Source organism: Vombatus ursinus, unplaced genomic scaffold (assembly GCF_900497805.2).
Source record: "Vombatus ursinus unplaced genomic scaffold, bare-nosed wombat genome assembly UNPS02014797.1, whole genome shotgun sequence".
NCBI classification, from domain to species: Eukaryota; Metazoa; Chordata; class Mammalia; order Diprotodontia; family Vombatidae; genus Vombatus; species Vombatus ursinus.
The window spans coordinates 17,722,980-17,793,654 of NW_020954575.1; the positions used below are offsets into that span (position 1 = coordinate 17,722,980).

At 41.2% G+C, this 70,675-nt stretch overlaps 4 protein-coding genes across 4 annotated transcripts in view; all 4 read left to right on the plus strand.

The window, feature by feature from the left end:
• Nucleotides 1–8,340: 8,340 nt before the first annotated feature.
• Nucleotides 8,341–19,291, plus strand: LOC114049216 (keratin, type I cuticular Ha4-like). The gene is made up of 7 exons (XM_027870412.1): nt 8,341–8,891; nt 11,008–11,090; nt 13,827–13,983; nt 15,288–15,449; nt 15,530–15,655; nt 17,376–17,596; nt 18,897–19,291. The coding sequence occupies exons 1-7, from the start codon at nt 8,376–8,378 to the stop codon at nt 19,021–19,023; spliced, it is 1,392 nt and encodes a 463-aa protein (XP_027726213.1). The 5' UTR covers nt 8,341–8,375; the 3' UTR covers nt 19,024–19,291.
• A 9,149-nt stretch (nt 19,292–28,440) lies between these two features.
• Nucleotides 28,441–34,986, plus strand: LOC114049209 (keratin, type I cuticular Ha8-like). Its single transcript, XM_027870404.1, has 7 exons — nt 28,441–28,935; nt 29,635–29,717; nt 30,894–31,050; nt 31,452–31,613; nt 31,714–31,839; nt 32,816–33,036; nt 34,558–34,986. The coding sequence occupies exons 1-7, from the start codon at nt 28,441–28,443 to the stop codon at nt 34,691–34,693; spliced, it is 1,380 nt and encodes a 459-aa protein (XP_027726205.1). The 3' UTR covers nt 34,694–34,986.
• An 11,688-nt stretch (nt 34,987–46,674) lies between these two features.
• On the plus strand, nt 46,675–56,915 carry LOC114049215 (keratin, type I cuticular Ha8-like). Its single transcript, XM_027870411.1, has 7 exons — nt 46,675–47,172; nt 49,398–49,480; nt 51,433–51,589; nt 52,957–53,118; nt 53,219–53,344; nt 55,041–55,261; nt 56,490–56,915. The coding sequence occupies exons 1-7, from the start codon at nt 46,726–46,728 to the stop codon at nt 56,614–56,616; spliced, it is 1,323 nt and encodes a 440-aa protein (XP_027726212.1). The 5' UTR covers nt 46,675–46,725; the 3' UTR covers nt 56,617–56,915.
• Nucleotides 56,916–67,061: 10,146 nt separating this feature from the next.
• Nucleotides 67,062–70,675, plus strand: part of LOC114049353 (keratin, type I cuticular Ha1-like) — a 4,154-nt gene continuing 540 nt past the window's right edge. Inside the window, exons 1-6 of the mRNA XM_027870634.1 lie at nt 67,062–67,691; nt 67,909–67,991; nt 68,318–68,474; nt 69,290–69,451; nt 69,549–69,674; nt 69,899–70,119. Of these exons, the coding sequence (XP_027726435.1) occupies nt 67,344–67,691; nt 67,909–67,991; nt 68,318–68,474; nt 69,290–69,451; nt 69,549–69,674; nt 69,899–70,119 (1,097 nt within the window). The 5' untranslated portion in view covers nt 67,062–67,343. The remainder of the gene's footprint in view (nt 67,692–67,908; nt 67,992–68,317; nt 68,475–69,289; nt 69,452–69,548; nt 69,675–69,898; nt 70,120–70,675) is intronic.

A 70,675-nucleotide genomic window follows, 5' to 3' on the forward strand; every position in this document is an offset into this window, starting at 1 on the left:
CAGAAGAACATGACAAGTCACATAACCTGAATATTATAATGTAAGAAATAATATAGGAAAACTGCCCAGAACTTCTGAATACATGTTGTTGTTCAGTTGTTTCAGAAGTGTCTGATTCTTCATGACCTCATTTAGGATTCTCTTGGCAAAGAAACTGGAGTGGTTTGCCACTTCCTTCTTCAGCTCATTTTTTGATGAGGAAATTGAGGCAAACAGGGTTAAGTGTCTTGTCCAGGGTCTTACAGCTAGTAAGTATCTGAGGCCAGATTTGAACTCGTTAAGATAAGTCCAGGCCTGGCATTCTATCCACTGTGCCACCTTGCTGCCCCCATGAATACATACCTCTGAACACATAAAGCAACCAAAAATCAGAAGAATCCACAAATGCATCATCCTCAGAAAAAAAGGAAAACAAACAAATTATGCTTAAAATTCCAAGACATATAGTCTTGGAATTTAACAATTCCAATGACAAACAATAAATTCTGCAAGCAGTCAGGAGAAAGAACTTTAAGTATAAAGAAAAGGAAATTCAAATAACATAAGACATTCTGCCTCCACCAGAAACCTCAGAAGGAAATGGAATAATATATTCTAAAGAGCAAAGGAGCTTAAGATGAGATCCTAAAAGACATACCCTCCAAACTTGAATCTAGCCATCAATTTAAAAAAAAAATGTTTACTCCTTTCAACCCCCTGCATCTCTCCTCAGCAAAATTTATTCAATTCCATTTAGATATGTTACCCTCTACTCTACATTTCTTCTCTGTGTGGTGCTTATTTCAACATTTCTTAGATAGGAACACTTCCCTTATAGTCACAGATCACTACAACCCTTCTCTGATTTGGGAGACTGCCTTTGAGAGTTGCTATGGCCAGACATTTGATACCTGTAGCTACCTTGAGTTGAGCCTCTCTGTACGTTGCTGGGCTGGTCCCCCTATGACAGATGTACAGTCCATCGCTGGGCCCATTCCTGAAGCCTCTTCAGCTTGGAAAGACATGCTAGAGCTTGCATTCTTCTGGCATCGCTCAGGGTCATCTCCACCCTATGATGAGGGATGATTAGAGGGCTTTACTTCTTTTTTTCCCCCTTCACTTAATATTTTATTTTTTTCCAATTACATATAAAGACAGTTTTCAACATTCATTTTTGATAAGATTTTGAGTTCCAAATTTTTCTCCCTCACTCCCTCCCTCCCCTTCTCCCTTCTCAATCTGATATAGGTTATACATGTACAATCATGTTAAACATATTTCCACATTAGTCATGTTGTGAAAGAAGAATCAGAGCAAAAGGGAAAAACCATGAGAAAGAAAAACGAGAAACAAAAAAAGTGGTAATAGTATGCTTTGATCTGCATTCAGACTCCATAGTTCTTTCTCTGGATGTGGATAGCATTTTCCATCATGAGTCTTTTGGAATTGTCTTGGATAATTGTGTTGCTGAGAAGAGCTAAGTCTATCATAGCTGATCATCGCACAATGTTGCTGTTACTGTGTACAATGTTCTCCTGGTTCTGCTCACTTCACTCAGCATCAATTTATGTAAGTCTTTCCAAGTTTTTCTGAAATCTGCCTGCTCATCATTTCTTATGAAACAATAGTATTCCATTACATTCACATACCACAACTTGTTCAGCCATTTCCCAATTCATGGGCATCCTCTCAGTTTCTAAATCTTTGCTACCACAAAAAGAGCTACTACAAATATTTTTGTACATATAGGTCATTTTCCCTTTTTTATAATCTCTTTCGGATGCAGACCTAGTAGTGGTATTGTTGGATCAAAGAGTATACATAGTTTTATAGCCTTTTAGGAATAGTTCCAAATTGCCCTCCAGAATGGTTGGATCATGTCACAACTCCACCAACAATGTATTAGTATTCCAATTTTCCCACATCTCCAACATTTATAATTTTCCTTTTCTGTCATATTAGCCAATCTGATAGGTGTGATGAGGTACCACAGATTTGTTTTAATTTGCATTTCTCTAATCAATAGTGATTTAGAGCATTTCTTTATATGATTATAGATAGCTTTAATTTCTTCATCTGAAAACTGCCTGTTCATATCCTTTGACCATTTATCAATTGGAAAATGAGGCTGTATTTCTGTGTAGTGCAATCAGAAAAGACTCCCGACTGCCAGGCCTAGGATGATCAGAATTGGCTCAGATTGCTCTAATTAATTTATAGCTCTTATTTTATTCTAGATAGAATATTTGTGGTAAAGACAAGAAGGGCAGTTTTTTCTTCACCAAATGCTGGGTAAAGGAGGGGTGGTAGGGAAGAAAAGGCAGTGTAGATAGGATACTGGAAGAAATGAATTAAAATCTCATTTCATATACCTACTAGTTGTGTGACCTTGGTCAAATCATTTAATCTATCTGAGCCTCAGTTTGCTCATCAGTAAAGTGATGACCTTGAAGTTCTCCTTTAACTGTAATTATGATCCTACATTATCTAAGACTGCTGAGATTCTCTTGACAAGGCCCTTGGCCCTAAAACTCCTGAGATCTCAAATAATCAGGGCACAGCCTGGGGACTGACTTGCCTTCACTCATATCATACTCCCAGTGACCCTTAAAAGTATTTCTCTCTAGGGGAAAGAAGCCGGTCACTGAGCTGACCACTTCTGCTACAGCCTCTGGTCACAGAGCAGGCTGCTGGCCTATTTAATTTCAGAGGGGACATAATTTTCATCCAGGTAGGGAGCTCACAAGCATTTACAAAACACCTATTATGGTCCAGGCACTGCCCCTCGGTGCTAGAGATAAAAATAAAAAGTTCCCAATGTGGCCTCTGCCCTTGAGGAGCTAATATTTTACTGGAGTGTCCTGGAATGGCCCCTGACCATCCCACCCCTTCAGATCCCTATGGAGACAGTCTAGATCCCTGTACCCAAGCATCTCAAAAACAGGCTGACTTCTTAAAAATGAAGTAAGTCTGTTTTAGAATAAGGCTAGGAATGAGGCAGCTAGGTGATGCAATAGATAGAGAGCTGAGCCTGGAGTCAGGAAGACTTAAGTCCAAATCCAGCCTCAGACATTTTACTGTGTGACCTTGGACAAGTCACTTAAGCTCAGTTTCCTCAGCCTTCCAGGGTTGTCATGAGGATTAAATGAGAAAATATTTGTAAAGTGCTTAGCACACTGCCTGGCACATAGTAGGTGTTACATAAATTCTTATTCCCTAATCATCCCTTCCTCTTTCTAAACCAACAGTTCTGCTTTGAGTTTGGGCCCCTCAATAGTCAAAAAAAATTACCATGTGCCATTATAATGCCTCAGCCATTATTGAGGGAAACAGTATTTGTGGTGATTTGAAAACTGACTCTGCAAGTTCTTGGACCCTCACCTCCTCAGGAGCCACAGCTACTGACAATCCTCAAAGCCCTTGACACCGAAATCCTTGGCACTGTCAGATGGTTCAACACTGGAAAAAGACCTGGCTTTATCAGTGGAAATAACCATGAAAAAAGATGCATTACTGTCTGTCTTACCTTGCCCTCAAAGGATCGTGGGAACTTTCCATCTCACCTAACTACTGAAACCTCCCATATATGTTGTAACCCTCCCATCCCTATTTGAATGTGAGCTCCTTGAAAGATGGAACTACCTTATATTTTCTATTTGTATCTTCAACACAGAACATGGTCAACACTTAATAAATGTTTTTTCATTCATTCATTCATTCATTCATTCATTCCTAAAGACCCAGGCAGCAGTTTGCCGAACTCTTTCCAACTGTTTTCCTGAGTTCAAGCTTGGCCTGAGGAAAGGCAATGCCCTGGAAACACTGATGCCTAAAGATGACTCCTCAGCAACATAGGGTGCGAAGTCCAGGAGCTTTCTTAAGCTAGCCCCTATTGGAGCTGGTGTCCCAGAGCAATCCTTTCCCCATATGAAAAAGCACAGATGTAATTGCTTAGGATTTATAAGAAAAACTTACTCTCAAGGGCTGGGTCATGTTGGGTAATAAACCTCCTGGGGCATTTGAAGTCTGAGGAAACACCCTCAGTTAACTCCCTGAGTTGGGAGATTAGGAAAGGACATATATTTCAAAGGCTGAACTTTCTCTCAAGGAGATCAAAGTTCAGGGCATTTATTCCTCTCACCCCAAGGGAGGAAGGCCTGGGTTCCTTCTGACAGGTGAGACTAGCAGGGCTGGTCTGCCTTCTGAGGAACTTAGACCCACAGAGATGGCTTCTAAAGCTATTGTCCACTGACCACTGGGCTAGGGGAGAGGAAGCATTTTTTTAGGTGTATCAGAGGATGATAGGATTTTGAGGTAGAAGGAACCTTAGAGATTGTTTATTTACATTAGAATCTCTTCTGGCTCATTTGGATCTATGAAATTCTGAATACTGGAATTGATGATCCCATGTTGGCTATTTCTGATTTTAGTCCATTTAGATTTAGGGTTTCTAATTTGAGGTCCATGGAAATTCCCAGGCATCCATGAACTTCGACAGGAAAAAATATATATCTTTATTTTCAATAACCTCTAACTGAAATTTGACATTTACTTCAAATATTTAAAAACATTATTTAAAAAAAGAGGCTGACGGACATTACCAGACTGCCAAAGGGATCCAAGACATTAAAAAGATTCAGAACTTGATTGGTTCTGAACCTTCAAACCATAGTGGTGTATAGTTCCAGAGCTGGAATTGCGCTACATCAATCCTTTAATTTTCTTTGGTTGTGAATTCATTCGTTCATTCTACAAAGTATGCAAAAAGAAACACACTTACTTCAGTTTAATAAACATTTATTAAGTGGGTAGGAGCAGGCTGCTATGTAACATATAATCAGCGAAGAACACTGAAGAATAGGAGTAAAACATGTTATTAGGAAAGTGGACAAGAGGAAGATGAGACAGGCTGGTCATATGCTGAGGATGAGAGATGAGAGTTGGGCTTTAGAGTGCTATACTGGTACCTTGAGATATCAGTGGAAAGTGAGGAGAGCCTCCATCCTGCACATTGCGGGGTATGTCACTTCCTCTTCTTCCCTAATGCCAAATTGATGGGAGGAAGGAAGGAATCAAACATTTATTAAATGCTGACTATGTGCTAAGCCCTTTACAATTATTATCTCACTTGATCCTCACAACAAACCTGGGAGGTAGGTGGTATTACTATCCCCATTTTACAGATGTGGAAACTGAGGCAAATAGGGGTTAAGTGACTTGCCTGCTGTAACATAGCTAGTTTAAGTGTCTAAGACCAAATTTGAACTCAGGTTTTCCTGATTCCATTCCTGGGTACTCTATTCACTGCTTCACCTAGCTGCGCAGTAGGCTACCTCTCAGGAGGTGGGGATACAAAGTAAAAAATGAATAGCAGTCCCTGCTCTCAAGGAACTTATATTCTTCTGGGGGCTACAATATTAAATTCACTTCATTTGAGTTCAACAAACTCTGTCTTCCACCATGCTATGTGTTGGGGATACAAAAACAAAAATGAAACAGTCTCTGCCCTCAAAGAGCTTACATTCTACATCTGTGGATGGAGGTTGCAGTAGGAATCTTCCTCTGGTTATTGTTAAGGATCAATATTTTACTAAATACCATGATTACTATATAATTCTTAACCATTTGGTGAAGATGTGTACCACTTCTGGGTAGCAATCTTCCTTATCTACTTTTTTTTTGGACCCAGATAATTTTGGCAATCTGTCCTCCTCCATATTCTCCTGATTTTCCTGTATAAAGATGACACAAAAATTGTTTTTACATGCAACTGGGAAGTAAGATACAGATAATGGAGTACAGAATCTATCTTACCCTACAGGAAAATAGAAGGGGAAGGGGATAAGAGAAAGGGAGTGATAGAAGGGAGGGCAGATTGGGAGAAGATGTATTCAGAATGGCATCTTGGGGTGGGGAGAGGAGAGAGATGGGGAGAAAATTTGGAACTCAAAATCTTGTGGAAGTGAATGTTGAAAACTAAAAATAAATTAATTAATTAAAAAAAGTATCAATCTCACCCACCTCCCCCATAAAGCTGCAGATTCTCTAGGAATCTTACCTGCTCCTATTGGTGTTACAATAAACTGCTCCTTGACTGAAAAAAAAATTAAGATGACACAGAAAAAGAAAAGCAGATTTTTCAACCCATGGTGGGAAGTATTTAAATTAATCATCAACTTGGCAGGCAGAAAAGCACATTTAAGAAAAAAACACAAGACAATATGTAATTTCCAAGGTTTTGTGCTTATAAGAGAAGCATGGTAGAGCAGAAAGAGAGCTGGCCTCAGAGTCAGGAAAACCTGGATTCTAATTCTACCTCCTTCACCTATGGGCTGTGTGACCCTGTGCAAATCACTTAACTGTCCCAATGCTCTAGGCAGCTCTTTAAAAGTATAAGATGCTGCTATTTGAATATTTTTAGGCGTTTCTTTATCTGCGAGTTCCCTAGATCAACAAAACCACAGGTGTAGTTGCTTTCCATGATCTCAAACAGCACAGGAGGAGAGCCCATACCCATCATGGCCCTTGACAGGAGCTGAAGGTTTGAGGGGCTAGTGGCAATAGTCTGGGCTGTCCATTGGGTTTATCAGGTAAGTTTCTCCTCCAGGTCTTGGAAGTCTGAGTAAAGATGCTTCCTAGAATCATATATTTAAAATTGATCAACTACAGTTGGACACACTGTACCTTGACTCCAACCTAGTGATATCATTTTGGTCCTCTTTGAGAATGAAAGACAACAACCAACTGATATTTGAATCTATGAGGGATCTTGGTGGGAGCAGGGAGGGGATAGGAGGAATCACCTAGTCCACCTCTCATTTTACAGATAAAGAAACTGAGGACTGGAGAAGTCTGATGACTTGTCAGAGATCCCACAGTAGCAGAGGTAAGATTCAAACCCACATCCTATGAATTCAAATGCAGCAGTCTTTCCACTGTAACATCTTGCATCTTTGTTCTTTACGTTCACTTTTCAGCCATGAGTTATTTACGTGATGTGGAGGAAGATGGGGAGGACTGGGAGTCAGTCAATCAACAAGCATTTACTAAGTACTGACTATGTGCTAGGCACTTACTAAGCACTGTACTGTAGTGCTATACTCTGTGCCACTCATATACCACTTTGGACAAATTGCTTCACTTCTCTGAGATTCAATTTCTTCATCTATCACATGAGGTACGTGGGCTGTCTTTTATGTGATTTCCCTTTGTGAAAGTTCCTTTCAGCTGTTATGATTCAGCCAGCATAACTCACTACATGAAAGTGGTAGTTTGTTCCCAGGTTTTGTTTATGGTTGGTTTATGGTATGTGTGGGCTCGTTGGTTCCTATTGCTTATTTATTCCCAGTATTTATTTCTTTTTTGGTATCCTCCCCATCCTCATTTCTCCAATCTGACATAGTCAATCATTTTTGATTACTGTCTCTTGATACGGAAACCTTCCAAGTCCTAGAATTGAGTTCCGTTTGAATTTCATCTTTATCCATCTCCCCGTTGGATCTGATTTGGATTCTTCATTGGTGCCCCATAAGATTGAATTTTTTTATTGATCTTTGTGTGACCATAAATGGTACTTACACCTTTCTCTTTGTCCCTGTGCCTGGTACGCTGCTATTCTATTCACTATTTCTTTTTTTTTTTTCCCTCAGGAGACTAATGAATCTTGGGGAGTCTATGGTAAATTCAGCCCTTCAGGGAATAGATTCATTCCTAGGGTGTGTCTCCTTTGAGACTGAGTTAGCAACCTTTGTTTCTACCCCTCTTTTGAGTTCCCTCTTTTGGGGCTTTCTTTGACCAGTGGTTTGCACAGGATGCTGAAGAACTGAGAGCAAAGTTCCGATTTGGGGGACTTCCCAGCTCCTCTTTGGAGCCCCCTTTCCTTCCTGTTTCTCTTTCTTCATTTCCCAGATCTTTAGCTTTTTTCTTCCCAAGGATCCCAATGTAAGCAGAAGAGATCGTCATCCCATGGGAATACATCCCACCTTCTCTGGGAGCCTAGAAAGACAGATGAGTGGGTTGTTTAATCTGAAGGCAATGCCACACCCAGATAGACACTGGACAGTCATGCAGGGAAGCGGAGCTCATCTTTGGGCTTGGGTGATATGTCTTTGAAGAGATAACATGAAACATTTCTTTCAGCAACAAATGCCAGTAATAGGGAGTCCCCAGGCAGTAAAATGGCCCTTTTATGAGATAGGGAACTGCTCATGGGAGACTAAAAACTGACTAATAGGATGTTCTAATGACAATAGAAATGAGGATTAATAGGGGGAAACCTATTGTATTGCATCTACACCCACAACAGATAATGTATAAAAGGTCTGAGGAGGAAGTCCAAATTTCACACTTGGGTAGCTTGACCTTGGCATCCAGTAGAAGTACCACTTTCTAGGATCATGACTTCTAGCAGCTGTGGAAACAACTCTTCTAAGGGTTCTCTTAAGAGCTGTCTGAAGCCTTCTGGCCGAAGGGCTGTTTCTATAGCTGGTCATTCTGGGACCTCTGTGCCCCAAAGCTACCCTTCCCTTAGCACTAGATCCAGTACTCGCCTGGCAAATAGCTATCAATCCAGTGACAGTCTACTCCAGACTTTTGGGTCATCTTCAGACCAACCAAGTCTCCGAACCTTGCCCAGATGCCACTCAATGAGTTCTCTTCCAGGGGTACAAAACATTCCTGCCAATGTTGGCACCTGTAGCTGGCTTGGTGACGTTGCTCTCAATGGCAGCGAGAAGGAGACCATGCAGTTTTTGAATGATCGTCTGGCCAACTACCTGGAGAAGGTGAGGCGACTGGAGCGGGAGAAGGAAGAGCTGGAGGGCAAAATCCAGGAATGGAGCCAGTGTCACGTCCCCGCCATGTGCTCCAACTATACCTCTTATTTCAAGACCATTGATGAGCTTCAACGCAAGGTAAGGAGAGACTTTTGAGCTCCAGAATCAAGTGGGAGAAAAAACAGATGGGGCAGAGATCCTCTGGGCTGGCGGGGGAAGGAGAAAGCAGTGTTCTCTCTGACTCTCAAGTAATGGCTCTTTACCTTTTTTTGGTGTCATAGACTCAAAACTCCTTGGGCTGGTGAAGCCTATGGACTCCTCAGAATCATATTTTTAAATTCATAGAATAAAATATAGAGGATTACAAAGGAAACCAACTATACAAGGTGTCCCCAAAGTCTGAGGACAGTCTTGACCTTTGCACTAAGGAAGACTTTTGAGACATCTTGTATTGACAAGATGACAGTTACATATATATGTATATATGTGTATATATGTATATACACACATGTATGATTGTTGTTGTTCAGTTGTTTGACTCTTTGTATCTGTCTGACTCTTTGTGACCCCATTTGGAGTTTTCTTGGCACTGATACTGGAGTGTTTTGCCATTTCCTTCTCCAGCTCATTTTACAGATAAGGGAATTGAGGCAAACAGGGTTAAACCATTTGTTCAGGGTCACACAGCTAGTAAGTGTTTGAGGCCAGATTTGAATTCACAAATATGGATCTTCCTGACTCTAGGCCCAGCACTCTAGCCACTGTGACACCTAGATACCCTATGTATGTGTATACATACATGTATGTATATCGCATATGTATATATATGTATATGTAGATATATGTGTATATACACTTACACATATACACATGTATATACATATGTATTTATACAGGCATATGTGTATATATATATATACAATATACATATGCAATACGTATGCATATATTTTTGCACATTATGTATACACATATACATAGACACACATATGTATATTTATATCTTCCCAAAGTTCATGATCTCCAGATTAAGAATCCATGCTCTAGAGTGATAACCATGCTTGGATGCAATTCAAAATTCAACTCCATCAGACAAGCTTTTTGCTGTTCCTTTCTTAACTTCCAATTACAGGATCAATGTTACAACTATAAGAGACCTTCGAGATCATCTAGTCAAACACCGTGCCCTTCCCCCCAATGTAGTCATTGCCTTTTCCAGTCAACAGTGTGCCTTTTTAATGAGAGGAAATCACTCTGATACATTCATTTATTTTGTTATAATTGGAATCTCATATAATTTAAGGCCACCATATCCATTCATTCAGCAGATGCTTTCTGGGCACTTGCTATATGCAAGCCATTTTGGAGAATACAAAAATAAATGGGACATGTTCCTTCTATCCTGAAATTTTCCTCACCCATGCTATCTGGATCTATGCTTTTCCCCATCATGGCAGTACAGTTGTAGTGTAGTTATTTGTGTACATGTTGTGTTTCGTCCTCTCATCTGCATTAGAACACAAATTCCTGTGGGGTTAAGAACTGGGTAACTTTTTATCTTTACATCCCCAGTGGCTAGAGTGGTGCTTGGCACAGAGTAGGTATAGAGAGATGGTGCAGTGGATAGAGCACTGGGCTTGGAAACAGGAAGACTCATCCTCCTGAGTTCAAATCCAGCCTCAGATACTTATTAGCTGTGTGATACTGGGCAAGTTACTTAACCCTGTTTGCCTCAGTTTCCTCATTTTAAAAAATGAGTTGGAGAAGGAAATGGCAAACCACTCCAGTATCTTTGCCAAGAAAACCCCAAATAGGGTCATGAAGAATTGGATATGATTGAAATGACTGAACAACAAAGCTGTGTGATCTTGGATGTCACCTCTGTCTGTCTCAGTTTTCGCATCTATAAAATGGGGATAATAATAGCACCTACTTCCCAGGGTTGTTGTGAAGATGACATGAGAAAATATTTGTAAAAACAGTTTGCAAACCTTAAAGTATTTTATAAATGGTAGCTATTATTATATTATGATCCCTCTCCTTCTCTCTCAGCATTGCTTAACACAGATGTAGGGAAAATCTTTGGGTCTGATTCATGACTAATAGTAGAAAAGCAAGGAATTTTAAAATAATGGGACTAATTGTGCAAGAGGTTTTCCTCTATTTATAGCATGAATTTGGATACCTCATTATGGGGATTGAGATGAATTCCCCCAAAAGCTTTATCTTCATGTATGAAACCTCTCATTTCTAGCTCCTGTGCTCAAAGTCAGAGAACTCCAGGTTGGCTGTGCAGGTCGACAATGCTAAACTGGCCGCAGATGACTTCAAGACTAAGTAAGTCTGCCTGGAGCAAGGCTGAGAATGAATGGCTAGTGGTCGACATTCCTTGAGATAATGCAGTGTGGTTGAAAGAATACCAGACTTGGGATCAGAAGATGTTGGTTCAAGCCCGTGCCTTTTCACTTATTAGCCATGTAAATGTGGGAGTCATTTGATCTCTCCAAGCCTCAGTTTCCTCATATGTAAAATGGAAATAATAACACTGGCACTACATGTATAGGAAGGTGCTTTGTAAAGTCCTATTCAATGTGAATTATTATTCCCTCTGAATTTTTTTTTTTTTGGTGTCAGGAAAACTGTATAAAAGGAAAGAAGGGAAGAAGGAAGGAAGGAAAGGAGAGGGATGGAGGGAGGAAGAGAGGAAGGGAAGAAAGAAGGAACATAATTTCAAAAACTCATGCACGTAATATCCTCTAAGCATGTATTTTTTCTTATCAGCAAGTGAAAAATTATACTACAGAACTTTTCTTGAGTAGGGCTTTTTAAAGGATTTGTTGTTGAGTCAGCCATTTGTGTTTGACTTTTCTAGATCCCAGTGGACCAACTGTCCTCGGAGTTTATCTTTTCCAAAGATATTGGGTGGTTTGGATCCTTCTCCAGTGGATCCTTGTCTCATGCAGTCAGAGGTTAAGTGACTTACCCAGGGTCACACAGTTGTAAGTGTCTGAGGCTGAATTTCAAACTCAGGTCTTCCTGCCTCTAGGCCTAGTACTCTATCCACTGAGTTATCAATGGACCCACTTAAAAGATAACAACTGATCAATTAAAAGGATCACAAATTTAGAGCTAGAACAGAACATAGAGCCCATCAGAACTGAACCTCTCATTTTATAGGAAGGAAAGGAGACAAACTTTTTTTTTTAAGGCAATTAGGGTTAAGTGACTTTTCCAGGGTCACACAGCTAGTGTCAAGTGTTTGGTCTGAGGCCAGATTTGAACTCAGGTCCTCCTGACGTCAGGGCCGGTGCTCTATCCACTGCACCACCTAGCTGCCCTTGTGACAAATGTTTTTTAAGCACCTATTATGCACCAGGCACTGTGCTAAGTGCTTTACAAATATCATTTCATTTGATCCTCATAATTACCCTGGGAAGTAGGTGCTACTGTTATCTCATTTTACAGTTGAGGAAACTGAGGCTAAGTGACTTGCTTAGTGTCAAACAGCTAGTAAATGTCTTAAGGTAGGATTTGAACCCTGAATCTTAATCTAGTGCTGTACCTACTACAACATGATGCCTCTTTAGAGATTGCAGGAATCATTAAATTCAACCCCTTATGGAAGCAAGAAATTCTCTCTATGACATTCCCTAGCCATCATCAAGAAGATACCCCAGTGATGGGAAACTCATGAACTACTTCTCAAGGCATCCTGTTATATTTTTGGATAGTTTGGTTTTTCTTATAACAAATTGAAATCTGTCTCTCTGAAATTGTCCCCAGTTACTTCTGATTCTGGCCTCTGAAGTCAAGCAGAATAAGTTGTGTCCCATTTTCTCCTTATAGCTATTTGTATACTTAAACACAGGTCAGCCAGGTGATAGATAGAGCACTGGACTTGGAATCAGGAAGACATCTTCCTGAGTTCAAATCTGAGCTCAGATAGTGATTAGCTGTGTGACTCTGGGCAAGTCACTTAACCCTGTTTGCCTCAGTTTTCTCACCTGTAAAATGAGCTGGAGAAGGAAATGGCAAACCACTCCAGTATCTTTGCCAAGAAAACCCCAAATGGGGTCACAGAGAGTTGGAGATGACTGAAAGATAACAGACAACAACAGTAATACTTAAAGATTGCTCTCATGTCTATCTTATTTCTTCTCTTCTCTAGTCTAAACTTTCCCAGTTCTTTCAGCCGATCCTGAATCTGGTTAATCAAGTCAGTCAGTTAAAAAGTATTTATTAAGTACTTACTATGTGCCAGGCACTGTGCTAAGCTCTGAGGCTACAAAGAAAGGCAAAGGACAATCCCCGCTCTCAAAGAGCTCACATTCTAATGCGAGAGACAACCAATAAGTAACTGGAAACCTATAAGATACATGCATAGAAGATGGAAGACAATACAATCTGAGATGATAAGGCAGATGGTGTGTGTGTGTGGGGGGAGGGTTGGGAATGACCTCCTGGAGGAGGTGAGATTTGGGCTTAGTCTTGGAAGGATCCAAGGAAAGTAGGAGGTGGAGGGGATGGCATGGACTATTCAAAACATGGGGAAGATCCAAGTGCAAAGGCATTGATCTTGGAGATAGGATGTTGTATGCATAGAGTAGTAAATATAATAAACCAATGTAGCTGGATCATAGAGTACATAGAAAGGAATTATGTATAAGAAGACTGGAAAGGTAGGAAGGAGTCAGGTTATGAAGAGCTTTAAGTGCCAAATAGGAGTTTATTACTGATCCTGGTGGTAATAGAAGCCACTGCAGTTTATAGAGTAGGGAGGGTGGGGTCATTGTAAGTTCCTTGGTAGTAAGGGCCATACCTCATCCTTCTTGGTATTTCCCATCTGGTCCCTACTGGACCACAGTAGGATCTCAATAAAAATTTGTTGATTATTTTTAAATTTTTTTTTCAATTTTTAAAACATTTTTATTTAAAGTTTTGAGTTCCAAGATTATTTTTTAAATAGAGAAAACTTTCCCCCACACAAATTATAAGAGGTAGAGAATAAACCAAGCAGTTATTGGGAATGAATGGTAACTGTTTCTGGATTCTGATCCATCTTTATACATGTAGGTACAAGAGTGAGCTGTACCTTCGACAGCTGGTTGAGACTGACATAAACAGCCTTCACAGAAACTTGGATGACCTGAGCCTAGCTAAGTGTGAGCTGGAATCCCGGGTGGGGTCCCTGAAAGAGGAGATGCTGTATTTAAAGAAGAACCATGAGCAGGTATGAGGGATTCAGGAATGATACAAATTGAGAATGCATTAGACAGCTAAAGTCTAATTCAGCCTAGCCCAGCTCAGTATAGCCCAATCCAGTCCAATCTGGCCTGATTCAATTCAGTCCAGTCTAGTCCAATACAATCCAGTCCAATAAACAAACATTAATGAACTACTCACTAAGTATGAAACTCGATGCTAGGGGCTGAGGATATAAAGAAAAGATGAAAAAAGTCTCTGTCCTAAAGGCATTTACAATCTACTGGAGTGATGCAACATGTAAATAGAGAAGTACCTACATGATCATTTGAGGAGGTGGGACTGCCTACTAAAAGAGAAAGCTTCCTATAGGAAGTGACACATGAGCTGAACCTTGAAAGAGGGTAGGGACATTAAGAAGGGGAGGTGAGGAGGGAGATTCCAGGTTGGGGGGGCAGGGAGAATGGGCAGCCTGTACAACGGTTTGGAATCATGCAATGGAAGGCAGGACTTCTAGGAAGGGCAAGCTCTGCTTATCTGCTATGGATTCAGGGACTGATCTCTACAAGGGATTCTTCCCCTCTCCCCCCCCCCCCCCAGCTTCCCCTCCCCAAGTACTCGCACTTGTACTTCTTAGGTGTAAATTGTATTAACTAAGCATCCAATAGTGCATGATCCCTGCCCAAAGGAGCCGTGCAGACGTTTGTGGGAAGGGGGAAAGGATAGGTTATGATTCAAGAAAGACACACACATACATATACATGGCAAATAGAATTCCATTACTATAAACTTAGAACTGGAGAAAACTTAACTACCAACTCCAACTTCTACATCTTATAGAGGAAGAAACCAATCTTATCTAGGGAAGAGAAATAACCTGTCCAATGTACCACAGCTGGTGAAAGGCAGAGCCGGGATTTGAATCCAGATCCTCTGATTCCAGATCAGGTGCTCTTTCACTGTAGCGTCTCCTATGTTAGGGCTAGAAGGCACCCTTGAAAACATCTAGGCTGACCCTCACCTTTTATACTCTCTGAGGTCCAGAGAGTGAAAGTGATTGTCCGAGGTCACACAACTACTAATTAGTGGCCAAGATGGTACTCTGATCTCTTGACTTCAAGTTCAATGGTCTGTGAAGAATAGGGAAATAAATGAATGGTGCGGTATTTACATCATGCAGAGAGGAGAGTGATGTAGGAGAAAGGCTAGCCTTCTTTATGTGTTTGGGGAGTAAGTTCTAGTTTACCTGATAGGGAAATCAGCTGCTTCCTCATGAAACAGAGACTCTGTAAATGTTGGATGAATCAGTGTCTGACCCTTCTGCCTCTCCAGGAAGTCCATAACCTGCAATGCCAGCTGGGAGACAAGCTCTGCATTGAGCTGGACACGGCCCCACTGGGGGACCTCAACCGGGTGCTGGGTGAGATGAGGTGCCAGTATGAGGCCATGGTGGAGACCAACCAGAATGATGTGGAACAGTGGTTCATCGCTCAGGTACTGGCAGTCCAGGGTCCAGGAGGCAGCTGTCAGCTTCCTGCAGGTGCTCCTACCTAACTCTACTTTCTGTGTTTCAGAGTGAAGGCATCAGTTTGCAGGTGATGTCCTGTTCAGAGGAGCTACAGTGCTGCCAATCCGAGATCCTGGAGCTGAAGCGCTCAGTGAATGCTCTGGAGGTTGAGCTGCAGGCTCAGCACAAAATGGTAGGTCAACCTTTAGCACTGGTTTGTTTTAATTTCTTAGAAACGTATAAAGATGGTAGAAGGAAGCTCTCTGAAAGAAAAACCTTTGGCTGTCTGGATGGATCAGTGGTAAAATTGTCTAAAACACACATCTTTTCTCCCTTCCTCCCTCAGGGTTGTTTTGATTTGCCTTTCTTTTTTATGCAAATTAGTGATTTGGAACATTCTTTCACGTGGTTGTTAATAGTTTATAATTCTTTTGAGAACTGTTTGTTTATATCTATTGATATAAAGTATTGATAAGTATCTATTGGGAAATGGCTTTTGGTATTATCTATCTCTTTTTCTTATCTCTAGCTCTGTTTCATCATTAATTATTACTATATTTTGGATATCAAACCCTTAGGAGAGAAATTTAATACAAAGATTTTTAAAAATTTAATACAAAGATTTTTTCCCACTAGACTGCTTTCCTTCTTATTCTAGGTGCATTCATTTTGTTTGCACAGGTTTTCCTTTTCATGTAATCAGTTATCTATGTTATCTTTTGTGATTGTCTCTAGCCTTTGTTAGGTTAAGAAAAACATTTTCTACTTAATCCTGTGAGAAGTGTATGACCTACTTTCCTTCTATTTTTTTAATAGTATGATCCCAAATATGTGGTCACATATCCATTTAGAATGTATTGTGTAATATGGTATAAGATATTGGCATAAGAGGGACAGCTAGGTGGTACAGTGGATAGAGTATTGGGCCCAGAGTCAGGAAGACTTATCTTCCTGAGTTCAAATCTGGACCCTGGGCAAATTGCCCGACCCTGTTTGCCTGAGTTTTCCTCATCTGTAAAATGAGCTGGAGAAGGAAATGGCAAACCACTCCAGTATCTTTGCTAAGAAAACCCAAATGGGATCACAAAGAATCAGACGCAGCTGAAAAATGACTGAAAATGGCATAAGACTAATTTCTGCCAGGTTATTTTCCAGTTCCCCCAGGAGTTTCTGTCAAGGAAGGAACGCTTTCCTAAGAATTTATGTTTTCCACTTTATCAAACACTGGATTATTGATTCTAATTATTCCATTGTTTCTGATTCTCCCTTATCTAGTCTGTTTCATTGATTTTCCTTTTTATTTTTTAATCAATATCAGATGGTTTTGACAACTGCTGCACTACAATATAGTTTGAAGTCTGGAAATGTTATTCCTTTTTTGTTCTTACCTGTTTTCATGATTTCCCTTGATATTCTAGGTCTTTCGTTTTATCAAATGAATTTTCTTATTATTTTATCAAGTTCTATAAAGCATCTCTTTGATAGTCTGATGGATAAACTTGTTAAAATTATAAATTAATTTGGCACTATTGTAATTTTTATCATATTGGTGCCACACGCTTTCTTCCATTTCTTTTCCCTTGTCACCACAGAAGGATTACTTGGAATCCTCATTGGACCAGCCAGCCAGAGACTTTTTTAGACTACCTGCTTATTTTTTATTTTGTCCTAATTTCTTATTTGTCAAGGCAGTGTAGCTTAATGGATGGAATGCTGGACTTACCTTTGACACTTAGTAGTTGTGTGACTCTGGACAAATCATTTAATATCTATGGACCTCAAGCAAATTCCTAGGACTTATCTCTTCAGTTATAGATGGGCTATGATCTGTGTTGGTGGAAGGCATTCTCTTTCTGAGAGTCCCCCATGTTGGTGAAATCATAGATCCTTCACGTATTTGCTTCTCGTTTCAGAAAGATTGTTTGGAAAATTCATTGACTGAATCTGAGACTCGCTACAGCGCCGAGCTGGCCCAGATGCAGTACCTGATCAGCAATGTAGAGGAGCAGTTGGCTGACATCAGGGCTGACCTGGAGAGGCAGAACCACGAGTACCGGGTGCTCCTGGATGTTAAAGCCCGGCTGGTGTGTGAGATCTCCACCTACCGAAATCTGCTGGAGAGGGAGGACAGCAAGTAAGGACTTTTCCTTGGTGATTTCTGGCAAAGCCCTAGATGTACACTTGAGTAGATCTTGATGGTTCCTGCTTCACGGCAGGGAGTTCCTCTGAGATCTTCATCAGACTGAGAGGTGGGAAAGACCTTAGCTTAAAAAGGCCAGGGTCCCCCACTTCATCTGGGGCCATCACTAGTCGTCCTGACCTATGTCATATTACTGGACTTTGATGACTCTGCAGGAGAGAGCGGGGCCAACGATTCTGCACAGTTCTGTTTCACTTAAATCCGATTCACTTGCAAGTCACAACAATGCCCTCCTGATGTCATTGGTCCTCTTCCAGGACAAAGAATGAGCAATACCAATCATCGCAAGATGATTAGATCAGAGCTGAATGAAAGACCTCAGAGGCCACCAGGTTCAGCCCTCTCATTTTACAAATAAGGGAAATGAGGCCCAGGGAGGTTGAGCGACAAAGCCACGTAGATAGTAAAGTGCCACAGGTGGGAATTGAACCAATGTCTTCTGACTACAGAATAAATGCTCATCTGTTGTACCACAGCATCCTCTAGGAATTGATCAGGTCACAGGTGTCGTGTGAGTTCAGGGAAATGGTGTTCAGTCATTTCAGTCATGTCCTACTCTTCATGAGCTCATTTGGGGAAGATATGGGTTCAAGTCCTGCCTGTGACACATACTGGATGAACGACCCTAGACGAGTCACTTAACTCTTTCATTTTCCTCAACTGTAAAATGTGGATAATAATAGCACCCGCCTCCCAGGGAGATTATGAGGATCAAGGAAGATAATATTGATAAAGCACTTAGTATGGTACCTGGCACACAGAAGACACTTAATAAATGCTTATTTCATTTATTCTTGAAATCTCAGCTCCAATCTTGCTTCTTAAATGTCTATTCTGTTCGAAGTACAGCAACCCTTGTCTTTACCTTCCTATGTACCTCAATTCCTCCCCTTTTTGAAATGGAGGGGGATAATTTATTCCTGCCTTTATCCGAGGAGAAGACTTTCTCAGAAGGCAATGTGGTACACACCAGGGCAATTTATCCTCGTCATTCTTTTCTTGAGAAGGGTATATTGAGAGTAGAAGGTGTGAATTGAGCTCCTAGACACTGACTGGAATCTTAGGGTCATAGATTTAAAATTGGAGGGGACCAGTGAAATCACAGATCTAATACCTAGCCTTATCTTCCTTTACACTGCATACAAGTTTCATCCCTTGGATGATTCTTGGTTTCTCCTTTAAGCATTTGGGATTTCTATGCCAACAGTTAAAAAATTTCCTTTATCTCCCACAGGCTTCCATGCAACCCATGTGCAACTTCTTCATGCCACACTCCAAGAGCTCCTTCTTTGAGCTCCTCTCCCTCTAGTCTCCCAAAGAACCGAGGAGCTGGAATGGCCAGCAATAGAGCCTTCCCATGAGGGCAGTTCTGATATTCCTGCCATCTCGGAAGAGGAAGAGCAAGAGGAGGAAAGAGAAAGATTCCTTCTGGGGGTGCCATGTTAGGGCATACCCTACCAGTGTGTGTGTTCTTTTCAAATGCTCCTCCATGAATCTGTGCTCCCTCTATGTTACTCAACTCCTAAGTCAGCCTATGTTTTGGCTTTTGAGGAGTTTTCTTTATGATGCTACCTTTTATCTTTCCTACTTCGGAGGTGAGACATCTCTCCCGCCTTTGACTAATAAACAACTGCTGTTGCGTATACATTGTGAGTGGTACTGATGTCTATTTATTTCAGTGCGCTGGCCTGTGCCTGGATCATCAAAAGCTCTTTCAGAGCATGTTGGTAGTTACTATGATTAGAGCAGAATTCTTAGGCCAATCCAGTCTAATCCAATCCAGCAAGTATTAATTAAGTGGTTATTATAAACAGCGTGAGAGGAATCATGGCATGGAGGATAAAGAAGACTGGGCTTCTGGTCAGGAGGACCTGAGTTCAGGTCTTGCCTTTGACATATACTAGTTGACATATACTTCAAGCCACTTAATCTCTCCATGCCCCAGGAAAATCTGCAAGATTTACACATGAGTTACCTACCTGGAGGAATTTTTGCACCAGGAGTCCCCTATCCTGATGGAATTACAGTTTTTTTTTTTTGCCCAAGTAAACAATAAAATAAACAATAAATAGCTCAGAGTAGGTACTAGGCTGGGTATTGGGAATAAAGAGATAAAACAAATACCAGTCTCTGCCCTTAAAAGATTACTGGGAAGATGTGACATGTAAACTAATAATAAGTATATACATGATCATTTTAGAAGGGAGAGAATGCTAACAATTAGGGGAATGAAGAAGGTTTCCCAGGAACTGAGGGGAAGAGGCGCAGGTGAAGAGGGCAGGAGTGTCTTCCAAGTGTGGACAGAGCCTTGACCAATTCTGTTAAGCACTGGCAGGCCTAATTAATTGTTTTCTATTCAATTTAATAAACATTTATTAAGTGCCTACAAGAAGGATGGCGAAACATCTTGATTAAGACTTAATCAAGAGAACACAGCCACATCTACACATGCACACAATGTGGTTTTGCAGTTCCCAAGGGTTCCCTGTAGCCCTCATTGATGGAGACAATCCTTATGGAGAAGGGGCCTTACATCCCTGCCACGAACACCAAATGTCAATTGCCTGCCATCAATGGGGCAAGCAAGACAGTCTGGCTGAAAGAGTAAGGCATCCTGAGAAGGAGATTGAGGGTGACTTGTACCAGATGAGTCAGACCATGCCACCACCTTGATCATTCCCTTTCTTCTGATCTAGGTGAAAACAGGCAAGGGCTTGCTCCCCCAAGGACTGTATTACTTTTCTATTTGTATCTCTAGCACTTAGCACAATATCGTGTGCATAGAACATATTTCATAAATGTTTTCATCAATTGACTAATTAATTAGTTAATTTATTCCAAGCCTTAATGGTACTTGGGCAGGATACAAAATATGTTAGGTAACACATTTATTAAGCACTTTCTATATGCAATAGGAAAAGAACCTGAAGAGATACCAAATTGACATGATACAAGGCTCTAGCTATACCTTTCTTACTCTGTGCAACTATGGCAGGGTTACTAGTGTATTGGATTGGGGTTAGTCTTTTTTTTTTTTTTTGCTTAGGCAGTTGGGGTTAAGTGACTTGCCCAGGGTCACATAGGGGGTTAGTCTTAAGAGCAAAGGCTCAGCATCAGCACCATGGAACTACTTTCTGGTGCATAAATAGGCAACTAGGTGGCTCAATGCATAGAGCAACAGGTCTAGAGTCAGGAAGACCTAAGTTCAGAGCTAGCCTCAGACACTTACCAGCCAGGTCACCTTGGGCAAGTCCTTTGACTTCTATCTGCCTCAGTTTCCTCATCTCTAAAATGGAGATAATAATAACATCTACCATCCAGGGTTGTTGTGAAGATCAAATGAAATAACATTTGTAAAAGGCTTTGCAAACCTTAAAGTGCTCTATGTGAGGGACTGTCTGATGTTGGCTACTGCCAAGTGGAAGTTGTGGCAAGATGGGGTAGGAACTGGGTATTAGGAAGTAACAGGAGCTCACGCTCCCAAAGCAGGAGCTGTGCTAGGCAGAGTTGTGGTGAACTGGGATGAGCTGGATCACGCTCCTGAGGCAGTGGGCAGTGCTATGTGGATAAGCTGGGGAAGGAACAGAATACAAGGAAGTAGCCGGAGCACATGCTCCTGAGGCAGGGGGCTGTGCCACGTGGGAGTGGGACAGCAGAGGACCAGTTCCCTTTGCTTAGTCCCCTCCCTAAGTGCAACGTCAACCCCAGACACCTCCTTCCTGTGTCCTTCCTGACTTCCTGGGTCACGTACCTTCCCTTTGTGTAGCACTGACCCCAGACGCCTCCTCCCGGTATCTGGGCCTGACTTCCTAGGTCACGTACTCTCTCTGTCTATGCACTAATCCCAGACGCCTCCTTCCTGTATCCGGTCCTAGCCTCCTGCGTCACTTCCTCTCCCTTGGTGCGCTAAACTCAGACATCCCCTTCCGGTATCTGACCCTACAATCATTGACTAGTAGGCGGGCTGAGGAGGAGGGGCTAAGTAGGTACTTAAGGAACGGGGTCGTGGTCGGAGCATGCGCTCTCTTTGCTCCTGCTCTGTTGCTCTGGCCTTCCTGCTTGGCCTTGCTGTGATGGCCTCTGAATAAAGCTCGGGTGTTGGCACCTCCTGGTTGGCTCGTCTCTGTGTGCTTATCTGGGTAGGCCCTGAAGACTGGTAAGTATGACTCTGGCAGCCTGCTCCTTATAGGAGGAGAGTGCACGGTGCGGCCGGCACAGCTCTATAAATGTAAGTGATGATGATGATGATGATGATGATGATGATTTGCAGACAAATATGTTTGTACTTCATTCTCTCTGCACTAATGGTCCAGCAGGGCTGCTTTCTTGCTGTACTAATATCCCAGTGTCCAAGCCACCATTTTATCTCTGGATATTCAACTACAACTGTTTGAGACAGCTTTGTGTGAAACCGATGGTGTTATTTTCTCAGAGTAGAGAAAGTTCCCTTCTTATCTGTCTCTGTACAATCTGGGGGGAGAAAAAGCTACACTAATAGGGATGCAGCAACCTCCCTTTCCTCTACAATTTTATTCTCCTTTGGAAAATTCTATCTATCTAATCATACTGCATCTTTCTTTTAATATCTCATATTTATGATTTCCTATGGCCCAATAACATTCACATATCACAGTTTGTTCAGCCATTCCCAAATTGATGGGTACTCACTTTCCCTAGATTTTTGCTACTATAAAAAGTACAGTAAATGAATATTTTGGTTTATATGGGACATTTTGATTTGCTTTTGTCTTCCTTGGGGTATATAACTAGATGTAGGACTCCCTGAGTCAAAGAGTATGAGTAGTTTAGTAATTTTTCCCTCATAATTTCAAATTCTTTTACAGGATGATTGGACCAATTTGCAGCTCTATCAACAATGTATTAGTGCTCTTGAATTCCCAAAGCACCTCCATTATTTGGAAAGATTTATTCAAATACTCTGGGTGTGTTCTTGAAATCTCTTTGGGAGAGTGTGGCAGCAATGCACTTCTCTAGGATTACCAGATAGATGGGAGAGAAAGATTGATATTCTCCCTCTATACTGACAAAGTTTGGAATATAACCCTCTGATGTGGAGGATGAACCATTAATCCCAAAGAAATGAGAATCATGGAGTCTCAGAGACTGTAGGGACCTCACAGCCTATTGGTGGTATGTATTGCAAGCCTGCTTTACATCCTGTACATCGAGGGCTGCCCGAAATCCTTTGGCAGGCTGCCAGTGGTGTGTGGGCCATATTTTGTGTAGGCCTGGTCTGGTCCAATGTGGTCCTGATAAAGAATCCCTTGGCAATAAGCCACCAAGTAGTGATGAAATAACTAATTAGCTACTTATTTTTTGGTTTTCATTCTCCAAGGATTTCCATGCTTTTCCTTATTTATAGAACCAGGGTAAGGCCTCAGGGGTTGGGCAAGTTTGCAAATGAGTCAGAGACAGGTTGTGAGGCAGTACTATGTAGTGGAGAAAGCACTGCACTTGGAATCAGGAAAGACCTGGGTTCAGATCCTTACTCTGAAGCTTACTAGTGTTTTTAATGGCTGACAAGTCATTAATGTTGATTTACAGTTTCCTTATCTGTAAAATGGGTAAAACAGTATCTGTACTATTAACCTCACAGGACTGTTGTAAGGATTAAATAAATCATGTAATAAAAACATGATGTAAATGTCCACTATTGTTATTATTAAAATGAGGCTTAGTTTTCCGTATTTCTTCTTAACAATCTCTTAAGAAGTCAAGACTTATTTCTATGAAGGTTGAATAAGAAATTGTATACCTTCCCCATTTCCCAAAGACTCTAGGATCATAGGTTTAGACCTAGAAAGGACCTTAAGGATAATTGAATTCAATCTTTTCATTTTACAGATGAGGAGACTGAGGCTTAGAAAGATAAGAATCAGAGGCAGCATTTGAACCCAGGTTTTTAGACTTCCAGTCTAGCACTCTAATTGGTTTACTACCAAATGGTCAACTCTATTTGAGTTACAGAGAATCAAATCTCAAGAAGAAACCTCCAAGCACAAATAATGTTTTAAAAATTATTTATTTAATATTTTATTTGTTCTCCAATTACATGTAAAACCAATTTTAACATTTTTTTAAAATATGAGTTCCAAATTTTCTCTCTCCTTCCTTCCAACTCTACTCCCCTCTCATTGAGAAGGCAAGCAATTTGATGTAGGTTATGCATGTGAGCACAAGCAATGTGATAAAGGGGGCACCCTACTGGCCCAGTGGCCCAGGATTCCAGGCATTTATTAACAATTCCTGGAAGGCAATGAAGAAACCTCCAGATTTCACTGATTTCTAAGCCTAGTGGTTTGGAGGCTCAGTTGTTCCACCCAGTAAACAACAGTCAGTGAGTCCATAGAGTATCAACATCCACAGCTAGCTAGAGAAAACAAGTGGTTTTTTTTGGGGGGGGGGGGCTTAGAGCATTGAATGTTAAAAAAAACAAATAACAAACCTAGTTTTTCAATGGACATTCTGAGGAAATTTGTTTCAATTTTTATTAGCTGAGGAACAAAAGGGACAGAAACAGTCTGAGTAGCTAAGGTTGGTTGTCAACTCAGGTCATCCATCCTTATGATGGCTGAAACCATCAATTCCATTTAATTCAGTCCAGTTTAGTTCAATTTGATTGGACTGGGTTCAACTCAAGTTAAATCAAATCAAGTCATCAAGAAGCATTGATTAAGTGTCCATTCTGTTTCTGACACCTGGGCACTGATGATACAAAGACCAAAATGAAAACAGTCTTGTCCTTAAGGAACTTACATGCAAAGGGAGCAGCTTGGGCATAGACCTCCCAGTGATCCTGATTTGTTGTTATTCAGTCATTTCAGTCTTGTCAAACTCTTCATGACCCCATTTGGGGTTTTCTTGGCAAAGATATTGGAGTGGTTTGTCATTTCCTTCTCCAGCTCATTTTACAGATGAGGAAACTGAGGTAAACAGGATTAAGTGACTTGCCCAGGGTCATACACCTAGTGTCTGAGGCCAGATTTGAACTCAAGTCTTTCTGACTCCAAAATGGGCACTCTATCCATGAGGCCACCTGGCTTCCCTAGGACCCTGATATTCATCTTCATTTCCTCATGTTTCTGGGAACAAAGTCATGCTTGGTATTTTCAAGCATTTCTTGATAAGCCCTAGATTTCCTTTTCTTCATCTGGTTTCTGATGATCTGGATTAAAGAAAGAACTTGCCTCAGCACATAAAGGGTGTATATCCCGAAGGAGAAATACAAGAGAGGAAAAAGCAATGTTATAGTGGAACCAGTGGGTTTCCATATTACTTAAGGTTAAATTCCTATTTGACTTGAAAGGAAATAGCTTCTCTTTCCCACAAAACTGTTTAAGATGAACTCTAGGAATGACTAACTTTATTTCTCCTAAAGACATTCCTTCCATAATTCTCCCTAATTTCCTTGATTTATTGTCATTTTCTATTATCCCAGCTTTCTTATCTTCTAAAGAGAGGGGGGACTAGGTGACATCCAGGGTCCCTTCTATGAGCCTATCATTGAGCATTGGACATATAGATGAACTAGACTGGGGTGGGGAGCCTGCAGTCTTGAGACCACAAGTGGCCCTCAAGGTCCTCAAGTGTGGCTCTTTGACTGAATCCAAACCTCACAGAACAAATCCCCTTCATAAACGGATTTGTTTGGTAAAACTTGGATTCAGTTAAAAGGCTACACCCGAGGACCTAGAAGGCCACATATGGCCTCAAGACTGCAGGTTCCCCACCTCTGATCTAGGTCCTCACCTCCTTCCTGGAGATGTAGTTCCTACCTTCAGGAACTAATAAGAGATGCAGAGACTTGCATATATCCATCAGGATAAAGACAGGCTGTCTCCCTGTCTCCCACTGATGTTATTCTACAGCCTTCTGCCATTCCCCCTAGCTCATGCGCTGGTCCCAGAGCGATCCTTTTAAAGGGTTGATGTGGGGGAGTGGGCAAAGCAGAGCTCTTGGGTGTGGTCTGTTCTTGGCTCCTCCCTGCACATGTGGCTGCTATTCCATAGCCCATCACAACCCGACCCATTCCTTTGAGAAGAAAACTAATCAGCTGAGTGTCAACCCTTTACAAAGCATCCAGCAGCTGCTGTATTATTATGCAAAGCAGTCTTTGAGTTCAAACCTCATCAAATCCATAGATCCAGCGTCAGGTCAGCCACCATCAGAAGAGTCACCTACAGACATAAAGGGCAGCCATGTTTATAAGGTAAAATGTGCTGTTTGGTCAAAGATGGAAGGAAGCATGGTCTCTGGCCAGTGAAATGATTCTGGCCAGTCAATAAGGTACACAGAAGGATCCTATTTAGCAAATCAAAGGAAGCACTTTTAATTGTCCATTCCTGAGGTTTATAGAGAAACTCAGTGCAGGGCAGCATAGAGCAACAAAGGCATGTTTGAAGATGGAACAGATTCAGATTATATACAGAGACCTCTGAGGATGGTACTTCTGAAGTGAGTTACCATAAAGAATTACTCACAGCCAAATGACCCCATGGTTGGACACAGAGCCACTGTTGGCTAAGAATGGGCTTTTTAAGCAATCCAAATTTGGGCAGAACTCTTAATCCCTTAAGTGTAAGTATTCTTAACTTGGGGGAATCTGTGAACTTTTTAAAAAAATTGATAACTATATTTCAATACGGTTGGTTTCTTTTATAATCTCATGTGTTTTATTTTGTGTTTCTAAGCATTGTTCTGAGAAAGAGCCTAGAAATTTCTCCAGATGGCCAAATGGGTCTATGACACAAAGAAGGTATAGAAGGCCTGTTTAAATGCCTATTAATTCAGTCCTAACACTTTGCACTTCACAAAAACAAAAGTAAAATTGACTTGTGCTTGGCTCTTATGGACAGTGGCTCACTTGTTTCATCCTGAACATACTTTTATGCCTTTTGCAGTCACTTTGTCTAAGGCCAGGGATGGGGAACCTGTGGCCACACATGGCCTTCTGGGTCCTTGGGCACAGCCTTTTGAGTCCAAGTTTTACAGAACAAATCCTTTTATTAAAAGGATTTGTTCTGTGAAGTTTGGAGTCAGTCAAAGAACTACACTTGAGGACCTAGAGGGCCACATGTGGCCCTGAGGCCACAGGTTCCCCACCCCTGGAAACCCTGAGGTATCTACAAAGTTCTTCAAAACTTTGGGAAGGGAACTTCTATATCACCTTACCCCCAACAGCAGAGGACATCTCTGACCGATACTGGTGCTTTGTCCAAACCCTCCATTTTGGGCTGAGATTTTTTTTTGTTTGTTTTTATTTTAGGCAATTGGGGTTAAGTGACTTGCCCAGGGTCACACAGCTAGTAAGTGTCAAGTGTTTGGTCTGAGGCCAGATTTGAACTCAGGTCTTTCTGACTTCAGGTCCAGTGCTCTATCCACTGTGCCACCTAGCTGCCCCAAACCTTCCATTTTGGGCATAAGGTTTTCTTCTTACTTGCTCTGTGACAAAGGTTCTTTGTGTAATAGTGTCCTTATTTCCAAAACATTCAGATCTTTTCATAACCTGGGATACCCATAGAGTATGATACAATCAGATAGTTATTTAACTTAGATAAATACAGGATTTATTATGCACTTATGCTCTGTGCTAAGCAATACAAATACAAGCAAACAGAAAGCCAGTCCCTGCCCTTGGACAGTTTACATTTCTGGGGGGAGGGTGGAGACAAAGCATTAAAGGGAACTGAAAAGAAAGATGGAGTGGGACATTGGTTTCTGAAGTGGGGAAAGGTGGGAAAACCCTGCACTTCAATTTCTTGTTGATTTACTGAGCCATTATACTCTTTTCATTACTGATATCAACATCTGTTGATCTTAAAACTCTGAGGTCCTCTGTTATCTTCTTTCTATGTATCCCAAAGGGTTTTCTTATTAGTGAATGATGTTTGTGATGAATAGTTCCAGTGAACAAGCTTTCCAGAGGTGTCTTGAGCTTACCTTACCTTCATCAAGACTTTTCTTCCCCTTTCTTCCAGTTACTGTTATGGGAGAAATGTCCTGAAGAAACCCCATTTAGAAAGTCAGCAGCTTTCCTTTTATTCTCCCCATAGCTCACTCTTTTCCCTGTGACTAGATATTTCCAACTACTGATTTCACTGAGAGGGAGTCTGAAAGTTAAGCAACTTATGGGAGAAGGATCAATGGTAGACTTTGAATAGTCAAATGCTTTGACATCTTCTAGTCCTACTGTCAAACCTGGAAGAGAAGGGCATGCTGCTCAACTTTTCTTTTTGATAGATGGTTGGATTCCACCAAGTGATCACAGCCTGAGTATCCCAAGACATGGGGAGATCTGGACATTTCAGAAATAAGTATTACCAAAAGAACTGTTGTTATAAGGAAAATAAGAGAAAACTTGTGACTCCGAAATGGTGGGTTTGTGTAAATCACTAGCATCAGTGAGAGCTGTCCATCACACAGGGGATCTGGAAGGATTTTGTTCTTTGTAGAGCAATGTGAATCTTATTTCAAAAAATATTATTTCACCACCTCCTGCTACCCCCAACACAGCTTCAGGTGAAAAAAATTCCTTTCATGAGGTGAGGAACTCTTAATAAACAGTAAACTCAATAACTGACTAATGAGATGATTGTTTGACAATAGACAAATCACCTGGGAAGAGAGGTCTGCAAGTGAAGCCAACACCCACCTGGAGCAGGTATAAAAGACCTAGGAAGGAAGGAGCTCTTCAGACTGTGGCAGCTTGGCCTATCCACCTCACCTCAAACACCTCTCCAACTTCAGCACCTGAAACCATGACTTCCAACATCATCCGTACATCATCTTCCTATCCTCTGGGCAGCAAGCTTCCTGGAGCAACAAGTATCTCCATCTCTTCCATTGATGTTGGTGGCAAGCCTGGAGCACAGATCAAAGCTGCCTCCATGTGCTTTTCTGCAGCGACGGCCCACAACAACCGAGTCCGCGTTGGAACGACCTCTCTGGGCCGACCCAGCCTCTGTCTGCCGAACAGCTGCCGGTCTGCTTGCCCCTTACCCGGGACCCTTGACATCCCTGCCAACATTGGGAACTGCGGCAATTATGGTGAAGGCTTCTTGAATGGTCATGAGAAGGAGACCATGCAGTTCCTGAATGACCGTCTGGCCAATTACCTGGAGAAGGTGCGTCAGCTGGAGCAGGAGAATGCAGAGCTGGAGACCAAGATTCAAGAATGGAGCAAGTGCCATCCTTCCTATGTGTGCCCAGATTACCAGTCCTACTTCAGGACAATTGAGGAACTGCAGCAGAAGGTAATGTTTTATAGGAAGGAAGGAATAAGCATTTATTAAGTGCCTACTCTGTACCAGGTACTGTGTTAAGTGTTTGACAAATATTATCACTTTTGTTCCTCTCAACAACCTTATGAGGTAGATGCTGTTACTGTCCTCATTTTACAGCTGAGGAACTATGGTAGACAGAGATTAAGTGACTTGTCCAGGGTCACACAGCCAATAAATGTCTGAGACTAGATTTGAACTCAGACTTTTCTAGAGCCAGCTATCTATCTACTGTGCCACCTAGCTTCCTCTAGGGTACCCCATGTCCAAAATCTGGCCTAAAGGGAATGAGTTAGGGAGTATAGGAAAGGCAGAGAGTCTCAGAAGGCAAAGACAAAAACCCAGAGGGCTTTGAGTTAAAATGTAAGGAGAATGACCACGTTCCTTTTGGGGACTCACATTTCCAAAAGCCTGTGTGATAGCTTCACAGTATGGTGATACCCTAGCCACCACACTGCTGCAAAATAGGATTTAGAGACTGCTGAAAAGCAAGGAGGTTTTGAAAAGAGCACCAGAGGGTTGCATATTCTTGTGGAAAATGTAGTTGCCAGGGGGAATACATCTATCCCCCCCTGTATTTACCATCATGCTTTGGGACATTATGGGATCAGCCCCAGGGAACAGGTGGTCTCCAAAGGATGCCAACTGAACTGTCTCATTGTTTCCCCTCAGATACTCTGTACCAAGGCTGAGAATAACCGACTGGTTATACAAGTGGACAATGCCAAATTGGCTGCTGATGACTTCAGAATCAAGTAAGTCTGGCAGAAATGGGGCTTAGAACTGCCACCTCCTTCATACCCTGTACTCTCTTCAGCATACCCTTTACCCCCTTCAATAGTCTAGTATTAGAAATAGGGACTGCAATAGCGATTGGAATTGGACCAGTAATTTCATTTCTATAGGAAACTCCCAGGTGAGCAAAGTCCCTCTACCATTGCAGATTGCAGGTTGTTACCTTCTCTGCAACTACATAGCATTAAGGAGTTTTCTGGGCCATTAAGAGGTGAAACCCAGGATTAGACAGCCAGAATGGGTAAGAGATAGGACTTAAACCCAGGGCTTTCTGGTTTGGAGGCCAGCTCTCTGTCCTCTTCATCAGGCTAATTATGATGCTGGAGGCTGAGTTTTCAAATGTTGGGCAAGAAGAAAGCCTTGAATCAAGCTGATGTGTGATTTAAGTTGATTATGTGCTGGTTTATTTTTCTGAGTTAGAAGGCACATGCATATTTGTGTGGGTTTTGTTTGGAATGGCTATGTCATAAGGGTAGGGTATTCTTGATGTGGAAACTCCCTCCACTGATACAAGTTGGTCATTCATCTGAAACTTATAGTCTTAGAGAGTTAGCTGGGGGCACTGAGAAATTAAATGAGCTTTCCCCGGTCACACTATGACCAGGTGCCAGTGGCAGGACTGGAACCCTAAGGCCAATCCTCCTATCCATGATACCACACTTTTCTGTGTGTGTGTGTATGTGCTTATCAGTGACGCAGAATCAGATAATTTTAGGAATAAATGGAGTGGGATTAGTTTTTGAATTAAAAAAGGAACCTAAGTTTCACTGACCCTGAGTAGAAACAAGTAGGGTGAGAGAGAATTTACCGCCGGAGCCCCAAGGTGTTATGGATTAACAAACCAACAGGAAAGAAAAGAGGAAAACATGAAAAAAGCTATTTCTAAACCTTAGAAAAGTGAAGCAAATCAAAGATTCAGTTAAATTCAACAAATATTTATTAAGTACCAACAAACTTTGGTTTTACAGGAAAGCATGGCAAGGGGAATACAAAGACAATTAAGACATTGCTCTTGTCCTCGAGAAGCTTCCGCTCTAGTAGGTTAAGGAGCTTCACTTCCAGTGCATTCCAGACTGATCCTGTCTTGGTTTATCCTTTGCTTGCTCCATTTTGACCTCCCCCCTCACTTTTTCAAGGCATGAAAGTGAACTGTCCCTGCGCAAGCTGGTGGAGGCTGACATGTGTGGGATGCACAAGCTTTTGGATGGCTTAACCCTGGCCAAGTGCGACCTGGAAGCCCAGGTTGAGTCGCTGAAGGAAGAGCAGTTGTCTCTCAAGAGCAACCATGAGCAGGTTTGGTCACAAGCAAGGATGAAACAAAGGGGTTGGGCCACACGTAGTATTGGAGTGTGGAGGAAGATGTGTGGAGGAGATTCCTACTGAAAATCTTGCTTGACTCTTTGGAGTTCTGCTCTCAGTGAGACTCCTTAAAGCATTTTTTCATCCCCTAAAACATGATGGATAACTGGGTGAGAAGAGGTCTCACCAGTTTGTGCCGAGTTTGATTGTAACTGATTCTAACTCAAATCTCAGAATGTGTCTGAGCAGGTTCTTTCTATCATGGATGTTGGACAAGGGCTCTTCAGTCCTAGGGGGATTTTCTTTCTTCCATGCTGCCCTCAGGAGGCAAGAGAGGCTGCTACAAAGAGAAAGACCTTTCTTTCACTGGACATTCTGCTCTTCTGCCTCAATAGGAAGTCCACAACCTGCAATGCCAGCTGGGAGATAAGCTCCACATTGAGCTGGACACAGCCCCACCTGTGGACCTCAACCGGGTGCTGGGTGAGATGAGGTGCCAGTATGAGGCCATGGTGGAGACCAACCGGAATGATGTGGAGCAGTGGTTCCTGGCTCAGGTGAGGGCAGTGGGGCTCAATGTTGGGAGGAAGCTGCTGGCTTCCTGAGGGTACTTGTAACTGACCCTGTCATTGTCCTCTGTCTTCTACTGTGTTTCAGAGCGAGGGCATCAGTCTGCAGGAGATGTCCTGTTCAGAGGAGCTACAGTGCTGCCAGTCTGAGCTCCTGGAGCTAAGATGTGCGGTGAATGCTCTGGAAATTGAACGCCAAGCTCAGCACAAATTGGTGAGTCTCCTCCTCCATTCTTAGCACTCTTCTCATTGATTTTCTTCTATTTTCAGTTCTAAATTCTCTCTCTCTTCCCACTTCCTTCCCTACCTATTGAGAAGGCAAGAAAGAAACAAACAAAAAAAAAATGTTACAAATATGTATAGACATGAAAACCATTTAGCACTCTTCCAACACATCTGATGCTTCAATAACCCTCTGATAGACTTACATGTGAAGGCCTTTTTTCTCCCATCTAGATGGAAATGTTCAACATATGCCCCTGAAAGAATTATAGGACTATGGGTTTATGAAAGGGAATTCATAGGTCATCTAATCCGAGCTCCTTATTTTATAGATGAAGGGTCTAAGGTCCAGAGAGATGAAGGTACTTGTCTGAGGTCCCACAGGTCATAGTAAGTGGTGGAGCTGGATTAGAACCAGATCCTCTGACTCCATATCCATTGCCCTCTCCACTGCACCATACTGCCCATCTTCTCAGACTCTCTGTATATTATTCTTTCCGTTGTACCATAATTCCTCCAGTCAAGACAGAATGAGTTGTGGTGGATTCGTTGTCACGTTTAGTCCCAAGCCAGACAAATATCTCCTCTTCAGTATTAGCCACTGTTTCTTTATGACAAGAAGTGAAGCTCACATTAAGAGGATTTTTGGTAGTATGGGGAGAATTATACTCAGATGTCCATACCTCTTTAGATCTTTGGAGATGGTCTTGTTTGTCCTAAGTTTTCTACATTTAAATGAAATCTTTTATCAAGTTGGAGGAATTTCTCAATGTGTTAGGTCATGAACAATTCAATTCAGTTTCATTCAATTCAGCAACTATTTAAGTAACCTCTATATGTTAGCCCTGTGTGCTACCAGAGTGTTGCCTTAATGGTCTGGCTCTGGGTATTCTCTTTTCTGGGTTTCTGATGAGTTATTTTTCCAGGATTGTTGTTTTTATGGTTTTTTTTGGTGCTTCTCATTTTAGAAAGACTGTTTGGAAAACTCCTTATGTGAATCTGAGGCTCGCTACAGCACTGAACTGGCGCAGATGCAGTATCTGATTGGCAATGTGGAGGAGCAGCTGGCTGAGATCCGGGCTGACCTAGAACGCCAGAACCATGAGTACCAAGTACTTCTAGATGTCAAAGCCCGGCTGGAGTGTGAGATCTCCACCTACAGAAATCTGCTGGAGAGTGAAGACTGCAAGTAAGTGGGATGCTGGCACTTCCAGCAAAGACACATACACAAAGTTCATGGATGTCCCTTAGCTCAAAACAGAAGGGCTTGAGGATGGGAAGCTCATTAATATGCTTTGTATATGTTTGTTTCATGAATCTAAGATTGGATCATGGATTAAATTGATAAAAAAGGCCATTTCAAGTCAGATGAGGGCATCTGTTTGTCAGATCCTTAAGGAAAATGGGTTGATGTAAAGACAAGTGGGAAAAGAAATGGATCAATTTTATGCAGGACTTTCTGGATAGAATGAGATTGTCTTATATATTCTGCAGACTGGGGGGGGGGCGAGACTTTTTTTTCACTGCCTTGTAGCTCTCCTTGTCAATAGGCATCTGCTTTGGGAAAGAAAGCATTGCTAGCCAAGGAGTGGATTCTCTGAAAGGGAGCCCTTGTTTGAATGCCTCCTTTCTTCCTTGATCTGTATGTGATGGCTTATTCTTAGCATCATGGATTTAGGGTTAGGAGGGACCTTAGAGGCTTGTTTTATAGATGAATATAGGTTTGATCTCTTATTTTGTAGATGAAGAAAGTGAGGCCCAGAAGGATTAACTTGGCCATATAGCATTGGAACTGGGGTCTCCTTGACTCTGAGTCTGGTGCCCCATACAATTCATTTCAATTAACAAACATTAATTAAATACTGACCATATGTCAGGCACTGTATCAGGTGCCAAGAGTGCAAAGACAGAATTAAAAGCAGTCTCTGACCCCAGGGAGCTTGCATTCTACTGGGAAAAACAACATCTATACATAAATACAATATAGATAACAAGTAATTGAGAGGTAGCATAGTATGATGGTTAGAATATTGGGCTTAGAATCAGGAAGGGCTGTATTTAAGTTCCACTTTTGACACTTACAAACTATGTGACTCTGGGCAAGTCACTTAAGCTATCTTAACCTTGGTTTCCTTTCTCGTAAAATGAGCGGGTTGTATGAGAAGGCATTTAATGTCTTGTTTTACTCTAAATCAATGATCCTACAAAATGCAAAGTAATTTGTGGAGAACAGAGTACTAATATTTAAGTAGAATCAAGGAAGGCCCTTAAGAGGTACCATTTGAGCTAAGCCTTGAAGGGAACCAGTGATTCCACCTCAAGTCGAGTCAACACATATTTATTAAGCACTTGTTATGTGCCGGGCATTGTGCTAAGCTCTGGGAATTCAATTACAAGCAGAAAGATTCCAAGGCGTGGAGGTGAGGAGAGAAAGCATTCCAAGCATGGGGGACAGCCTGGACAAAGGTCTGGAGGCGGGACACAGAGCATCCCTGTATAAGGGAGCAACAAATAGGCCACTTGGGTTGAAAGAGAGAGTTGGTGTGTGTAGGGGGTTGGTGGTGGTGGGGAGTGAGATGAAATCAGACTGAAAAGAGGTTGGAACCAGATCACGAAGGGCTTTAAATGCCAAGAGATTTTTCATATGATTCCTGGGATGTTCTTTCCTCTCCTCAATTTAACCTTGCCTGGATGGACTTTTCCCCTTCAGACTTCCTTGCAATCCATGTGCAACACCTGCATCCTGTGTCCCTCCGCCCTGTGGTCCTCGGCCCAACTGTCCTCCCCGAACGACCTGCTGCCCTCCTCGCTCAGCCTGTGGCACCAACATGTCGGGTCGATTCTGAAATCTGCCCCTCCAGCAGAGAGGTCAAAGGTCGGAAGCCTCCTGGTCAGACCTGCCTTCTTCCTGCTTGCCTGCATTTACTTTAAGAGTGCCCAGACTCTTCTGCATCTGATGAAGAAGACCAAGTTGGCAGCCGAGAAGAGGCACAAATGCTTCATCTGCTGAAAAAATCTGAAATTTATTGCCATTTCAGCTACTGCTTTTGTGGGGATGACTCTTGTGGGATGTTGAATCTGCTTTGCTGCCTCAATTTTTTTGAGATGCAGTCGTTATCTTGCAAATAAACTTGATTTCCGCAGCAAATAATGTCTCACTGTGTATCTTTTGCTATGTTTGGTATTTGGGTCCAGGCTAAGCATCCTGTGGGTACTGAAGTCCCTAGGTGACATCAAATGCCCCTAGATGCAAATAATCAATGTAATGTAGGAGAAAGAACTTGGGGCTCAGAGGTTAGATAGACCTGGGTTTGATTCCCAGGCTCAACACTTACTAAATGCAGACTAATCACTTAACTGCTCTGAGCCTTAGCTTTCCTTAGCTGTACATTGAGGACAAAGTAATATTTTTCCTCCCTATGTCACAGAGTTGTTGTGGTATGGTATTTGTAAAGGGACAGGTACCAGACCTATGATTTTAGTGGTGTAGGGAGTCCATTGTGGGTAAGGAGACTCCATTTAGCAATTCTCTGCAAATGAAGAGTCTCTCATGGAGGGTTGCCTGGAAAAGTAACTGCTCTAGGGTGAAGTGACCTAAAACAGCATGTGTCGGGGACAGGCCTTGAACGCAGATTTTCCTGGCTCTGGGGCCAACTTTTTATCCACCATGCCATGGCACATCAAATGTCCCTAGATGCAAAATTCTCAGTGTTTGTAAGGCTCTGTGAAAACATAGACTATTATACTCTGTAGTGATATAGCTTGGCATAAGTGGAATCAGGAAGGTCTGGGTTCAAATGCTCCCTCTGACACATATATACTGGCTGTGTGAACCTGGGCAAATCACTTATTCTCCTTCTGCTTTGTTTCTCATTTGATTTTTTTTTTTTTTGGTGAAGCAATTAGGGTGAAGTGACTTGCCCAGAGTCTCACAGTTAGGAAGTATTACGTGTCTGATGCTGGATTTGAACTCAGGTCTTCCCAAATCACTTATTCTCTTAGAGTCCCAGATAACTTTCTAAATAATAAGTTATAGATAGGTTGCCTGCCTAGAGTTAAGGAAAGAATTTCCATGCTGGAGGGATTTACTATGTGGAAGAAATTATATATTCAACTCAAAATAAATTATTTTTCCATATTCCGTACTACCAGCAGGTACTCCTGCTGAAATATGGAATATGGAAATAAAAACAGATGGAGAAAATGCAATATAACTCAGGTGGAGAAATCAGTGTCTGCATGTTTTTTAAAGAGGGCTCTTCCCTGACAATGCCTGGTAACTTTTGATTAATTAATATAAAGCAATAATACATGTTCTTTAAGATGTTCAGAGCACTTTGTGTACCCTGTCTTTATGCAGGAGCCTACTAGAGGTATCATGATCCCTGTTTGACTTGTGAAATTTATCCATAGTCACCCAATTAGCAAGTATCAGAGATAGAATTTGAACCCAGGTCTTCCTGAGTCCAAGTCTGCCATGCTAGTTGCTACAACAATGTTTCCTCTCTTCTTATAAAGACCTCCCAACTTTCCTCTCCCTTACCAGTGCTTGTAGACCCAAGGGAGAGAAACAACAGTATCAGGAAGACTGAATTCTTTCACATGCCTACACAGAGTTCTCTGGCACGGGCTGTGACATTTTATCCAACAGCAAAATAAAGTCACATAGCCTAAATAAAGACAAGATCTTGTTGAGAGCTGCTTTCCTGGGTTTATCTTCGGAGTTAACTCTCTTTCTGGAAGGCTAAACCTTTCACGGAGACTTGAAGATGAAATCACCTCTCTTGGAAGTGGGAGGCCTGAATCACTGAGCTGGAGAGACTCCCCAGGGACTTGATTTATTTCCCTCTCAGTCTGATTCCTTTGTCTGAAGATGATCATTTCCAGAGACTCCTGTGTTTGCATCTCTGGCACTGACCTAGAAGTGCTGGTGCATTAAGAGCTGCAGATGTTATCGTGGGGCTGGCAGATCCCTGCTTGTCTTTTCAGCGGGGTTCCAACCTGCACCCAAAGTGGTCTGTTGCCAGAAGGAGGGAACAGCTGTTCTGGATCATAGACTCCTGTGTAACTGGGATGCGGCCATCTCAGCTCAGGAATGCAGCTTTGATGAAGTGTTGATACTAAGAAAGGAACAGTTCCTTTTGGACAAATTTATCATTCTCCACCAAATGCCTGTTGGTCAGGTTGTTGTGGGCCCTTGTATCTGAGGACGAAAACACTACTCAGCAAAGGATAGTGGAAGCATGATAGGATTTCTGGTGCCTCAGATTGCTCTTACAGTTGTCTAGAAATTAAATCCCATGGGTCAAGGGCTTAACTGTCTTTGCTGCTTGGTCATTTTCAGTTGTGTCCAACTCTTTGTGACCCCATTTGGGGTTTTCTTGGCAGAGATAATGGAGAGCTTTGCCATTTCCTTCTCCAGCTCATTTAAAAAAATATATTTTCCCCTCAATTACACGTAAAAACATTTTAAACATTTGTTTTTTAAAAAATTTCAAGTTCCAGATTCTCTCCCTCCATCTCTTCTCTTCCCTCTCCCTGAGATACATGTGCAATCATGTAAAACATATTTTCATATTAGTCATTTTGTGGAAGAAAACTTGAACCAAAAAGAAAGAAAGAAAGAAAGGAAGAAACAAAGTAAAAAATAGTATACTTCAGTCTGTATTCAGACTCCAGTTCTTTGTCTGTAGGCAGAAAGCATTGTTTATCATGAGGCCTTTGGGTTTGTCTTGGATCATTGTATTGCTGAGAAGAGTTAAGTCATTCACAGTTGTTCATCATAAAATGTTACTGTGTATAATGATCTCCTGGTTCTGTTCACTTCACTCTGCATCAGTTCATATTTTCCAAGTCTTTCTTGGCCTTTCCTTTCCTTTCCAGCTTTTTTTCTGAAATCATCCTACTTACCATTTCTTATGGCACAATGGTATTCCATTACAATTGTATACCACAACTTGTTCGGCCATTCCCCAATTGATGGGCATCCCCTCAATTCCCAATTCTTAGCCATCACAAAAGAGCTGCTATAAATACCCTTGTACAAATAGATCCTTTTCCCCCTTTTTTAAATCTCTTTGGGATACAGGCCTAGTAGTTCTCCAGTTCATTTTACAAATGAGGAACTGAGGCAAACTGGATTAAATGATTTGCCCAGGGTCACAAAGTTAGTAAGTGTCTGAGGCCAGATTTGAACTCATGAAGATGAGTCTTCCTGACTCCAGGTCTGGCACCCTATCCATTGTACCACCTAGCTGCCTGAGGGCTTAATAGAGATCTCAAAAACTACCTAAATGTGCTCCATGACATTGAGTAGCACACAAAGTCAATATTTCCAAAGACTGTTTATAAACCAGAATGCTAATGCTGATGTACGTAATGCATGTTTTGGATGAAAATGTGTGTGTTAATGCATACCTAAAATATTACTATGTATTTTGTTTTCTATTTTAAAACTGTTGCTGTTCATCTTTATTTCTTTGATGTGCCAGTGTTTTGAATATACCTGCTGTATATTTATTTTTTCTCTTTATTTTTATTTCCACATACACTTATTCTTATTTTGCTATGGAATAGTTTTCCTTGCTTAATTTCTGTTAGTTGAGCATTGTTTGTTTTTAGCTATTTTTTTGGGTAGCTTTTTTATGCTTATCTTTTGAATAATATTTTATTTTTTCCCAATTACATGCAAAAACATTTTTAACATTTATTTATTTAATATTAATTAATTATTTAACATTTTTTTAAAATTGAGTTAAAAATTCTCTCCCTCTTTCCCTTCCCTCCCTGGGATGGCAAGCAATTTGCTATAGATGATACATGTGTATTCATTTTTGATGCTTATGTACTATATGAAGGAAAGCAAAAGCATTTATTAAGCTCTCATTTCATGCAAAGCACTATTAGGAATACAAATAGAAAAGCAAGATGAAGAACTCACATTCTAAAAAGGGGGAGGAACCATTGGAGATTTCAGCTACAAATCAAATAGAAAGGTTCCATGGTCCTTAGAGCATGATGGCAAAACTGATGGTAATGCACCTCCTTTATTGCAATTTCCATTCATGAAATCATATTGGTTTCTGATATTGAACTATTTGACAATGTTAATGACTTCAGTGGTAAGGAAGGGAATGATAGGAAATCATAAGATTTAGAGATGGGAGGGCCTCCCCTGCCAAAGAAAAATTTACTTTCTTGTTTATGATAGGTGATCACAGTTGGGCCAGAAAGGCTTAGGCTGATTTTGTATGTATATGTTGGTGGCGACTCTACGCCTCATTGACCATACATTACACCAAATCTGTACCTATTGAGAAGCACAGGAACTGGTATTCATGGACTCGCTTTGGTCTGAAGTAGAATCATTCCTTATTATTCTGAATGAACCTAAATTTGTTTTAAGCCTTACTAGTCATAAGCCATTTTACTTCATTGACAGGAGGTAAAAAACGGGTTATAAAGCTTAGCAACTAGAGTTTACCTGGTGCTTCTTGGAGAGTAGTTTTAAGGGCAGAAATGAGAAAAAGTTCACAGGTAACTCAAATGAACTCTTATCATTTTTAGAAGCAGCATGGTATAGAAAGCAGTGAACTTGGAATAATAATTTTTTGGGCACTGATGTTATCAGTGCCCAGTGTGGAAAGTTCTTCCATTGATGCAGATCAATCCCTCTTCTGCAATTTATAGCTTTATTTTTTTCTTTTTTTAAAAATTAATTTATTTTGACTTATTAACAATCACTTCCATATGCTTTTGAGTTTAAAATTTTTCTCCCCCTTCCTCCCCACCACCCTCCCTAAGACAGTGCACAATCTGATATAGGCTATATATATATATACATTCTTATTAAACATATTTTCAGATTAGTGATGTTGTAAGTAAAAAGTAGAATCAATAGGAGGAACCACCAGAAAGAGGAAATAAAACTCAACAGAAGAGAAAAAAATAGCAAATAGTATCCTTCGATCTGCATTCAAATTCCATAGTTCTTTCTTTGGAAGTAGATAGCATTTTCCATCATGAGGCCTTTGGAGATGTCTTAGATCCTTGTATTGCTGGGAAGGGTTAAGTTTATCAATATTAGTTATTGTACAATGTGGCTGTTATTGTATACAATATTCTCTTGGTTCTGCTCACTTCACTCAGCATCAGACCATACAAGTCTTTCTAGGTTTTTCTGAAGTCAGCCTGTTCATCATTTCTTATAGCACAATAGTATTCCATTACATTCATATACCACAACTTGCTCAGTCCCCAATTGATGGGCATCCTCTCAATTTCCAATTCTTTGCCACCACAAAAAGCTGCTATGAATATTTTTGTACATGTGGGTCCTTTTCCCATATATATAATCTCTTTGGGATATAGCCCTAGGAGTGCTATTGCTGCGTCAAAGGGTATGCACATTTTTATAGCCCTTTGGGCATAGTTCCAAATTGTTCTCCAAAATGGTTGGATCATTTCACAATGCCACCAACAATCCATTAGTGTTCCAATTTTCCCACATCTTCTCCAACATTTATCATTTTCCTGTTTTGTCATGTTGGCCAATCGGATAGGTGTGATGTGACACCTCAGAATTGTTTTGATTTGCATTTCTCTAATCAATAGTGATTTAGAGCATTTTTTCATATGAGTATAGATGGCTTTAATTTCTTCATCTGAGAACTGCCTGTTCATATCCTTTGACCATTTATCAATTGGAGAATGACTTGTATTCTTATTAATTTGACTTAATTCTCTATATATTTTAGAAATGAGACCCTAATCAGAGGGACTGATTGTAAAAATTCTTTCCCAATTTTCTGCCTTCCTTCTAATCTTAGTTGCATTGGCTTTGTTTGTGCAAAAACTTTTCAATTTAATGTAATCAAAGTTATCCATTTTGCTTTTGTAATGTTCTCTATCTCTTGTTTAGTCATGAATTTTTCTGTTCTCCATAGATCTGATAGGTAAACTATTCCTTGCTCTCCCAGTTTGCTTATAGTATCAGTCTTTATATCTAAATCATGAATCCATTTTGACTTTATTTTGGTATACGGTGTGAGATTTTGGTCTATGCCTAGTTTCTGCCATACTCTTTCCCAGTTTTCCCAGTAGTTTTTTTCAATAATATATTTTCAATAATAATGGAACAATAATTTTTTGGGCACTGAAGTTATCATTGCCCAGAGTGGAAAGTTCTTCCATTGATGCAGATCAATCCATCTTCTGTAATTTATAGTTTTAAATAGAGGCCTAGGACACTAGAAAGTGAGGGGAACTTGCTCAAGGTCACACAGCCAATTGATGTCAAAATTGGGATTTGAATCCTGGTCTGGCTGACTCTAAGGCTGGCTTTCTATTGATTACATGGATAGTTCTCAAGTTCTCTGATTGATGCTCTTTAAAATTATCGAGCTCTTGGAGAGAAGATAGGGTGTCAGTGAAGTGGTTTAGGGAGTAGTTTAGGGATATTGGTACAAATTTCAATCCATCCATGCCTTCTCATTTTAAGTGTCTCTTGTTGATGTCCTCCCATAGAGCCTCCATGGAAGATCTGCCCAACATGCCAGAGGCTTCCTCTCAGTCTTTTTACATTTCAGTTCCATTCTCAGACTGTCCACTTGTGAATTTTTACTCTTGCTGCATGACATTCTCAGCTCCTTTTCCAGTCATATATTTCCTTATGATGTCACTTAAACTACTTTGTACATGTAGAGTGTCACTGGGAGTAGTCTGCGGTCTGTTTGCACTATCCTTAATAGAGCTAATATTTTATCAGTCACTCAGATGTGACTTCAGCATCATCTGTGACTTCTTCTTAATCCCTGCCTTTCAATAAGTCATCAAATCCCATCGATATTTCCTTTATATTTGTCTGTCCCTTATGCCCCTTTCTTTCAATTCTCACAGCAACCAAATTAGTTCAGGGGCATAGCATTTCTCTACTATTTTCCTCCACACAGGATTACACAATTTAGAGTGGAAGAGACTGTGTCCGTGTAGTCCTACCTATATACAAAAGGAATATCTACTGTAAAATCCTTGACTAATGGTCATCTAACTATTGTTTGAAGACCTTCACCAAGTAGGAACCTATCACCTCTTTATTTATTTTTTAAAAATATTAAAATTTTTTTTAATATTAGGGTAATTTTTATTTATTTTTTTTGTTTTCAACATTTACTTCCACAAGATATTGAGTTCCAAATTTTCACCCCATTTCACCCCTCCCCCACTCCAAGATGGCATGCATTCTGAATATCCCTTCCTCTAGTCTGCCTTCCCTTCTATCTCTCCCCCCTTCTCTTATCCCCTTCCCCTTCAATTTTCCTGTAGGGCAGGATGGATTTCTGTACCCCATTTCCTGTATTTCTTATTTCCCAGTTGCATATGAAAACATTTTTTTTAAACATGTGTTTTTAAAACTTTGGGTTCCAAATTTTCTCCCTTCCTTCCTCCCCACCAACCCTCATTGATAAGGCAAGCAACTAAATATAGCTTATATATGTGCAGTTATGCAAAACACTTCCATAGTAGACATGCTGTGAAAAAACAACTCTATTTCCCTTAATCCTATCCCACCCCCCCGTTTATTCTATTCTTTCTTTTGACTCTGACCGTCCTCAGAAGTACTTGCTTCTGATTACCCCCTTTCCCAATCTGCCCTCCTCTCTATCATCCCCCTACTCTCTTGTCCCCTTCCCCCCCTATTTTCCTGTAGGGTAAGACAGATTTCCATACCCAATTGAGTGCATATGTTATTCCCTCCTTAAGTCAAATCCTATGAGAATAAGATTCACTCATTCCCTCTCACCTTCCCCCATTTCCCCTCCACTGTAAGAGCCTTTTCTTTTCTGTTTTTTTGTGAGATAATTTTCCCCATTCTACATCTCCCTTTCTCCTTCTCCTAGTATAATCCTTTCTCACCCCTTAATTTTATTCTTCAGATATGACCTCTTCATCTTCAACTCATCCTGCGCCCTCTATCTATCTATCTATCTATCTATTTATCTATCTATCTATCTATCTATCCATCTAACTATCTATCTACACACATATAATTTTTTCATCCAACTACCCTAATACTGACAAAGGTCTCATGAGTTACGAATACCATCTTTCCACGCAGGAATGTAAACAGTTCAACCTTAATAAGTCTCTTATGATTTTCTCTTTCCTGTTTGCCTCTGCATGTTCCACTTGAGTCTTGTATTTGAAAATCAAATTTTCTATTCAGCTCTGGTCTTTTCATCAAGAATGCCTGAAAGTCCTCTATTTCACTGAATGACCATTTTTCCCCCTGCAGAATTATACTCAGTTTTGCTGGGTAGGTGATTCTTGGTTGTAATCCTATCTCCTTTGCCCTCTGGAATATTATATTCCATGCCCTGTGGTCCCTTAATGTAGAAGCAGCTAAATCTTGTGTTATCCTGATTGTGTTTCCACAATACTCGAATTGTTTCTTTCTGGCTGCTTGTAATATTTTTTCCTTGACCTGGGAGCTCTGGAATTTGGTTACAATATTCCTAGAAGTTTTCCTTTGGGGATCCCTTTCAGGTGGTGATCAGTGGATTCTTTCAATTTCTATTTTGCCTTCTGGTTCTAAAACATCAGGGCAGTTTTCCTGGATAATTTCTTGAAAGATGATATCTAAGCTCTTTTTTTGATCGTGACTTTCAGATAGTCCAATAATTTTTAAATTCTCTCTCCTGGATCTATTTTCCAGGTCAGTTGTTTTTCCAATGAGATATTTCACATTGTTTTCTAATTTTTCATTCTTTTGGATTTGTTTTACAGTGTCTTGATTTCTCATAAAGTCACTAGCTTCCAATTGCTCTATTCTAATTTTTAAGGAAGTATTTTCTTCAGTAAGCTTTTGGACTTCCTTTTCCATTTGGCCAATTTTGTTTTTTAGGGCATTCTTCTCCTCATTGACTTTTTGGACCTCTTTTGCCATTTGGGTTAGGCTATTTTTTAAGGTGTTATTTTCTTCAGTATTTTTTTGGGTGTCCTTTAGCAAGCTGTTGACTTGTTTTTCATGATTTTCTTACAAAACTCTCAGTTTTTCCTCTACTTCTCTTCCTTGCTTCTCAAAATCCCTTTTGAGCTCTTCCAAGGCCTGGGACCATTTCATATTCTTCTTGGAGGCTTTGGATGTAGGAGCTTTGGCTTCATTGTCTTTTTCTGGTTGTGTGTTTTGATCTTCTTTGTCACCAAAGTAAGATAATATAGTCTGATTCTTTTTGCGCTGCTTACTCATGATCCTGGCCAATTACTTGAGTTTTAAACTCTTTGTTAAGGTAAAAGTCTGCTTCCAATGTGGAGAATGTACTGTCCCAAGCTTCAGGGGTTTGTACAGCTGTTTTCAGAGATACTTCTAGGGACCTGAAAATTTTCAGTTCTTCCAAGGTGCTATGATAAGGGGCAAGGTATTTTCTCTCCACTTCTACAAGAAGCTTCACCACATCAGCATTCCTCCTAGCCCCAGGACCGCCCCTCAGAACTGTGACCCAGATCCAAGCATGGGCAAAGCAAGAGATTCCTGCCTCAGCACTGGCAAAGAGATCCTTGCAATCCCTCTCTGATCAGCCACTCGATTCCCCCTCAGTCTGTGGGCCAGAAGCTCAGAGGCAGCGGCTGCCCTGGGGTTGGCTGAGACCTAGCTCCTTCTCTCACTGCAGTCACAAACTTTTCCCACTGACCTTCCAAGTTGTCTTTGGTGTTCCTGGGTTGAGAAGTCTGGAAACTGCCACAGCTGCCTGCGATTCAGCCTTCTGAGTCCTACTCCAGGGTTGCTGCAGCCTGCACACCCACACCAAACTGCGCTCCTCTCCCCGCCCGGTGCGATATACCTTTCTGATCAACCATCCAGGTTGTCTTGAGCTGGAAATTTGTTTCACTCTGTCTTTTTGTGGGTTCTGCTGCTTTAGAATTTGTTTAGAGCCATTTTTTATAGGTATTTGGAGGGGTTTGGGGGAGAGCTCAAGCAAGTCATTGCTTTCCCTCTGCCATCTTGGATCCGCCCCCATCACCTCTTTAAAAAAAATTTTTTTAAACTATTACCTCTTGAAGCAACTAAATTTACTTCTTTGTGACTTTTATACATAGATTCTGGTTTTGCCCTCTAGGAGTTCCTTAAACCAATGAATGATTGGTGCCAACCCTGGCTATCTGGATGAGTATTGGGAGCTTACACAGCGTGGTGTATAATAAAGACTTGTTGAATTGTACTGAACCCTGTTGATGGTCCAAGGTTGGTGGGGGAAGGGGTAGGGAGGTGGGTAGAGACCCTTAGAAAAGAGGAACCTGGGGTTATTTGTTCACCTCCTCTGAATCCTGATTCATTGTCAGGAACGCTGTACTTTGGAGACTGTGTCACTGCCTCAAAGCCAAGGGTCAATGTATTCATCCTGGGAATGGGGTCAAAGATGCATCTTACTTAGCATAGCAAAGAAGCTAGCTAGTTAATTGTCCTTTTCTGGGGTTTGTAGAGAAACAGGCTGTTGGTATATCTTTATTATGGGTCAGAGTAAGGCAATAAAGTCTTTGGATGCTCTGAGTATGTCTGAAGATTAAGGAAATTCAAATTTTGTGCAGGAGTCTCTTTATTAATGGACTATCAAAGAAGATGTATTTTTTCAAAGGTGTGAGAGTCTTTCAAGAGAAGGGAGATCAAAGTCCAAGAGTTTGTGTCTTCTCTAAACAAGTTGTCCTGAGAGAGGAGCAGGTGGGGATATAGGTAATAAGTGGAGATGCTGAGAGAAGACATGGGAAGCTTTGAGGATAGATGTCATAAAATATTAATCACTGTTGACCTTAGCCAACTCACAAAGTTCTAATAGATGAGAACACATTTCCCTGGGATCTGGAACTATATTTTTAAATCCATTTGCTTATTCCCCTCTGCTTGCCTCATCCTCACTCCAACATCTGTCTTCTTTTAGACTTAATGATTTTCAAGGTTGACTTGCCAAATGTTAATTGGAATTCAGTTTTTTTTCCCTCATAATTCTAGCTGAATGCTTTCTCTAGTATTTATCAATGGATCTGTCCAGCTCTTCTAGGGCTATTTGGGAGCCCAGGGTTCTAGTCTTGGCTCTGTCATTCACTAACCATGTGGCCTTGTGCAAATCCCTTCATTTTTCCAGGCCTCAGTTTCCCTCTCTGTGAAATAAGAAGTTTAGATATGATGCTTTCTCAGGTGCCCTTCAGCTTTAAATCCTGTGACTTCAGTATGGTCCCAGGTTGTTCAGATGGTCAGTTTCCTGAGTCTGGGAGACTACATTTGAATGACCTTTATGTGACCTTACACACAAGGCCATTGGATGAGGAAGAAGATAGTTATGATTCTTCCTTCCAACTGCAATTGCCTGGACAACACTATCATTGCTATGTGTTTTGGACTCTTCTAATTTTTCAGACTTTTCAGGGATCAAAGTACTTATTCAAATGAATTCCCTGGGGCAGGAAAAGAATCTGAAGTAGAGATTATGTAGCCCTCTGGTGCCCATGATAGGATGACATTACCATACCTTCACCATTTCACAAACTTGAATGGGAGATCAGAGAGTAATTCAAAGTTACTGAATTTGGGATGTTGAGTTTATAAGTCTTTGAAGAATGGGGTTTTTGCATAAATTTTAGGGCCATGTGGTAGTAAGGAGTTCTATATTAAACAAAATATCTTTTATGGTCTAATTAACTCTTTATAGGAAACCAAATCATTGACTAATCAGGAGATTGTATAATAACATAAATACTGAGTGGAATGCCAGTTTCTTGCACCAACATCCATTTGCCAGGAGTATATATATACATAGGTTTAGGGACAAAGGAACTGTTCAGTTTTCAGTACAACCTAGAGACAACCCAACACCTCTGTTCTACTGCCATGACTGCCAACTTCTGTAGAATATCTGGCTCTTCAGGCTCCATCAGGAGTGGGAGGCTTTTGGAACCTCAAGCTGCCTCCATGTGCTTTTCTGCAACCATGGCTCACAACAACAGAGCCCGAGTTGGAACGACCTCTCTGGGCCGACCCAGCCTCTGTCTGCCAAACAGCTGTCGGTCTGCCTGCCCCTTACCTGGGACCCTCGACATTCCTGCCAACATTGGGAACTGTGGGTATTCTGGTGAAGGCTTCTTGAATAGCCATGAGAAGGAGACGATGCAGTTCCTGAATGACCGTCTGGCCAACTACCTGGAGAAGGTGCGTCAGCTGGAGCAGGAGAATGCAGAGCTGGAGACCAAGATTCAAGAATGGAGCAAGTGCCAGCCTTCCTTTGTGTGCCCAGATTACCAGTCCTACTTCAGGACTGTGGAGGAGCTCCAGCAGAAGGTAATATTTATGGGGGTGCTTTTGGATTTCAGGGTCTCAGACCGTAGTGTGAAAAAATATTGCTAAATCATATATTCACTTGTGAAAGGAGATTTTTTTGCATAAAACAGAAAGAGCCCACCTGTTATTCTAGATTCAGGGTTCTCCGCACTCTTAAATCAGATACAAATGAACCTTAAATTTTATAGTTTTCTTGAAAATTTTGTCTATGTCATGGAAGGAATGCAAGGTTTGACTTATGAAATTGAAGTCAGAGGCCTGGAAATCACAGACAAGTGGATTTCTACTAGAATGAAGGACAGACTTTTAAAAGTGGAATGCAATGCTTCAGGAGGCAGTGGGTTCCCCATCACTAGAGGTCTTCAATTGGAAACTGAAGACCACTTATTGGGTATTTTGTTGAGGGTGTTTCTGCCTGGGTACAGTTTAAACAAGATGGTCTTTGAAGTCTTTTCCAACCCTGAGATCCTGGGACTTTTAGAGGACTCATGGATTATGTTAATTCATCTCCATTGACCTGGGGCATCTCCACAAAATTTATGTGCCATCAGCCCAGTTTCAGAAGGCCATTTTGCTTAAACCTGGGATAGAAGAAACAAGTATCTTCCAAATGGTCATCCCCTTCAAACTGGAGAGGCCAAGAGTAGATTCTTGGTGAACTTGGTAAATTAGAATGAGGAAGCTTTTTCTATTTCAGGAGTGCAACCTATATCCTGAGAAATATGGTATTCCATCCAAGTCTATTGCACTAGCTGTAATAGTGGTTGTAATGTATTATATCCATTACAATTATTCCTTGGGGAAAAGACAACAACATCATTTTTTTTTTGTGATGCAAAAGGAACAAACTATTGTTCCTATTTTTTCTTCCAACTCAATCCAATCTAACACAATTTATTAAATACCTACTATGTGTAAGGAATTGTGTTGGGCTCCATTGATATAAAGCTGAAAGAAAAGACTCCCTTTTCTTAAAGAATTTACATTTTACTAGAGGAAAACAACATATAAGCAGATTTATATATACAATTTAAGTTGAGGAGGGAGGAGCATAGGGTCAGAGATTTAGAGTTGAAAGTTTCGTTAGAGGCTTTAGTCTAACACTCTGACTTTACAGATGAGGATTCTGAGGTTGAGAGGTTAAATGATATGTCTAGGTTCACATAGCTAGTAAGTATCTGAAGCAGGATTTGAATTCAGGTCTTCTTGATGCTAACTTCAGCATGCTATCCAGCATTCTATTTAGTTGCCAACTGAAGAGATAAGGAAAGGCTTTTGATAATACATGGAATGTGACCTGGTGCTGAGGGAAACTAGGAATTCTAAGAGGTAAAGGTAAGTGCATTTTAGGTGGGTGGGACAATTTATGGAAAGGGGTGGAGGTGGGAGATGGAGTACCAAGTTTGGGAAACAGAACATAGACTTTTCAGCTGGAATGCAGATTATAGTCAGGGGAACACTACACAGCAAGCCTAGAAAGGTCACTTACAGCCACACTGTGAACATTTAAAAAATCCAAGTCCAGATGTTTCTATTTTATCTTGGGGCCCTATTACATCTGTCCTTCAATGTTCATTTTCTCAGAAGCTCCACAGTGCATGTGGCTCAGTCCCCAATACATGGTGTAAATAAAAGAAGATAGTTTTAAAGGATTGCAATATAACTCCACAAATATTAAGCACCTACTATGGGCAATTCATTGAGCTTGTTGCTGGAGGGCAGGGGGTGGGGTTACAAAATGAATTTGTCCCTGCCCCGAGGACCTTAGAAGCTTCAATGGCAAATACGGTCACACTAATAAGTATAGGAGAGGGTAGAATGTGACAAATGCATAGGCACATGCTATGAGAGGTTTGAGCAGGAAGGAGGAACAGATCACTTCTTATAAGATAAGGATCAGAACTGGGACTTCAAAAGTCAGAGGAATCTCAACAGCCAAAAATGGAAAGGTAGGCATTTCTGGTGGAGGGAATGTTGTGAATTTAACAACCACAATAATAGCTAAAATTTATAAAGTGCTTACTATGTGCCAGCCAAGTATGCCAGGAAAAATGAGGCAAATTAACTTTGACTGCAATTCAGTGTTTGTGCAATTGAATTGAACTGCCTATGGGAGAGATTATGCTATAGAACAGCGTGTGAAACTTATGAAAACATGAATGCTTCATACCTAAGGCTTCAGGTCTGGACACAATGTAAGACCAACCATGTCACCTCTGCTCCAGATCCTGTGTACCAAGTCCGAGAACACCAGGCTGGTGGTCCAGATTGACAATGCCAAACTGGCTGCTGATGACTTCAGAACCAAGTGAGTTGGGCTGAAAGAGGGAGAGGAGGGGAGGCAGAAAACATCATTGTTCTTCTCTGGCCCCATTGGCCTGGAACGTAATTGACTCAGGTCTGAAGGCAACATTTACTGCAGGAGACAAAATAACACGCCAACCCAAAGAACTGGAAAGCAGTCAGAGGCTGTCAGAGCTGGAGGAATCTTAGAGATGGTTCACTGTCCTTTCTCATTTTACAGAGGAGGAAACAGAGACCCAGAGACTCTTTAATGACATTTGACTAGACAGCAAGAAGGGCTCTGGGCTCTCATCTCTCAGTTCTCCCCTTTATATGTAGGCTGCCTCCCTTGACTTGGCCAATAATTTTGCAAGTCACATTAGTAACAACCAAGGTGACAGAAATTTCCTTTCTTACCTTTCAAATGTGGCAAGTTAAGTACAGGCAGTTTGAGCAACCTGACAAAGGTCTCGTGGAGGGACAATGACAGGAGGGGACAGAATGCTGGAGTCAGGAGACCCCAAATCTAGTCGTGGTTGACCTACCATTTTATAGCAAGACCTTAGCAAGTCTCTGTCTCAGTGCCTTGGTATTCCTTTATGTAAAATGAGTGGGTTGGACTAGAGAATCTTTGAGTTCCCTTCCAATATATTCTCTCATTCCATATTCTCTCATTCCCTGACTTGGGATTAGTGTTGATCCTCTTGCATATCATAGGTATATCTCTCTTTCCTAGAGATAAAGAAAGTAATTTTCTTTTCAATATGATATAACAGAGTATTGGATTTGAAACTAGAGGACCTGAGTTTGAAATCTGACTTCGTCACTTACTTTTGGTGTGACCTTGGGAAAATTATTTAATCTCTCTGGGACTCAATTTCTTCATATGTAGAATGAGGAAGTTGATCTTTTGTTGTTGTTATTCAGTTGTTTCAGTTGTATCCAACTCTCTGTGATCTCATTTGGGGTTTTCTTGGCAGAGATACTAGAGTGGTTTGCCATTTTCTTCTCCAGCTCATTTTGCAGATGAGGAAACTGAGGCAACCAGGGTTAAGTGACTTGCTCAGGATCACACAGTTAGTGATTTGCCATTTCCTTCTCTAGATTTTACAGATCAGAAAACTGAGGCAACCAGGGTTAAATGACTTGCCCACAGTCACACAGCTAGCACGTGTCTGAGGCTGGATTTGAACTCATGAAGATGAGCCTTCCTGATTCCAAGCCTAGTGCTCTCTCCACTGTGCTGAGTTGATCCTGGGGACCTCTAAATTTCCTTCTAGCTCTAAATCCATGATCCTTATGATTTATGAGATTGAGTTCTGATTCCCCCAAAAAATCATGAGATCTAGAACTGGAAGGGACCTTAGAAACCATGCAGTCTAAATGAGGAGGGAACCGAGACTCAGAGTTAATTGACTTGTTTTAGGTCATGTCAGCAGTGAGGAGCAGAGCTGGGAATAAAGTTCAATTCCTTTGCAAATACGATTGTTGCTTTCCCCTCTAAAGCTGGGGTTCTTGGCCTTTTTTGAGTCATGGACCCCTTTGGCAAGTCTAGGGAAGCCTAATACTATTCTAGTTTGTTGCCTACATTCATAATGGAAGGAAATGCTAAATTTCAGTGAGAGGTTCTTTTTCCTACCCAAGTTGAAATCCATCTGAAATCTATCCATGGACCTCTTTGGGGGTCTGTGACCCCCAGATTGAGGACCCCTGCTCTGAACCATGTCATCTCTCATCAGAGATGGGACTTTCTTGATCCATGTGAGTATTGAGGTGTGTTGGGGGTCAGCCGCTTGGGGAGCTCCTGTACCCTGTAGGGCATGCTGGTGACAAACCTACAGAATAAGTAAAACCAAAAATAAAGCTTACATGGAGAAAACCAGTGAGGCTAAGACAAACATGCTGACTATCCAGGGCCATCTCTACCATTCTCTGAGTATACATATTATGAACTCCTCTTTTCCACCATGTTGAAAGGTATGAAACTGAGCGGTCTCTCCGTCAGCTGGTGGAGGCTGATATTGGAAGCCTGCGCAGGAACCTGGATGACCTCACTCTGGCCAAATGTGATCTGGAGGCCCAAGTGGAGTCCCTAAAGGAAGAATTGCTGAGCTTCAAGAAGAACCATGAGCAGGTAGGGGTACACATCAAACACAGACCCTGAGCTGAGGCTATTTGAAGCTATCCATTCATTTGGGTGGAAAAATTGAGGCTTTCTTCCTTACTAGAAGAAATCTCTGAAGGTCAAATAATAATTGCTAAAGTATAAAGCCTAAGTACCTTATATAGTGCCTTAAGGCATTATGTAAATTGTGCTTAAAGGTTTGCAGAGCACAAATGGGATCAGATTTTATCCTCCCAATGCCCTGGGAAAGATTTGCTTCTTTAAATTATACTCTATAATCTATTTGGATCAAATGAAATAATAATTGTAAAGCACTTAATACAGTGCCTGGCACATAGTAAGTGCTATGTAACTATTAGCTATTATTATTATTGTTATTATTATTATCAGCCATTATCACTGACAAGAAGGGACTGAGGAGGTGGGAGACCATGCCTCAGAGTATATACTGGGATATACACTGTTTGGACATATACTGTCTTGTGATGATGTCATTTTTCAGCTGGGCTTGTGAATTCTCCCATATAGAGAACTTCCAGTGTGGACATTCTCTCCAGCCATGCACATCAGCAACTCCTCTGTAACTTAATAGAGAGAGTTAGCTGCCCAGGGCACAGAGAAGTTAAGGAATTTGGCCGTGGTCACACCAGCCAATCTGAGTTAGAGGTGGGGACCTGAACCCAGTCTTTCTGACTTATACCAAGGCCTTCCCTCTCTCCTCTATGTCATGCTGTGTTTTAGTGACATCAATAATAACTAATAATCCCTCTGTAACATTATAAAACCATCCTGGTGTGACTGATCACTTGAGGCAAAATGGATGGTCATTTAGGAGCTGAGCTGGTGCTTCAGCCCAGGTGGCTTACTTTGCTGGATTCTACCTGATTGCTGCTTCCTTGTCTTTGTCTACCTACTCCTTGTATGTTAACATTGTTCCCATGAACAGTAAAGAGGTTGTTCCATTTAGTGCCAAGCTTTGTCAGATCTAGTTAATGACGTTGCCTGGTTTATGCCTGAAATTGGAAGTTGCCGTGCCTAGATAGTATGGCGTGGTAGGGTCACCCAAGCAGTTCCTAACCAAATCACAGCATTGGAAGGGAAAGTGTTTCTGTAGTCTGGGGTGGGAGGCAACTATAGAACCCCTAGGTAGAAAGATTCCCCTCTGCCCCTGTTGTAAGCCCATCGCTGGCCACAAACTTGTTTGATAGCTTTTAAAATTCTCCAAGCAGGTTCTTCCTATCACAAATATTGGGTAAGAGCTCTTCAGTCCCTAGGAGGATTTTCTCTCTTCCATGCTGCCCCCAGGAGGCAAGAGAGGCTTCTATAAATAGAATGACCTTTCTTACACTGGATATTCTGCTTTTCTCTTTCTCCAGGAAGTCCACAACCTGCAATGCCAGCTGGGAGACAAGCTCCGCATTGAGCTAGACATGGCTCCACCTGTGGACCTCAACCGGGTGCTGGGTGAGATGAGGTGCCAGTATGAGGCCATGGTGGAGACCAACCGGAATGATGTGGAGCAGTGGTTCCTGGCTCAGGTGAGGGCAGTGGGGCTCAATGTTGGGAGGAAGCTGCTGGCTTCCTGAGGGTACTTGTAACTGACCCTGTCATTGTCCTCTGTCTTCTACTGTGTTTCAGAGCGAGGGCATCAGTCTGCAGGAGATGTCCTGTTCGGAGGAGCTACAGTGCTGCCAATCCGAGATTCTGGAGCTGAAACGCTCAGTGGACGCTCTGGAGGTTGAGCTCCAGGCTCAGCACAAACTGGTGGGTTCCCCCCCCCAACTCTTATATGGTAAATTCAGTACATTTTCCCTATTCCCTTGCACTGAATAATTCCCTAATTTAAAACAGGTAATCACTTCAAACCTCACCTCTATCTCCTTTAGAGTAATGTTCTTAAAAAGACAAAAAACAAAAACGTCTGTAGAATATCCAGTTCAGTCAGTCAGTTATGTAGCAGGTACTGGGCTAAGCCTGGGGATAGAAAAAGACAGTGCCTGCCCTCAAGGGGCCTTTGATCTAATGGAGGAGACAATAAACAAAGGATTGTGTACAAACAAGCTATTTATTAAGTGCCTGCTAGAGAAAAGGGACTGTGCTAGGGACAGAGAAAAAAGAAAGGAAGGAGAGTGTCTGCCATCAAGGAACTACGTTTTTGTGGAATAATGGACATATTTAGAGCAAGTTAAGGCTTGCAAAGTACTTTGCATCCATTAGCTAATTTGATCGACAGCTGGTTGGAGGCAGGGACAGAGTGCTGGGCATGGAGTCAGGAAGTTTTGAGTTCAAATCCCATCACTTCTTAGCTGTGTGACCCTGGACATCCCACTTAACCTACCTGCCTCACTTTCCTCAATGGTAAAATGGGGCTCACCATAGTACCTACCTCCCAGGATTGTGAGGATCAAACAAAATAACATTTGTAAAGGACTTAGCACAATGCCTGGCACATAGCAGGTGCTTAATTAATGGTCATTCCATTCCATTTCATCCTCATGTGCAACAGGTGTTGTAATATCCATTTTACAGATGACAAAACTGAGATTGAGCAAGTGTCAGAGGCCAGAATGTGAGCTTAGATCTTTCTTTTCCAAGTCTAGCATTTTATGCACTTATTATACCATGCTGCCTCTAATGAATGAATATATATGCTTCGAAGTAATATTTATTGGCAGGGTGCTATGAAGCATTATCTTAAAAGTCTATGATGAAAGGCAGGCTTAGACTCAGGGTTCTTCCAGCTGAATTATAGAGCAGACATTTATAGAGCACTCAGAGTCTACAAAGCACTTTGCCTACATTATGCCATTTGATCTTCATAACAAGCCTGAGAAAATTGGAAACCAGATTGCTTCATGGTTACCTTCATAAGACTATATAGATTTAGATCTAGAAGAGACCACAGGGGCCATCTACAACAACTTCCTCATTTTGCAGATGAGGAAACTGAGGACCAGAGGTTGAATGACTTGCCCAGAGTCAAACAGATAGTTAAGTCATAGAGATAAAACTTGAATTCAGATCTTCTGACTCCATAGGCATTGCTCTCTTCCACTGTACAATATTGCTTCTTAATTCCCTACGAGTTTGCTAATATTTTGGGATTAGATGGAGGTTACCACAGAAACAGAGTGTGGGAGCAGATGGCTTCTTCTATTAATGACTTACTTCTCCCTTTTCTGTGTCTGAGACAGTGCCTGAGATTTTGGCTGAATCAGAGACTGCTGTTTTTTCTTAATTGGAAATGCAGTATGTGGTACAGTAGATTGAGTGCTAAGTTCAAATTCTACCTGTGACATTAACTCCCTGTGTATTAAGTCACATAATTGATCTGAGCTTTCCTCATCTGAAAAATAGGGAGAGTTATGCCCTCAGTACCTATCTCATGGGAATAGTGGGGATAATATGTATGAAATGGCTCATGAACATGCCAATGTCTCATTGTTCCTTCTCATTTCAGAAAGAATGTTTGGAAAACTCCTTGTGTGAATCTGAGGCTCGCTACAGCACGGAGCTGGCCCAGATGCAGTATCTGATCGGCAACGTAGAGGAGCAGTTGGCTGAGATCCGAGCTGACCTAGAACGCCAGAACCATGAGTACCAGGTGCTCCTAGATGCCAAAGCTCGGCTGGAGTGTGAGATCTCCACCTATAGAAATCTGCTGGAGAGCGAAGACTGCAAGTAAGTATGGATTGTGTAGAGAGTGGCCGATCTCAAAGCAACATTCACAAAAGAGGGTATGTTCATTTATGTGGTATCTGTGGGGCTGGTCTTACAGTAATAATACTGTCTTCTGGAAGGGATCATTGAGGTCATTTGAATACTTGCATATTTTTAAAATGAGGAAGTGAGGAAACCAAGGTCTATAGATGTTATGTGACTTGCCCAAGGTCACACACATCAGGTAGCAGAACTTGGATTTGAACCCAGGTTATCTGACTTCAAATCCAGCATTTTTTTCTATTCATAACTTTTAAAAAAGCTTTCTTTTCCTGTTGCTGACTGACTGAACAAGGAATCATGATTCTCCCTTGCAAATTGGAATACTGTGAATTAGAGCTGGCTAGCATTATTTGGCTTTTGGTAAATTTATACTGGATTGCAACAACAACAATGATAAATAGCAATAACTGTGCCTAATATTTTTGTAATACTTAAAAAAGCTCTTTTCAAAAATTTTTTATATGTATTATTTTATTTTATGTTTCTAGTAACCCTGAGAGATAGAGCAGGTATTATGTCCATCTCACAGGTGAGGAAACTGAGACAAATAGAATGAATGATACAGTTAGTGGCCCAGGCCCCAGCCCCATTCTCTTCCCACTAGATTGAGACTCTCTTTTTCTTTCATTCTTTCTCTCTCTCTTCCTCCCTTTCTCCCACCCTTCTTCTCTTCCTTCCTTCCTTCTTCCCTTCCTTCCTTTCTTCCTTCTTTTCTTCCTTCCTTTCTTCCTCTCTGTCTCTCGTTCTTTGTCTCTCTTTGTATCTGTTTCTGTCTTTGTCTCTGTCTATTTCTCTCTGACTCTGTCTCTGTCTCTCTTCACATTTTATTTTCCTATTCAGATGCTAGACTGGGAGTCAGGATACTTGGGTTCTAGGCTTGGCTCTGCCACTCTCTCTCTCTCTCTCTCTGACTCTGTCTCTCTTCCCATTTTATCTTCCTAATCAGATACCAGTTGGGAGTCAGGATGCTTGGATTCTAGACTTGACTCTGCCACTATTTATCTATAAGACCTTGGGCAAAACACTTCCCTTCCTCATTGTCTCAGTTTCCTCCTTTGTAAAAATAGGGGGATGGATGAGTTGATTTCTAAGTTCTCTTCTAGCCCTGATATTCTAGGATTTCTAAATGTTTTAACTTTCCATTTGTTTTACAACTAAATGTTTAACACCACTTTTCCCCCTACAGGCTTCCCTGCAACCCATGTGCTAACCCCGTATCCTGTGTCCCTTGTCCACCTCCTGCTGCCTGCACACCCTGTAAACCTTGTCTTCCCAGTGCCCCACGATCTATCTGTGGTCCTTGCTCGTCTTGATGCTGAAAGTCTGACCAGCCTACCATACTGCCCTATGGAAAAATCTTCATCTCCTAGGGTCTTTTCCCATGGACCACTAAAAGAACCATTTTATTCCTTCTGACTTAAAGAACCTCTGAGACTTCAGCCTTCCCATCAACCTGAATGAGGCAACATAACTGACTTGTGTTTTAAAGTCTGAAATATTTTCCCCCTTAATATGGGATACCTTTATCCTAGGCTACATTTATATGTATGTTTACTTTCAGGGTATATCCAGCCTCATGTTTTCTCTTTTTTGCTATTTCCTTGTCTTCTGTGATGCAATCAAAAATCTTTATTTATTGGTTAATAAACTTCTTTTCCATAGCATAATTACATTAGTCCTCATTGACCTTAAGTAATTAACTGTTGTGTGAGCCTGTGAGGTGCCACATGGGGATTGGTGGGCTTTTCCATAAAGTTAGTGTTTGTTGGTGCAGGGCACCAGAATATAGGTGTCAAAGTCTGTCAGAAATGAGCAGGAAAAAGATGTGGTGGCCATGGTAACACATTATACAGAGGGGACCCATTTCTCTTTAACTAAGATGAATCCTGGCAGAAGGGGCTTCAGGTCAGGGCAGTGGAAGTGCAAACTCAGGATTATCATAGTAATGCTGGGAGCTTTGGCAAACTGAGCTGATGGTGCAGATACCCTACAGGAAGGGCAAACATCCTTATTCAGTTGTATCCAACTTTCTGTGACCCCATTTGGGGTCTTCTTGGCAAAGATACTGGAGTGGTGTGCCATTTCCTTCTCCAGATCATTTTACAGATGAGGAAATTGAGGCGAACAGGATTTATGTCTTGCCTAGGGTCACACAACCAGTAAGTGTTTAAGGCCAGATTTGAACTCTGAAAGATAAGTCTTCCTGACTCCAGGCCTAGCATTCTATCCACTGCGCCACCTAGCTGCCATTTGTCTCTATAGGGCAGAACTAATGGCAATAGGTGGCCATTACAAAGATGCAAATTTAAACTTGATTTAAGGTAAATCTTCCTTACAATTGGAATGATCAAAAGTTCATTAGATTTCCTTAAGAGGTGATGGGCTCCTCCTCACTTGAGATGTTTAAGCAAAGGCTTACCCTGTATTTTGTAGAGAAGGTACTTGTAGAGGTAGGCAATAGACTGTAGCTCGCAAATTCAGCAATTTTGTAAACTAGTCTCTGTCAGTCTGTCAGACCAAATAGGCCCCCTTTAGTCCACTTGTGTAGAAATATTTCTCAGATTCCACTTGCCAGGACCTTTTCAATAGCTGTCCTGCTCTTTTAGGCCATGCCTTAAAGCAGGTGAGTGAGGAGCCCCCAAAGCTTCTGCTGCCATCCACTATGAATCAGGTCTTCTTGCTCTATGGTCACAGTTGTGTTTGAAACAATGACTTTCAAGGGGTAAATGGTCTAGAAATGTTCCCCTGGAAGTTCCTTCCTTTTGGTTGACCATTGCTTTTTGTGCCTTCTAATTACAGTGTCTTGCTTAGAAATCCCTGTGGGATTATGATTTATTGAATATCTTTCATGTGCAAGATCAACCGCTGTGGCTATAGATGAACACACAAAATCATAGAACAATGCCTATTGGGGAATCTCAAGTGGTCATCCAGGTTTTCAGTTCCAGGGAAGACTCACAAACATCAGAATTCTCTCTGGCCAATGGATATAGGATACAGTTGATTTGGGAGACTTTGGGACCAGTGTTTAGGACTTGCTGGCCTTTTGGGAAAACTCCAGCAGGGTCCTGTGTCTTGCCACTTGCTGGACTTTTGCTTCGTTTACCAGTCCCAGGTGTTTGGAACAGCGATGACAGATCCCTGAAACTCCCACCAAGAATGAATAATTGCAAATAGTCTTAATTTAGCATCCAAATAAACCACTCCTCTTCCTTTGTACTTAAATAGCTCCTTTCATCTGAGTTCAAAGCTTTTATCCAAAGGAACCCACTCATCCTCCCAACATTATGACACAGCTGTTAGGTAAACATGATTATTCTCATTTAAGAGAGAGAGTGAGTCAATGGAGGAATGAAGAGATTCCCATGTCACTCTAAAATGAGTTAGTATGAATTAAGTGACTGACCTGTATTTCTCCAGGTCAAGTCCAATGTTTCCACTACAGTTTTTTTTAAATATACCCCCTCCCACCTCCCAAACATATCAACTGGAGTTTTGATGACATACTTTGGGAAGTAGATTAGAAGAAAGATTCAGCATAGGCCTAAAAGATAAAATACAGCGGATTTCCCTGGCATTAAAACAATACACAGAGGGATATTTCCATGGAATTTGGCATGCATGTTCATTTTACTGCCCATGCTTGCTCCATGGGTTTTCACAGTCTCGTCGAAGCATAGTATGCTGTTTCTAGAAAGGATCGGACAGTTTATCTAGTCCAATACCCTCACTTCACAGAGAAGGAAACATAGACTGTAAGGGGAGGGGACTTGCCCCAAGTCAGATCCATGCGTGGGGGCTGAGAGCTAGGGGAGGTGATAGCATCACAGGTTTAGAGTTAGAAGGGACAATAGAAATCTAGACCATATGCCTCATTTTACAGAGCAGGAAACTGAACCCCATAGAGGACTGACTTGTCCAAGGGAACGTAGCAAGTGAATGGCACAGCCAGATAAGAACTCAGCTGAAGGGGCAAGATTGCAAGCAAACAGCAAATGAATTCCACATTGCCCAAAGTTTCCCTAGCAGGAAGAGGGGCCATAACCACTAGAGTATCCTGACTTTAGTTGTTTTTTTCACCTCATTTGTGTCATGCACCACTTTGGCAGTCTGGTGAAGCCTATGGACCCCTTCTCAGAATAATGTTTTTAAGGTCATAAAATAAAACATAGGATTGCAAAGAAACCAATAATATGGAAATAAAGATATAATTTTTTTCCTATCCTAGTTCAGAGATCCTCTGAAATCTACTTATAGACTCCTTGGGAGTCTGTGTACCCCATGCTAAAAAGTCCTGCTCTAGAAAGAAATACTGATTTTTTTTTTGAGAGAAGAGGAACTTTGGTAGTTGTACAGCAAAGAAGGATATAGCGACTGAAAATTCATTACTCCCTCTTGGGGGCTCAGAGCTCTGTTTTCTATAAATAAGAAATTACAATCACAGAATCTGAGTTGAAAAGAACCTCAGAGATCACCAATTTTAACCCTTAATAGAACAAGAATTCCTTCTACAATATATTTAAGAAGTGGTCATCCAACTATAGGAATAACAACTAACTATGTAGCCTTGGTCAATTCTGGGAATTCATGAGAAAAGGAGCCCCTAAAGATGCATGTTAAGTGTGTTTCTGATTCTGATAATTATTAGGGAGCACCTTTAAAATATATTTCTTAAACCTGGAAAGACTTACATGAACTGATGCAAAGTGAAATGACTAGAACCAGGAGAACATTGTACAAAGTAACAGTGATATTGTACTATGTTTATGACTTAACTATCCTCAATAACACAATGATCCAAGACAATCCTGAAGGATTTATGATGAAAAATGCTATCCATCCCCAGAGAAAGCACTGATGGAGTCTGACTACATATCAAAGCATATTTTTTTACTTTATTTTTTCTTGTTTTTTTTTTTAGTCTATGTTTTCTTTTACAACATGACTAATATGGAAATATTTTTTGCATGACTACACATGTATAACCTATATCAAATTGCTTGCCTTCTCAATGAAGGGAGAAGAGAAGGGAAGGAGAGAATTTGGAACTCAAAATTTTAAAAATGAATGTTAAAAATTGTTTTTACTTGTAATTAGGGAAAAATAAAATACTAAATGAAAAATATATATTTATTAGGAATCCAAATTTAAATTTATGCTACTAAAAATCATTTGTCCAACATGCATTCTAATCTTGTCTTGTTGATGACTGACATCAAGTATAAATAAAAAAGCCCAAATAAAGAAAAAAAATTGGTCATTCAGTCTTTGCTTGAATGCCTCTGATAAGGGAGGACCCAACACCTCTTGTGGTAGCCTGTTCCATTTTTGGGCAACTGTAATTATTGAATTTACCAAAAAAAAACCCTACTAAACCCATGGACAGTATTGTGTGTTATGGTCCATGGGGTCATGAAGAGTTGAACACAACTAAACAACTGAACAAATAATTAAAGAAGTTTTTTTCTTATACTAGTCCCAAATCTACTTTTATGCAATGGTCACTGATGCTGATTTTATTTTCTGTGGCCAAGCAAGACAAATCTAGTCCTTCTTACACACGATAGTTCTTTAAATACCTGATGAAAGTTATCATGTTCCTCCCTGAGTCTTCTCTTTTCCAGGATCAACATTCTCAGTTCCTTCAACCAGCCTCATATGGCATGATGCTGTCTTCTCTCAAATAATATAGTATTTGTAAAAAGTGCTTAGAACAGCATGTGGCAGATAATAGACATCATATAAATTCTCATTCTCTTACCTCAGCGTTACCCTATTAGACTGTGAGCTCCCTGATGGCGGGGACTCTCTTTTGCTTTTTTTTTTTATATCCCCAACACTTAGCAGAATTCCTGAAACACAGCAGGTGTTTGATAAATGACTGGTGACCAGTTGACTATCATCTGTAAACTATCTGTATACTCTCCAGCTAGTATCTGAATAGCCAAAGATGATAACTCTACTCTTTACTTCTGCTGAAACTAAACATACTGAAAATGAGGGGGAGGGGAAGAGTAGGAGAAAAAGGGTAAGGAATTCACTGAAAGGGCAACTAAGCATTATTCCACCTTTATACCTATTTTCAGATTCTGGGATATTGTGGCTCTGGAAAATTTCACAGGGAAAAACATTTCTAAGATTTAAGGAGATCACCAATTTAAAAGTGCCAGTAAGTTATATAACCCTTCCTGGCTCTTTGTTTTCTCTCCTTTAAAATGATGGACTAGGTAGTCTCTAAGTACATCTCTCTAAGTCCACTGCTAAAATTTTGACTATGATTTCTAGTTAAAAAGATTTTTCCAGTTCTTCACCTTCCCATCACCATCATCATCATCATCATCATCATCACCATTATGGCAGCAGGCATTTGTTTAGCATTTGCAAAGTGCTTTATATACATTATCTAATTTGACCCTGGTGGAGTTGATACTATAGGTCTCTCCATTTACTCCTTTTTACAAATGGAGAAACTGAGGCTTCAAGAAGTTAAGTGACTTGCCCAGGGTCACACAGTTAATAAGCACCAGAGGCAAGATTTAAACACAAGTCTTCCTGACTGAAAGTCTAACATTGTCCCCTTCCCAGCCCAACAATAAAATACCAAGTTGAGTACACAGCCATTTAATTTCTATGATACAGATTTGTGCCATATCACTGGCTCTTCACCTTCCTATCTTTCAGTCAATTTGATGCACCAGCACTGGGTAGGAAGTTAGCTTCTTTGCCTACCATGATAACAAAACCACTCCAGCCTTCTACAGTCTCCTTACCTAGTTCTGAAATATGTGTGCAGTCATTCCTGATCATTCCCTCTAAGCTACTCTTCCAGGTTGTTCCTGCTTGTAGGTATGATTCAGTCCTTAGAAATAATTTTAATCCATCACTCCCATTTTTATAGCTAAGGAAACTGAGGTCCAGAGAAGTTGAATGACATTGCTCAAAGTTACAAGGTAGTAACTAGCAGAGCTGGGATTCATTCCTAGGTTGCTTAATTCCCTCTGTCCTCACATAGTCCTGATTTCCCTTCCTCTAACTCTGGCAGCTAGGTGGCACAGTGGATAGAGTGCTGGGCCCAGAGTCAGGAAGACCTGAATTCAAAACCAGCTTCTGACACTCTCCAGCTGTGTGACTCTGGGCAAATCACTTAAATCTCTTTTTGCCTCAGTTTTCTTAACTGTAAAATGGGGATAATGATAGCACCTAACTCCTGGGGTTTTTGAGACGATCAAATGAGATAATATTTCTAAAGTGTTTTAACATAGTGTCTGGTACATATTAGGTACTTAATAAAGCTTAACTCCTTCCTTTCCCCTTCCCCTTGCTCCAGCCAGCACATCTCTTCAATGTTCTTTGGCTGTTTCCATATCCATACTCTCTTCCCATACCACATGGTGGATGCCCTTTCCTCTATTTTAAACTAATTTTCATGTTCAAAAATCAAAGAGGGCCTGCAAGAATCACTAAGTATGATGCATAGCACTCTTTCCTCCTTATTAAAAAATTAAAAATAGCAGAAAAACTAATATTGGACATTATTCTATTTTGGATTCGTTGAGGGCTGAGTTAAGTAATTACATAGGTTTTTTTAAAGCATATTTTATTGTCACTTCTTTTGAACTTATCAGTAAGATAGGTAGAGAGTTGAACAAAAAAGAAAAAACAAAAAAAATCCCATTGGGATACTATTAAATAATCTTTTTTTTTTTTTTTTAAAGGCAATTGGGGTTAAGTGACTTGCCCAGGGTCACATAGCTAGTAAGTATCAAGTGTTTGGTCTGAGGCCGGATTTGAACTCAGGTCCTCCTGACTTCAGGGCCAGTGCTCCATCCACTGTGCCACCTAGCTGCCCCTAAATAATCTTAAATGTCATAAAAAGAAGCCAGGTCCTTGCAAAATTCTATTAACATTAAGATGATCCAATTAATTAGACTTTGATTCAAATCCCACCTCTGACACATACTCTCTTTGTGACCCTAACAAAGTCACTTACCCTCTCCATTAAGTAAACTGAGTGCTCAATTTTCTGGGCAACTCTCTAAGACCATAATTTGCAAGAAAAAGGCACACCTTTCATCAGTAGAGGGATTTTACTCACTTGAGAATTTCCTACATCAATGAAATCAAAGGTACAGTCTCTATCCTTGTACAAATACATACATTACGCTATTTTCTAGATTACATGATATAAACATACTCAGCTTCAAATGTTCATCTAGCGTTCCCTTAGATGAAATAGTATCCCTTTCTTTCCTCGAAGTTCCTCTCACTTCCTATATCTCTTGAAGGTTTTCACCTTGTTTGTTCTTTCTACTTGAAACACAAGAGCCCCTGATCCCTCACCCACTGCCCCAGTCAATGTTTGTATGTGTGTGTCAGAACCACTGATCTCTCACCCTCTGCAGCAGCCAATGTGTATGTGTGTGAGTGTGGATTTGGAACTCAGAGTTGAGTTTTAGTCTTAGCTCAGAGACAACTCTCCACTTCTCCATGCCTGAGCTTTCTCATGGGTTGAAGGAGCAAAAGAACACGATTCCTTTAGCATTTTGAGCATCTTGAGGGAAAAAAAAGGATGAGATATTCAGAAAGTGGCAGAATTATGTCTACTTACCATTCAGATGTTGAAGGCTTTGGGTCCGTCTTTAACTCCTCTTTGTATCACTTGCCTTTTGTTGTCATCCTAATAATGCAAGGAGTCCAGAAAGCAGCAGCAGGCTCTTTCTTCTCTTTCCAGCATCGTATCAGTAAAGATTATTTCGGGGAGTTTGCTGATCCCTTTCCACCTTGGCAGACCCAAGTACCGCCATAGTTGGCATTCCATGTCCCTTTTAGCCATTCCTCCACTCAGCTCTCACTCTTCCTGTTCACAAGTACCCAAAAATGACAACGAGGTTTGGATAGAACTCTCAGTTCCCAACAACCGCTTGGCTGCAGACACCAGCGTATTTTCAGCTTCCAAATACCTCCTAACTACTCCACTGAAATCTTTAACCTTTGCTGGACTAACTTTTACAACCTGGTATTCCCTGGGACTTCTGTTAGTATCCTCTCCCAGAGGCCACAGACATTCTGTGGTTTCTGTGATCTCAATTCCTTTTAAGAGATGGCTCCACTCTTGTCTCCCTGGGGCACTTACCAGCTTGGACCACCCTGTTGCCAATCAATAGATGCTCTTCTGGACTTTTTCCTCTTTTACCTCTCCAGCAGAATATATTCATCCATAGTCCAGTTTTATTGTAGCATTGGCTTCCTTTTGCTAATTTAAAAATCCTCAGAAGAACTTTTCACCTTTGTTTTTTCTTGATGTCTTTACTTCCATCTTCTCCTTCTTTCTGGCTCATCCAGCATTTTGTTCAAGTGTATGTATATATACATGCATATATACATATATATGTATATAGCTTCTTGTCAGTCCAGTCCTGTAATATTGGTGTCATGGCTTCACACATTTCCAGCAAACCCAGGTTTTCCAGGGGCTACATATGCTAATGCATAGTTAAGACAAGAGATATCTCCATGCAAGTGGTGTCAACTGGAAGGAAACTTCAGACATTTGGTCCAAACATTTTGTTCATCATTGTCCATTCCTTTACCCCTCAAGCAGAAGGGGTGAGTGCTGGACAGATCTCTCCTTCTTAGAAGGTTCATGCTTTGGAGCACCTTCGGGTGGGTGCAGGACCTGGACTGTGCATCCCAGATGGAGCCCTCCCCTCTCTGAAGCAGCTGCCACTCTGTAGATCTCTCCATGTGTCATAATCACAGGTGCTCATAGATTCCTGAAGGAGTTGGGGTGCTTTGGAGCCCCTCTTTAAGATGGAAGCTTTCAAGTCAAACAATCTCATGCCCTGGTTTTGAAAAGCCTTGGGAGCATTTCACTCAGAACCGAGTCATTTCCCACCCTTTAATTGTCTTGGAGGAGAAACAGAGAGATAGCAATTCCATCTTGACCACAGCTGCCCTTTGTAGTCCTGTTTGTCTTTCATCTGAAGAGTATGCCAACAATCAATGATAATAACACTGACCTGTGTGGAGAGAGAACCTTTTAACTCAGGGATGAGTTAACAACATGAGGCTAACATCATGAATGCTCATTTGCCATGGAGATGGGCAAAGAGCAAGAAGCACAGTTATATATTGTAAACCTGGCAGAAATCTAAAATTGAAATAGGGGTGCCTGTGAAGTAAAACAGGTGTATGGCAACCAGAGACATAGTCCTGTCTAGTCAGGAAGTATTTTTCCTAAATTTCTGAATCTCAAGATCCAAATACCTTGCATTTTATCTTGTTTGCACATACTTGTTTGCATGTTGTCTCTCCCATTAGATTGGGACCTTCCTGAAGGCAGGGACTGTGTTTTTGCTTTTCCTTATATCCTCAGCACTTAGCAAAGTGTTTAATAAGTGCTTGTTGACTTGACTTTGATCCCAGAATTTGAGAGCTAGAAAGGCATCTGGTTCAATCTGGTACATATAAGGAATCCTCACCAAAAATTCTTGTTAAGTGGGTCCTATCACCCCCTGCAATGACTTTAGATGCCTTCAGTCTCCTGCCCTGCTTGACTTCTTGGGAACCCTAGCTATTTTCAAGGCCTGCTTAGGTGCTACTTTCTACATGAAGCTTTTGCTGTTTTCCCTAATTGTCATGCCCCCCTCCCATTCTTTGTATTTATTTTTATCTATACTTTGTTTCTGCATATCTGTGTTCATATTATATCCCGCCCCCACTCCCCCAGCAGAGCATAAGCTCCCTGAGGCCAGGAACTCCTTAACTTGGGTCTTTGTATTTCCTGTGCCTTGGAGATAGGAGGCTCTTAATAAAGGCTTATTGAAAGAACTCTATTTCTTCCCTCAGTTTCCTTTTCCCTGGTAAGGTCCTTACATTCAAACAGACTAATTGCTTAGCCTGGATATTGCTTTGACCTTTTTTCTGCCTCCTTTTTTTTCTAGGACATTACACTTACCTGGACTGTCTTCACATCTTATATTCACCAAGTTGCTTTTCAGTCCCTATTTCAAAATGAGTGTGTTACAATCAAAACATGGCTAGATTTAGAGTCAGGGAACCTGGGATAGAATCCCAGATTTGCATCTTACTACATTTGTGATGATGGGCAAGTTACAACCTATCTGGGTCTCAGTTTGCTCTTTTTTAAAAGAAGTACATTGGCCTCAATGACCTTGGAGCAACAATCGATAAATCCTTACTAAGATCCTAATATTTCCTACGTGCTCTGCTAGGTACTACAGATACAAAGACAAAATAAATAACCCCTGAATTCAAGAAGTTTACATTCTGCTAGTCTTCTCTGGCCTTAACTCCATGAATCTAAAATGCTATGAACTCAGATCTCAAGTCTTCTTAGTGCCCCAACTTACTTTCCAGTGACCACCTTTAAATGACTTGATTCCTCCAATACCAGTGTTTTTGAAAATTTACAGAGGAAGCCTTAAGTTTTTTAAATCCTCACCAGTGCACTATGGTCTTCTTTCACATTCCCTTCAAATAAGTCAACATATGCATGTTCATGGAATACGGTGGCATATGTTTTAGTGCTCAAGTCTCTCATGACCTTAGATCTAATATTGCTTTGAAAAACAATTGGGACAAAGGTCCATTACTGTCACTTCATGCAAATTCATGCACCCTTCCAAGTGACACAAATGGAATGCCACTTGACTGAACAACACCTACTTAATGAGGGCAAGTATTTGGGTATAAGAGTATTTTCTCTTTGAAGGTGTACCACAAAACTCTTATTTCATGGGTGTACAGTACAATGGAGGAGTCCTGACTTGGCAAGAAGCTCAAGTAAAGTCTTTTTATGAGGTGAGGGACTCCTCTGAGGAAGGTAAAGAACAGACTGATGGGAAGGGCTTTTGAAAATCAGTGAAGAAGTAAAAAGAAAAAAGACATTGGATATTCTGTCCACACCCACTGCTGGGGAACTATAAAGATTCCTTGGTAAACAGAGGTTCCATAACCCCACTGGCTCTGGAGAAGAGGCTTCTGTGCCCAACCGAATAGCCAAACACTACTCAGCACCATGCCTTACAACTGCTGCCTGCCCAACTTCAGCTGCCGCACCAGCTGCTCTTCCAGGCCCTGCCTGCCTCCCAGCTGCCATAGCTGCACCCTCCCTGGGGCCTGCAACATCCCTGCTAATGTGGGCACTTGTGGCTGGTTCTGCGAAGGCTCCTTCAATGGCAAGGAGAAGGAGACCATGCAGTTCCTGAATGACCGCCTGGCCAACTACCTGGAGAAGGTGCGGCAGCTGGAGAGGGAGAATGCCGAGCTGGAAGGTAGGATCCAAGAGTGGTGTCAAGAGCAAGTGCCCTATGTGTGCCCAGACTACCAGTCCTATTTCAGGACCATTGAGGAGCTCCAGCAGAAGGTAAAGACAGAGAGCTTAAAATATAGTGGTTAAGATGAAAGTATTTTGTAAATCTTTTAGTCTGTGTCTAAGAAGCTGTTTATCAATTTTATAACTTGGAAATTGGGGCAATGTCCAGCCTTACTTCTTGGCTATTTCCAACTGAAAGATTTTTTAAAAATTAAGATTGCATCTATATTTTTACATCTTGCTCACTGTGTAACTTTTCATTCCAAAGATACTGTGCACCAAGGCAGAGAATGCCAGGCTAGTGGTCCAGATTGACAATGCCAAGCTGGCTGCTGATGACTTCAGAACCAAGTGAGCTGATCAGAAGGGGGCCCTTGTCTTTCCTGTTTCACATTTAGTCACTAGACACACAGATGCCTTAGATATCAGATGGCAAACTAGCGATGCTTTTGCCTAGTGTGAAGGGACTGAACAATGTCCCCAAAGGTTGGGATCCCATCTTCTAGGCTAGACAGAAGAAACTAAATCCATTAAAAAAATCCTGGCTCAGAATTAACATTTTGACATATTGACTAACAAGGGATCTTGAGTATTCTCTGCTTCTTCTGCATAATTTGCACAAAGAGGGAAACGTAACTCTTGTGTATTTTGGTTACAACTGTATTCTGTGGTCATAGGTATGAGACTGAGCTGTCCCTGCGCCAGCTGGTAGAATCTGATATCAATAGCCTACGCAAGATCTTAGATGAGCTGACCCTGTGCAAGTCGGACCTGGAGGCTCAGGTGGAATCCCTGAAGGAAGAGCTGATCTGTCTCAAGAGGAATCATGAGGAGGTTAGGATTATTATGCAGAACCAAAGAAGGCTGGTTATACCTCATTGCAAAGTGTGGGATTAGGGATAAGGAGGGGAGAGGGCTTGCTTTTAAATAAGGTGGATAAATAAATTAAAAGTCCCAAGGAGCTTCCCCATTTGGTGCAGATAGTCATGAGATTATATAGTTTTAGTTTTCTGTGGGAGTCAAGCATTTTGGTGATGTTGGAAAGCTCATTGCCATTCCCAAATCTGGTGCTGATGACTCTTACAGAAGCTTCTTTAAGGCTTAACCATCCAGTTTCTGAGAGTAGAGGTAGAATAATCTCTTTTCAATCTGATTCTGGGACATGCAAAGGACAGATGGGCAGGGTCTTTGATCCAATCTACAAATTGACTTCAGTCAATCATTATCAATGTATTTAGAACCTCTTATGTGCCAGGCTCCATGAAAGAAGTTGGGGACACAAGGGAAAAAAGAAACTGCCCCTACCCTCCAGAAGCTTATATTCTATTGGGAAAGAAAGCATATTTATGTCAAAATATATACAAGATAGACACAAGTAAAGAGATAGATTGAATTTAGTAGCATTCAAGAAATAAAAACCCCAGCAGCTACAGGAACTCATTACCATTCCAAGCATAAGGGCAATGTAATGCAATAGGAGTTCCAACATGGAGAGATGAACCATGAGCTTCTCTTAGCTACTCTGTATTTGCCTAGTTCTGCTATCTCCTGTAAAACATGTCAGCAGACAGCAGTTTCCAAGGACGGAGGCCTTTTTTCAGAGACCAATCTTTTCTGAGCTTGTTTCCCCTAATGATTTCTGTCCACAGGAAGTCAACATTTTGCGCTGCCAGATCGGAGATCGTCTCAATGTGGAGGTGGATGCTGCCCCAACTGTGGACCTGAACAGGGTGCTGAATGAGACCCGGTGTCAGTACGAGACCCTGGTGGAGAACAACCGTAGAGATGTGGAGGAATGGTTCACCACTCAGGTGAGGGTCTTGCTCGTGCCAACTTCAGAACCTGAGGCTTCCTGGGGCCCCAATGATCTTGCTCTCACCTCTTGGCTCTCCCCTTGGGACATTTCAGACAGAGGAACTCAACAAGCAGGTGGTATCCAGCTCTGAGCAGCTGCAGAACTGCCAGGCCGAGATCATCGAGTTGAGACGCACGGTCAACGCCCTGGAGATTGAACTGCAGGCCCAGCACAACCTGGTGAGTTCTCTTTGGGCCTTATCTTAGTCCATTACTTTAAGCCTAACTGGAAGAATTTAAAAGTGTGATAGAGAAAGGGAGAAAGCCTGAATCCTTTTATATTTATCACATATCCTTTAATATTTACAAAGGCTAAGAAGTGATGATAGATGAAGCATTCTTGGGATTTGGAAAATCCTAAAAACTTTCTTTCTCTCTGGCTTTCTTTCTCTTCTCCATGGCAGAGAGATTCTCTGGAAAATACCCTGACAGAGACTGAGGCCCGTTACAGCTCCCAGCTATCCCAGGTACAGAGTATGATCACCAATGTTGAAGACCAGCTAGCTGAGATCCGCAGTGACCTGGAGAGGCAGAACCAAGAGTACCAAGTGCTCCTGGATGTCCGGGCCCGGCTTGAGTGTGAGATCTCTACCTACCGGGGTCTGCTGGAGAGTGAGGATTGCAAGTAAGTACCGGCCAACCATCATACATGTGTGCATGGATACGTATATATACACACACACAGAAATATATGTAAACATATGTTCAATTGAATTGCAATGAAATCTCTGGTTTAAGAGTATGTTTCCCAGACAAGAACCACCCCAACATAACTCAGTAGGAGCAATACTATTTTCTTTTTAAAAATTTTAAAAATTTTTTAATTTTAAATTTTATTTAATTTTTTTAGCAATGCTATTTTCATTGGAGAATATAAAATAATCAATGGCAAGGATGTCCCTGAAGTCACCTGGCTTGTGCTCTCCAAGTCTAATCTTATGACTTTTGCTTTTCCTAATGAAGCCAAGGAGCCAGGCTTGAGAGGAAGAGGAATTCGGCAAAGTGCTCTATATGTTCCAAAGTAGGGGCTTTTTCTGTGTAGATGGAGGTTGGACTTTCCTAGCATGCCCATAAATTGACTTTACTAAGTAGCAGTGGAAAGGCTCCTAGCCAAGCCTCCATTCTTGTTTTCCATAAGACATGTTGTGCTGGGTACTTGTACTGCTTCATCAGACTGGTTT

What these genes read in the sequence shown, in the direction of transcription:
- LOC114049209 (XM_027870404.1), top strand. Translation starts at nt 28,441, where the DNA reads ATGACTTCCAACATCATCCGTACATCATCTTCCTATCCTCTGGGCAGC. An exon ending in GCCAAGCTCAGCACAAATTG is followed by an intron (nt 31,840 to 32,815) that starts GTGAGTCTCCTC and finishes TTCTCATTTTAG; the next exon opens with AAAGACTGTTTGGAAAACTC. An exon ending in CTGGAGAGTGAAGACTGCAA is followed by an intron (nt 33,037 to 34,557) that starts GTAAGTGGGATG and finishes TTTCCCCTTCAG; the next exon opens with ACTTCCTTGCAATCCATGTG.
- LOC114049216 (XM_027870412.1), top strand. Translation starts at nt 8,376, where the DNA reads ATGACTTCTAGCAGCTGTGGAAACAACTCTTCTAAGGGTTCTCTTAAG. An exon ending in GCAGATGACTTCAAGACTAA is followed by an intron (nt 11,091 to 13,826) that starts GTAAGTCTGCCT and finishes TTATACATGTAG; the next exon opens with GTACAAGAGTGAGCTGTACC. An exon ending in TAAAGAAGAACCATGAGCAG is followed by an intron (nt 13,984 to 15,287) that starts GTATGAGGGATT and finishes CTGCCTCTCCAG; the next exon opens with GAAGTCCATAACCTGCAATG.
- LOC114049215 (XM_027870411.1), top strand. Translation starts at nt 46,726, where the DNA reads ATGACTGCCAACTTCTGTAGAATATCTGGCTCTTCAGGCTCCATCAGG. An exon ending in TGGAGGAGCTCCAGCAGAAG is followed by an intron (nt 47,173 to 49,397) that starts GTAATATTTATG and finishes CCTCTGCTCCAG; the next exon opens with ATCCTGTGTACCAAGTCCGA. An exon ending in TCCAGGCTCAGCACAAACTG is followed by an intron (nt 53,345 to 55,040) that starts GTGGGTTCCCCC and finishes TTCTCATTTCAG; the next exon opens with AAAGAATGTTTGGAAAACTC.